Source organism: Castanea sativa, chromosome 12, assembly GCF_040712315.1.
Source record: "Castanea sativa cultivar Marrone di Chiusa Pesio chromosome 12, ASM4071231v1".
Lineage (NCBI taxonomy): Eukaryota > Viridiplantae > Streptophyta > Magnoliopsida > Fagales > Fagaceae > Castanea > Castanea sativa.
The window spans coordinates 33148936-33221024 of NC_134024.1; the positions used below are offsets into that span (position 1 = coordinate 33148936).

The 72089-nt window shown below is 35.3% G+C and overlaps 3 protein-coding genes across 7 annotated transcripts; 2 read left to right on the forward strand and 1 right to left on the reverse strand.

Annotated features, from left to right (window-relative positions):
• Positions 1-4965: 4965 nt before the first annotated feature.
• On the reverse strand, positions 4966-16034 carry LOC142621354 (histone-lysine N-methyltransferase ASHR1). Of its 2 annotated transcripts, none has more exons than XM_075794674.1 (14): positions 15733-16034; positions 15410-15555; positions 14659-14793; positions 13702-13756; positions 13480-13598; positions 13026-13114; positions 12866-12947; positions 10805-10909; positions 10597-10687; positions 10382-10501; positions 10108-10214; positions 8959-9028; positions 6946-7009; positions 4966-5383 (listed from the first exon to the last, which is right to left on the reverse strand). In XM_075794674.1, exons 1-14 carry the CDS (start codon positions 15830-15832, stop codon positions 5221-5223), a joined length of 1446 nt encoding a protein of 481 aa, XP_075650789.1. In that variant the 5' UTR covers positions 15833-16034; the 3' UTR covers positions 4966-5220. The 2 variants fall into 2 exon arrangements, with proteins under 2 accessions (XP_075650789.1, XP_075650790.1); XM_075794675.1 differs by having other exon boundaries at positions 10597-10681; positions 15733-15937.
• Positions 16035-17070: 1036 nt separating this feature from the next.
• On the forward strand, positions 17071-24736 carry LOC142621275 (protein AE7). Of its 4 annotated transcripts, XM_075794594.1 has the most exons (7): positions 17196-17334; positions 17672-17809; positions 19980-20110; positions 20735-20840; positions 20944-21043; positions 22410-22455; positions 24284-24736. In XM_075794594.1, exons 2-7 carry the CDS (start codon positions 17688-17690, stop codon positions 24382-24384), a joined length of 606 nt encoding a protein of 201 aa, XP_075650709.1. In that variant the 5' UTR covers positions 17196-17334; positions 17672-17687; the 3' UTR covers positions 24385-24736. The 4 variants fall into 4 exon arrangements, with proteins under 4 accessions (XP_075650708.1, XP_075650711.1, XP_075650709.1 ...); XM_075794593.1 differs by lacking the exon at positions 17672-17809 and having other exon boundaries at positions 17071-17334; XM_075794596.1 differs by lacking the exon at positions 17672-17809 and having other exon boundaries at positions 17193-17334; positions 19975-20110.
• A 2902-nt stretch (positions 24737-27638) lies between these two features.
• LOC142619953 (biotin--protein ligase 2-like) lies at positions 27639-48725 on the forward strand. The gene is made up of 10 exons (XM_075793359.1): positions 27639-27799; positions 27917-28184; positions 28366-28427; positions 29928-30076; positions 30759-30879; positions 31036-31191; positions 35454-35499; positions 44882-44948; positions 46202-46278; positions 48290-48725. The coding sequence occupies exons 1-10, from the start codon at positions 27685-27687 to the stop codon at positions 48330-48332; spliced, it is 1104 nt and encodes a 367-aa protein (XP_075649474.1). The 5' UTR covers positions 27639-27684; the 3' UTR covers positions 48333-48725.
• Positions 48726-72089: the final 23364 nt, after the last annotated feature.

Sequence of the window (72089 nt, forward strand, 5' to 3'; positions counted from 1 at the left end):
TCATCACAAAAGGTCAATACATTCTTGGTCTATCACTTGAGCCTCCAAAGAACATCCCAACAAGTTTACCACATTTCTATGGTGCACTTGGGAGAGAATAATCACTTCGTTAATAAATGGTTTGACTTGGCTCTGATTTAGTATTACGGACTTCTTAATGGCAACTATTCTATTATCAGGTAATATTCCTCTGTATGTACAGTTCCTTGGCCTCCATGGCCTAGAATTAAATTTTCATGATAATTGTTTGTTGCCTCTTTGAGTTCTTCTTCTGTAAATATCTTAATCGTTTCGATAGTTAAATTGTGCGTGGAAAGTTGTTGCTGTAGCAGAAGACCACCATTTCTTTGAAAAAAAATCTTTTTGAGCTTGATGAGGTTTATTTTCTTAAGTCCCCAGTATAGCCAATAAATCACCAAAATTAGCACTAAGAGGATAACAGTGACACCTGCACATTCAACAAATTGGAGTGTGACTATCAGTGAACTAAAGTTTTGACAACGTCATTTTAAAGAAGATGAGTCGAAAAAATAAAAAAAGATCAAGGAAGCCTTCAAAATTAGCATTTATTTGCAACTTAGATATCACTATTATCGTATAATAAATTAGTCAGTAGCTCATGCAATGCATGAGAAAGTATACAAAATGTGAATTTTGTTCCTTAAAAAAAATATATGAATTTCGCAAATATGATAATTATTAATAAGTATTTATTATGATTGTATTTGTAAATGAGACTATCTATTCTACCATTGGAAGAAAATAGGACATGAAAAGATTTTGATGGAGGGTTTAAAATATATAATAGAAAACATTTTTAAAAGATATATATTAGAACAATGACATGTAAAATTGTGAGGCCTTAAAATCTCAGGTAGAAATGTTATAAGATCAAACAAAAGTATATGCGTGTGTGTGTATTAGATTATAGATAAGGAAATTTTATGCAATGCTATTATTATACCCTTTATTTATGGATTAATTAAAAATCATATATAATTAAACTAAATAAAAAATTCCAATAATATAATTGAAATTAAAAAAAAAAAAGGTGACACATAATTTATATAGACTTAACAAATGCTACTATCTGATAACGTGCTTGACAAACAATTTATACTAATTGGGTTGACAGATACATGACTTATTTCAACTTGTTTAATAAAAAGTTGTATTGGGATGACCCAGACATAAACCATTTCATCTGGTTTGCAAAAACTAACTAAAAATTAACATATTTTTCTCTGTTTTTATAAGAACATAAATTATAATAATTAATTATAACAAATAAATTCTTTACAAATTAGACTTCATGGTAACATCAATTAAAGTACTAATAACATATAATCTACAGCTTCTTATTAAAAAAAAAAAATTCTAACCGAATTTAGTAATAAATGATCTAAGAATAATGAAATGAAAAGAGGTTTTTTTTTGTTAAAAGGGTTTAGAGACTTCAGATTTTCATAAAGAAATTTACCAATAAATCCATTGAAATTCTTTTAATTACTAAATTTTATATTAGTAGGTTCTAGTTAGCTTAACTGATAAAGTCTTTGATCGTTAAATAAGAAATTTAGGGTTTAATCCCTGCTTATACCAAATATTGAGTGTTATATTGGTTTAATGATAAAGAGCTATTATTAGGAATGGACATCATAGGTTAAAACCATCTCAAAAAAAAAAAATCTATATTAAAAATTCAAATTTATGTTGAATAAAAATGATATTTATTTTTATGGGTTAAATAGGTTCATATCAAAATAAGTCGACCCATCTTGAGTCTTGACATGAATAATAAACCAAATTATTTCGAATTGATTACGGGTTAAGCAGGTTAACACAAAGTTGACCGGTTTATTAATTGACTTGTTTTGACATGAATTCATTTATACTAAATACTAACCTTCAAAAAAAGTATCACGCTTATATCTTGTTCATGAGTTGTGTCAAATGTTGTCATTCTGCAACCCGTTCCATTGTATTTTCCATCACCTTCATATCCTGGCTCACAGGAACAATTATAAGTACCAGTAAAGTTGATACATTTTTGGACGCAAAGGGTGGAATTTTGGCATTCATCAATATCTAGGGGAAAAAAGTGACAAGTAGATTTAGAAGGAAAAAAAAAACCATCAAGAGCAAATAGCCTGTAATCCATCGTAAGTAAAATAAAATTCAGAAAACAATGACCAATAATATAATATATTTTATGTAAAAATGAATACGGTAACCTTGGCAGCCATTTTTATGGTAAGGGTTGCCTTCGAATCCGTTGGAACAACTGCACTGGTACCCCGGACCATTGTCAGAGCCATGACAATTGACAGACACTGTTATTCTTGCATGCATAACTTCCTCTATCTATCATAGCTTCACTGCAATTTTGATCCCCTATTTGCGTAATTTTTCTCTTTAGAACCCTGCATCATAGCGTATGTGTCACAACCAATGGCCATGAATTTGTTTCAGGTGTAAGACATGGGGAACTTTGCCAAATGGATTTCAGGTTCATAATAAGATATACTCCCACCACTTTGGCTGTAGCAATCTTTTGCAACTTGGGCATTGGCGCGCAATTCCCCTGAGAGCCATATGGTCTTGTCACATTTATATTGCCTGTAGGCAAAAAAGCCAAGGGAGGGTCGTAGGTGCGAATTGCGATTGCAGGTGATGAGGAAACCCCTATTCATGTAGCATCCTGCCCTTGTGCCGAATGGATATGGAATACTAAGGTTGCCAGTGTTCTTCACAACCTTCCAAGGCCTGCGCGTCAACAACCGCTACTTCTATTATTGCCCACAGCAATTGATCAATGATGACAAGAGTAGCTTATGACAGTAATTACGAATGGCAAGAGTCTTTTGTGCATGACACATTTTTGTACTGGATTAAGTAACTTTGTTTATAGGCCAATGCTCCTTTTTATAGGATATGCTCAGTCCCTGCTACTTTTAAAGGCATAGGGAAGAAAGACCCAAGTCAATGCCAGCTCTATATGCAAGCTTAGTTGCTTCGGACACACGCATAAAGACTTGTACGAGACTCATAAAAAAAAAATACTTGTACAAGTCTTTATGCGTGTGTATACAAGACTTTATGTACAAGACTTGTACAAGTCTTTAGGCTTGACAACCTATCCATCGAATTATAAAGTTCACTTTGTACTGTGCTTGGTTGCTGCTGAGAAAAGGTAAAGAAAAGAATAAGGAAAGTAAAGAAAGGATAAAGAAAGGGAAAAAAAAAAAAAATTCCCTTGCATATGTTTGGAAATAGGGAGTGAAAAAGAAGAAAAAAATGTGTAACTTGTTGGAAAAGCTGGCTTGGGCAATGTGCACAGCTGAAATTCCTAAGTAACCGCCAGACTATTTTTTTTCTCCAATTGCTGCATCAATAGCCATTAACCACAAAGTTTTTTTTTTTTTTTTGGTCTTAGACCCAGTGCATCCCAAAGCTTTCAACTTAGGAACTAATCACTGTCACGGCGAGTGGCCCGAGGTAAATCGCTGGCCCAAGGGGTTTTTCCAAAGTATTGAGGCTCGAACTCAGGCTCTTTCACCTCCACTCAAGATAGCCACTTTGGGACTGAGTACCCAACCACTCAGACAAACCTACTAGGTTTAGCCACTAAGATTTAATTGCTTAGATAAGGAGGTTATGTATCAATATAAATAGGGAGCTCTTTTACAAGTTGAATAGATGTATTCAGTATTGGACAGCTAATCTCTCCATTACATTGTTCTTGTCATTTCTATCCAAATTGGACGTATTAGAAAAGGTGGTCCAGATTAAACTTTTTTTCCTACTAACAAATATAAAATTTAGGACCATGACCTTTTGTGTCACAACTCTAATATGAGAAATTATGAATAATGAATAAAAATAATAAGTCCATATAAAAATAATATACAATCAATCATAATCTCTCACAAAAAATAGTTGTAGAAAAGGTAGTAAAGTTTGTGGAACTATAATAACTCACCAACCGAACAATGGAACTCCAACCTTCCTTTCATTTCTTTTACAGCCTTACCCTCTCTCCTCTGTCAACCATTCCAAACACAGGTAGATTTAGATACATGACAAATTTTATAATTTTTTTTCACAATTATTAGAGTGAGAAGCTGTAATTAGTGTATAATAAAATAATATCAATAACGTTTTTATATGAAAGTGATATTGAACTAATCACAACTATCACCTTAGAATTTGTGAATAAAATTATGAAATCTATGTGTATCTACTATTCAAAATTGTCATGGCTTTATACTTGCTGATTCTTGAATTTATAACTTCTTCTTTTTCTTTTCTTTTTTTAAATATTTTTTTATTCAATGACAAAAAAAAAAAAAAAAAAACTATACAAAGTAAGGATTACTAGCATTTTTCCTTAAGGTCCATTTGGATTGAGGAGGGAAGGAGAGAGAGTGGAGGAGAATAGAGTAAAATTGACTAAAAATAAACTAATTTTAGGTCAATTCTACTCTACTCCCCATTCCTCCCCCACAATCTAACCAGACCATATAGCATTTTAGTAACAAAACAAGGTGGGAAGCTACCCCCATCGGAATGAAATTAAGAAGACGTCAAGAATATTGAAAGAAAATAGTATTAGCGACATGGATACATTGTACCATCACTCTTCAAATATATCAATATAACAAAGATATCTAAAATGTTCTTACATACAAAGGCATAAGAAGAGAATAAACTAATTTCTAATTTTGTTGTTAAATATTTTAAATAATATTTCAAATCCATTTTGATTTTGTATCAAATGTTTTTCCACCCCTTTGTGGCGGGTTCAATTCTGTATTCCCCTAAAAGATTAGAAATTAGTCAAGGCATGTTTGGTTAACGGTCATAGACACTGTAATGTAATAGCTATTTCTATAGTTTAGCTATTACATTATATGTAGTTTAGTTATTTATTTATTACAAGAAATAGTCATTCCTTAAAAATAGTTGTTCTTTAAAATAAAAAATATTATTTATCTCAAAAAGAGTTATAATAGTTATTCCTTAGTAAGTGTAATAATTTTTCAATTCAATATATTTCCAACTATACAAATTTTTTTTATGCACATAAGAACAAGAATGGTTGCGATGACTAAATAGAGATGGTAACTGAATTAATCATTACTATAAGCTCATGTATTTCCTAGGAATGGCTCAACAGAGCAGAATCCACCATAGAAACACAGTTGGAGGTAGACTTCGTTACTCATCTTTACATGAGAGTTTGTGAGAAGCTTCAGCATGTGCTTCCTCCAACTTCATTAAGAGATCCCTCATGAAAGGTGTGTTTGTGCCATGAGTAATTCTCAGTATATCCATTGCCTTGGTCACTGATTTTATAGCATCCTCTGTATCTCCCAGAAACCTGTTACGTTAATGAAAAGTTCAACAAAAAAGAATTTTGAGTAACACGGTTTATAAGGCAAAATCCAATCGCGGTGGAAACTGCTGTGAAGATGTTTTTTCATAGCCAGAGGGGTGCAGATAAATCCCCTCCATAAGCATGTGGTCCAGACTAATTTAAAAGCAACTTCAACATATCCAAACTGGTTGCTTTAGTGTTACAATGCCTTGGTAGTCAAAATCTAAAAGGATCCTCAAAATTATTGTACCTCATAATCTGTAACAAATTGGGAAATTTCTGCTGCACACTACTTAGTGCACACATAGGACCCACACTCCTTAAAAACAAGGGAAATCTTGACTTCAAACTTTGAAATTGTGACTTAAAAGTCATGATTTCTCTTGTTTTTGGGGAGTGTGTACTGTGTGCAAGTGTGTGTGTGTCCTAGACACTTCCTGTAACAATTGTAGATGTATAGAAGGAAATGGGATGGGGAAAGAACATTAGAAGATAGGCAGATGAAATGTCCAAGATAAATTGCTTCATAACTCGAGGCAGAATTGCACCGTTAACTAATAAACTCACAAAGTGCCTAAAGTAACAATTGGTCCTATTTTAAGGGACCTACTTTTGTGCACATACGAATACCATACATGCATCACATCTGTAAAACCCTTATAAACCTCTACACTGAGTGAAACTCCTGACCTCATATGGTCACATCCAAGTTTCACAATATAACCTGCTTAAAATGCTAAGCTTTAACGACCAAAACTCTTTACCTTTAATACAAATCATTTATAGAACCACGATGGCAATCAAGAGTATTTATTACATCCCTCTCTCCTACAAAAATATACATTGTCATGAGAGCAAGGACAAAACCTGACATGATTAATCAATAGAAATCTCCAGTTCAAATTTTGGACAGATTATATAAAAGTCTGAAGTGTGTGAAAGACAATTTTTTTTTTTTTTTTTGGTAAGTGAAAAAACAAAATTTGTTAAACATATGGTTCCCATGTCAACTAAAAATTCATAAAAAGTGTTCAATTTATGGGAGACACGTGACTAACTGTACAATCATGGCACTGCAACACATTCACTCTGTAACCAAAATCAGAAAAGTAGTGAGGCAAGTGAAGACTAAACCAAATACTACTACGCCTCCTTTATAGGAAACAATGACTCCAACCAAATTCTATCATAGTTTCAAGAATATTCTTTGACTAGGGGTTTTCTATGGAGTCTACAAGTTCTAAAATGTAGCACCTCCGTCTGTAAACAGGCAAAATTATAAGTTTCCATAATATTAACTTAAAATCCCCCAGCAACAGCTACTAAATACCAGAGGTCATGAGGTTTTCTTATTCAGCCTTATTCTATACGGCAATAGTTTCCACCATTTTGAGTAATAAGTTTTAAATACCTAGGAACAAACTTCGAACAGAACACCACAACTTCTGTCTTTGTTATGAAACATTTGTTGTGAGGAATCAGTTAGAGCATTTTGAACAATAATCAATGAAAGAATCTGTTCAGAATGGAAGTAACAACTAACAAATCTAAGCAGAGATTCTAACCATTCAAGCTTTCCACAGGTATAATATTGTAGTCCAAGCAAGGGATGGAACCCTGGATATACTCCTGCAGTGAAACAGAGCCAAATATGGGATGTCAGCAGCAACAATAAGTGGAATTCATAACTTGTCCCCACCCAAATGAAAATGAAAAAAGAAAGGAAAAAGAAGAAAGAAGAATTATGTGGGCTTCATGAACATGAATTGCATAGTACAAGCGGGCATGAAGCAATTTATATTTTGATTTAAATAAAGATGCATACCAATTTGGAAATAATTTAATTAAGATGAATTTTGTGCCATTTCCTACTCTCTTTTTTTTTTTTTCTTTTTTTTTAAATAGAAGTTTTGAAATGCAGAAGCACTGTACTACAGTTGACAGAAAAGTTTTGAATTCCTTTCAAGATTGGTTTTTGGAATAGAATATTTCGATGTACTGTTTCGGGATTACCATTATATATATAAATTATATCCTAAGTTAGTACTTTATAATTAAGACCATCTTAATAACCAACATAAACTAATAAAAGATAAACATTAAAAAAATACAAGAGATCATAAAATATAATAGATAATTAAACAAACCAGAGGCTCATAAAAATCTATTAAATAATTAAATAAACTAAAATTATACAAAATCTCATATATATATATATATATATATATATGAAAAAACATCTCATACATAATTAAACTAACCAAAAAAATTCATAAAATCTCCTAAAAGTGGGCTTTCTTATTAAAAAATTATAAGAAAGCCACAACTAATTTTGATCCAGAATGCATGCTCCGACTGAAATTCCGGAATTTCAATGGAATGGCCAGTACAGACCAGTATAGGGTGAAATTTTGATAGAGATGGAATAGAGGGTTAGTGCACTGGTTTTCAGACTGAAATGGAATATTCAGGCCAAAATGGAACAAAATTTAAAACATCAGTTGACAGAATCTTATCAATAAGTAAAAAAGAAATTTAAAGAACTTCAAGGTTCTAGACTTCTATTATAGAATGTTACAAGACTTCATTATTGTAAAACTAATCATGTTTTCAAATATATAGTAGAATATCAAAACTTGGGTAGAAACTGTCATAGATGTGTAAGCTTGAATTCAGCAGGCCTATTACTCAGTAACAGATTAAAGCCATCAGGAAAGGTGATTAAACTCCAGGTTTTTGAAAAGTAAGTAGAAAGGTTTTATTGAAAAATATAATTACTTCATGTTCACAATGATGAACACAAAGTATCTAACCAAATTACAAAGATACAACAAAAAAGCTAAGAGAACTATGAAACTCAATTACAGAAGTACATTGTGTAAAGCCCCAAACCCAAGACCACTCAAACAAGGTACAAATCAATGAAGATTTCAAATGAAACCAATGAAAAAATATTAAGAAATCAGCCTTCATGAGAGCATATTCACTGTGGAATCCTTTATCATATTCATAGCATTATTCATGTTTTTGGAGATCCACTCAAATCATTTCAATCTTCAACCTTTATCCAAAATATATATTTATACGACCTTTGGGAGAATATGAGATCAGAGAAATTTTTTGTCTAGGTTTGTTGTTTGTTTGTGTTTTTTTCCCCTTCTTCTTTTGTATGTTTATTTAAAAAAATTTCATCAATGTCACCAAAGTTCTGGTGTGCATCATAGCCTTCTTTCTCATTCCACATTGCTATCTCATAATGTCAGTAGTTGAGCTGATTTCAATATACATAATTAAGCTTTGTGCTTCCTTCAACATCTAAAAATTTCTGTTTGCAAGTAATCCCAAACTTCTTTCTTTTAAAAAATTCAATGCCAGTTACAAAGCACTATTATCAGATGTCCATATATTGCGAAAATCAAACACATTCCTACTGTATTTTGAAAGAAAGAGAAATATATGACAGATATCATGCATAGTATTTCAGTTGAACCTGAAGCTCCAAAGTACTCTACAACAACTAGAATAGTGGAGGACTTAATATATCTCCTGCGGCAAATTCAAGTCAAAATATGACATACTTTGATATACTGGAATGGTCAATTTGCAATATGCGAGAGCTTCTCTCCAATTTTGCAGCTCCATCAAAATCTTGAAAAACAAATAAAAGAAAAAAGTAAGATTTTGTTTTACTATTGAGTTTGGTGTTCCCATGAGAATGGATTCAATTCATTTGGTTTGATAGGCATTTAGAGGCACAATCCATGCTTTAGAATTAGAGGTATTGCAGAGTAAAAAAGTGTTAGGAAAAATTTGGGAGTCATCATACAAAGTAAGAAGAAAATATTAGAAAAGACAACATTGCAAGCTTTAGTAACATATTACAAGGAATGGAGTCATGGGCTCATATCTGCTCCTCAAAAAATCAGTAAGGAATTACTTCCAATGCTATTTTAAGCGGAGTACTATACAGATCTACTCCAATAGGATGTAGAATGATCTCAAACCTTTAATCACACCCCCCCCCCCCCCAAAAAAAATTACAGGGCTGAGGCCTGCTAGTTCTAGTTTTAATTCCTCATTAATGCACTCTTCGTATAATTGCTAGTTTGCCCAAATCTAAAAGTAAGGTTTAGCAAGTAAAGAATTCATGTAGACCTAAAGGACCCAAACAAGATCCGGTTTTTCATCCAAAATTTAAAGAAAGCTCCAGCAGCATCTGACTAAGTAGAAGATATGTCAATAGGATTGAGCTCCATATAACTTAAAAACAAGAGAAGAATTTCAAAAAGAAAAAAATAAGGATAAAATGCACTAGCACCCCTAGTGATTTCTTGCAAAATTATTTACATCCCTGGGTTTCTAATTTTTCTAATTACACTGCTGTGGTATCCAATTATTCTAATCAATTACTGTCTCTCACTTCCTGTCAAAATCATTAACAAAAATTAGTCAAATGAGATGCATGTAACCTCACACACTCTCCTTAAAATCACACCCCCCATGGTACCCAATTATTCTCATGTGATTAATTTCTTCAATGATTTATAGCCACAAGGGCTGGAAGTACTAGATTAGAACAATTTGGTGCCACAAGAGTGATATAGCCTTATAGGAAAAAAGGAAATTAGTAAGTGTCAAAAAAACTATAATAAACCCATTGGGACATAGGTGTATTTCACCCTTAAAAATGAATCAAACATAAAAGAAAATAAAAGCTAATAATCTACCTTTAAAACCTTTTCTCGAGTTTGCATCAAACTTATTGAGAAAGGATGGCACAGTTTCCTTTGGAGCTTCTCAATTGTCTGATACGTGGAAACACCTTCCAGTTGATCTAAGCTCAGTCAAAGACAAGTTCTTGCTCAATAGGGTAACAAATTTATATAAGTTGAACTATTTAAATCGTGCCAGTGGAAAGGATGTTGTAGATCAATTAAACATAGAATCATGCTGTCAAATTGCCACTAATGAATTCTCAGCACAAACAATCTAGAAGGATACTGCCAGATAACAAAGACATAAGGGCCTTTTCTGACATTGATTTTACTTCACTTGCAATCTTTCTTATCTCTTCCTTGTCCCTAACACGTCCACATTGTTGGCATATAAACCCTTTGTCATCTGCATTCCAAATAGCAAAAGACAAAAATAATAACTTTGGCCTACTAACTGACCATTACTTTGTAATAAATGACTGATTACAGCTAATCACAAACCAGAGCTGCGGAGTAGAAAACCATTACATCCTTCATCCTTGCACCTATAACCTTCCAGAACTGCACTTTCTTGGATATCATCAGACTGACCCTTCAATGGAGAACTAGCTTAATTAACCAGCAGCATATCTAGGTTTCCAATATTATATAAAATGCTACTAGTTTAACAAGGAATAACAAATCCTAAAAAGCATAATGTAGCAAGTACCAGTTTTATGCAGCGGGGACATGTGCAAGTAAAAAGGTACTGTTCTTTGAGAGCCTTTTGCCGAGTCATAGTGCTCCCAGTAGTGTCGATGTAACTAATCAAGACCTTACAAAATACAACCATATAAACATAATTTACACTTGACTTGAAGAAAAAGGCTGTTAGAATTATGGTTAAGTGATTAAATTCATTGTTTCCTAATAGCTTAAACTTCTAGGACAATCGGTAATTTAACATGGTATTAGAGCAAGAGTTTGATCCTTGGCTTTACTCTACCTCCCATCTAAAATGTAAAAAATCTCATGTGTTGGGCCCCCACTTATTAAGGGAAAGTTTAGACCCACACATGAGGGGAAATGTTAGAATTATGGTTAAATAATTAAATTCATCATTTCTTAACATTTTAAGCTTTTGGGACAATCAATATTCAATAATTTAACAAAGGCTATGAGATAACTTCAAACCCTCTAAATCAATTTTAATTAACAGCAGAGTTTTAGACAGCATTCTAACGACTTATGAGATAGTAACTTACTTAGAAGAGATAAGTAGAAAAGACATAACAGTGGTGGGAGTGGTTTTTGCGAATGGAGAATTGAAAGAACCATTCTATCATCACTGGATTACACAACTGAGTTACTGTGGTAAAAAACATTCATTTTATTTGATAGGATGAATTGCTCAGGGACACTATCGCTCTCAAGGAAGCCCTATTGAGGGGGGACCTGTTCACCTTCCTCAATTACAAGCATGAAGTCTTTGATATGGTCAAGGCATATCAGAAAGGAAAATGAAGGTAGTCCAAGCTTCAGAGGCAATGTAAAACAAAGGGCAATCAAAAATAACAAACAATGATCTTATAAAGATTACCATGAAATTAAACTGTGTTTGAAACACTTTTCACAGGTGAAAACATGGGTGATATCCAGAAACCTTGGCCCTTCATTTAGGGAGTAAGAAGAAGCGCATAATTTGATGTAATAGGTTCAGCCTTAGAAAAATGATTTACCAGGTATGATCCAGATCACAGAGACAACTTTTATTCTTTGGCTGAGACAAGTTAATATTATGTTTGGGAGTTGAAAGGAGAGGGAATAGTTATCTCCTTTTCTATATGGATGTTTAACAAAAAATAGGTTGAGAGACAGAGTGAGGGAAGTAAGCATTCCTCTCTTTGGTTGTGGTGTAAAGGAGAGAAAGGATAAGGTATATGCAAACTGAGCGCGCAATAAATAAATGATAAGAGTTCAGTAATACATTGTAGATTTTTTAATAAATTGAGAAATATAGAAAATTCATAAAGTTTGTATCCATTCACGTTAAATTCTGTTGAAGGAACTGAAAAAAGGGGCTTGAAGGGCTACAGTAATCATCAATATCCATCAATTCCTCTCCCCCTCCCACAAAAAATACATCCAAACAGGGAGAAGAGCAACCCCTAACCCTTTTCCCTCCCCTTTCCTTCCCAATGCCTCCATCTAAGCACTTACATGTCCATAATTTCTTTGCATATGTAGAAAAAGTGGGAAGCCATGTACTACAACTGCTTCACAGTATTTTCCTAACATTAATCTTGAATCGAGAAGCAATTTCCAAGCCTTGAATGGATTCTTGAATCCTGAATTCTCACTACAGTGCCAAAACCACTTTGCCCCAGCAGTATCTCTTTTTGCCCTTTCACATTCATATTATAAGAGAAAAGAAATGGTCCTTTAAAAAATCAAAATACAAAAATACACACATACGTTAAGTACTGCAGATCGAAGTCAAAGGGCAGTCTAAATTCATTAGGGTGTAGATCCAATTAAGCAACGTATGTGTATAGAACAGACCAGGAACATAAAGGAAATGAAATTTGGAAAGAAAGCAAATTCTCAGCTCAAACTCTGGTCAATTATGAGTCCGTATTTTTAGAGATTAAGTTGTTACATGTAGGTCTGTATGACTCAGGTTTATTACCACTACAGTCTGCAATATATCTTAACATGTCAAATATTTAATACATTTTTTTAAAGCTAAAAGACATAAAATCCAACAATTTTTAAAAAGAACATATATTACCTCAGCTCCTTGGGGTATATGCTGCACAGCACGTATCACAGCCAACCTTCCCTCAAACACCAAAACAGAATTGGGCAAGCAGCTACAGTGCCAGAAGCATTTAGCAGAGTAACCTCAACATGATGAAATTCAGAAGAAATCAATTCACTAAAGTAGTTACCTGTGGTTAATAATGGAAATGACAGGGTACAGTCCAGTCCCCAGGGGAATTAGTTCACTATCGCAAATGGTATGTGCATTGCATGCAAACTGCATTGGATTGAAAGTATCATAACTAATCAGAAAATCAATCTTCCCTGTGGAGATGAATCTTATTCAGAAATCAGTGTGTTAAACAAAAATTTGGTCCCATGAAAAAGATTTTGAAATATCAATAGCTAATGCAATTTGCAGTTGAATATTGATATAAAAGGGGGAAAAAAAAACTGTGTATTTAATTAGAACATTCCCTGTTATTTAGCACAAATGGTTGTAGCACCCATCACGTCCACAGTATAATTTGAATAATGCCAAAGAAAAACTTAAGAGGAGCCTTAAAGGCCTCAAAGTAATTATTCTTAACTGCAAAAGAAAATTACTAAGATATTCAGTTTAAAACTATTTTTCTTGAAGACCTTGGAAAAGTTTTCTGCAATCTCTTTTATGTTGATGTCAGGCTGCTGAAGTATGAAGTTGACAAGGTTAGCCATCTGAGCATACAGTACCAGTTGCTTCTCATAAATGTCAGGCATGTCTTCATAGAAGGTTAAACAAAACAATTACCTGGAAAATATAACAATTGAAAGAAACTCTAAATGGAGCACATTGAAAGCAAAGAAATTATTGGGGTAGGATACGAGAAACCAGTGCCTCCACCAAGTTGTAGCTGTCTGTAGCAGTAGTAGGGATGACCTAGCATTAAAAAGAAATACAATTAATTCCATGAGTTATAAAAAAATTTATACAGCTTTTGAAAGAAAAACAACTTAACTATGGACTAATTTTATGTTGTACATCAATTCATAATATTTTGGGTGAATTACTCTAACCTTAACCTGTTTTCAATTTGGCCATTAAAGTTGCTCTTTTCACTTGTTTAACTTCCATTTGTTTCTAATTTATTCCTTCTATCCACCTCCGCCCAACCCACAACAGTAGTCCACCAAAAAGTTGTTTTGGAAAGTGAAACACTAAAAATAATTGCAAGATTTGACAGAACTAAACGGAAGAACTAAATTGAAAACATATTAAAGCTGAAGGATAGAAATGAAAAAATTTAAATAAATTGAAGGACTGAATTGAAAACAAGTCAAAGTTAGAGGGTGTAATTTGTAATTTAGCCTTTTTTTTTTTATAAGTAGATTTTTTAATTTAGCCTTATATTTTTCATCATTCTAATGTTTCTTCTCTCTTGATGTCTCACCTTTTATTTTCTGTTTTTGCATTTTCATACACTACCCTGTAAGTAGCTAAAACAATATTGTTGGCACTACACCAAGACCCACCAACACTGTGGGAGAAATGCTACCTATCCGACTACATAAAACATCGAGTTTAACTGTTTAAGACAGCCCTAACAGTCAGATAATACCAATCAGATAGGTTCTGCCAATGTGAGAGTAACCAATGGACAATGAGAGACAACCGTAGTCACGCTCAAAGATTAGCACTCTAGCTCCACATTGTGATGCATGTAATTTGACAAATACATTGAAAATAAAGTGAATGGGAAGCTAAAAGTAGTGTCCCAATTGGAGTACCCAAACTGAAGCATATAATTATAGATTGAGAACAACATTATAACTGATATATACCTTCTCACTTTGCAGTTTTCTTCGAAGGTAGAGTTTCACCATTAGACGAATGGAAGGTGTAACACATTTTCTTCTGTCTTTGTCAAGCCTTGACAGAGCTTCACATTCAAGACGATGCAACTTCCAGTCCAACTTCTGAAATTATAAAGCACAGAATCAATGAATGGAGGGGAAGTATACATAGTCCAATTGGCTATAAATACTGAATGAGGAATTATACAGTCCTTTCTGAGGAGTTCTAAGTCATCATAAGGGGACAAAGGGTTCCAATTTTTACCTAATTTGCCGTCATTTAAAATTTTATAAAAAAGTATTCTTGCTTCTAGCAAACACTACAAAGGAAAGGTGATCACAACACTTCATACCTTGGCTTGAAGGATCATCCCTTTTATGAAAAAAAAAAGATTATCCAAATATGTTTCCATATCAAGTCTAATATTTCTCCATAGGATATTTTCATGGGTTAAGTACTTTGTGCCAAAGGTTGATTATTTTTTTTGATAATTCAATAGTTACAACGAGGGAGGGGAGATTAGAACCTTGACCGTCTCTATTGGAAACACCAAGAAGTACATGTTGAGAGCTAAAAGGCTCTTGGCTGTGCCAAAGGTTGACTATGATCTTAAGTAATCTATAGTCGAAATTTTATATACTCAAGTCAAGCCCAACATTCCAAGTAGAAAGATGGAAAAGGCATGTGAATCACAAAACATTTTACTGGATAAGATTGTATCATATGTATCAAATTTACCTGGCAGGTGCTACCACAGTACCACACAACATGACAACCTGAACACTTCTTAAGGTTACTTGTTGTGAAGCACCCATCACATCTTGACTCAACTGGGGACTTGTTTGGTACACAGACATAAGGCTGTTGGCTTATAATTACTTCTCCTGAAAAATTATAGCTGCATTAAAATAAGTTTAAAAAAATTATCACTAATATTATTTGAATAACTTTGTATTCTTCAAATTTGAATTTAGCTTAGCTATATTTGATTTTTCAAAGGTTCTTAAAATGCATTAATTTTCAACAACTGGTAACTGGGAAAAATTGAGAGAGAGAGAGACCTGGATGGAAATCTCTGGTGGTTAAGAGGCACCTGCCTTTCTCTGGAAGATTAGAAAGAGTTAGACCATTTCCTTTCAGAGCACTCTGCAACTCCTCCATGGTTTTTCTTTCATATGCACACACCAGAGAGCTGTAGAAATAGAACTACAAAGGAGGAAAGAACGAAAGAAAGAAATTAAACCCTGAAGCTGAACCCGTGATTGTGATTGCGACTGTGATTGTGATTGTAATAAAAAGAAACGGCGCAAACGGGTTGACCCGACCCGTAAATTCAGGGTTCGGGTTCGACTGGACGGTAAAAATTAATTTTAATATTAAAAAAAAAAACCCTTTAATATTAGAGTAGAGTCACACGCGACACATGGAATTTTTTTTTCTAAATAATCAAATTCCTCAAACAAATTAGCAAAACAATTTCATTAGTTAGTAAGATTTCGAAATTATTTAATAATCTAACAACTATTTAGTAATCTAACAATCTCATTAGTTAGTAAAACAATTTCAGCAAAGTTTCAAAATTATTTAGCAATCTAACAATTTTGCTCATCGAGGGGTGTTTGGAAGAGTAGCTTGAGTTATGTTGTTTGGGTGTTTTTGATACATGTGTGGGTGAAAATGTGTGTAATTGATTCTATACTACTATTTAAAGGGCTGCCCTGTTTGGACAGGATTTTTTTTGTTCCAAAATACCCCTATACCCCTAGATTTAAGTAAAGACAAAACTAAATGATAGTTTGGTAAAAATACATGTTTAACTTGCACTAAAACATTGCCTACAAAATATGAACACTTTTCCACTAACCCACTTTTTCAAAATAACTATAAGTTCATTATTTTTTTTAAATAGAAAAATAAGTTAAACAACCCACATTTGTTGCTGGTTTTTTTCCTAAAAAAAAAAAAAGAACCCATGTTTATCCCAAAAAAAAGCAAAATATCAACAAAAAAAAAACAAAATATCAAAAAAAAAATTCGGTCCAAATAGGGCAGTCCTTTAAATAGTAGTATAAATATATAATTTTTTATTTATAAGTAGATACATTTTTAACTGCTACTAAAACATTGTCTATAAAATAAGATTACTCTCTTGATGGTTTTCAAATTACTCTTTTATTTTTTATTTTTGTTATAAAGTTAATAATTTGCATCAATTATAATTTAAAATTACTATATTTTTCAATCACAAAAATATTTAAAGGTGCAATAAATATTTTATATTTTAGATGAAATAATTTAATTATCACACCTTTAAATTTTTTTTGATTGAAAAACGTAATAATCTCCGATTATAATGAATTTAAATTATTAACTTTTACGCGCAAAAAAAGAAAAAAGAAAGAAAAAAAAAAGCCCTCCGAGCAAGCAGGCGCGCGTGCTTAGAAGGCGCGCATGCCTGCCTACCAGCCCCCGAGTCACTTGAACTCGATTTCTCAGCCATACTCTCTCGCTCCGTCTCTCACTCTCTCACGTCCGTTGGCAACATCAAGAGAGAAACATAAGAAGCAAGAAACGAGTTCTCTCAACCAAAGTCCCAGAGAGAATCAAGAACAAGAATCAAGGTTTCAATCGCCGCCGCCTCCTTCGCTGTCGCCGCCTCTCTGGTTTGTTTTTTTTCTGTCTTCGTGGTTTGGGTGTGTTCTTCGAGATTTCTGGGTTTGGGTTTTGTTCTTAGTGGTTTGGGTGTTCTTCGTTGTTTTTCTTGCAAGTTCGTTCTTTTTTTTCTTGCATCGCCGTTTTTGTTTTCCTGACCAACGAAGCTTTCTGGACGAAGTTTTATGGGTTTCTGTCTTAGGGTTTGTGTATGGAACTCGAGTGTATTAATCTCGAGTATGAATTTCCAAATGAAACTCCGCTTCTCTTGACTCGATTTGTTAGATTGCTAAATAGTTTTGAAATCTTGCTAACTAATGAAATTGTTTGGGGGATTTGGTTATTTAGAAAAAAATCCCAACGCATGCTTACAAAGTTAAAAGTTGAAAGAAACGGCACTCCCACTCCGAGACACGAGGAAGAACCACCGAACCTCAAACAAAGTTTGAAATCCTTACTGGGTTTTCTCGAAATTCTCTATTTCAGGTTATCAATTTTTCATTTTGGAATTACTTCTTTTTTTCTTCTTCTTTTTTGGGTTTTGATCATGAATAAGTTTCTAAAACTTGGGATAGGAAAGTTTGTACCTTGTGTTGTGTGGAAATTTTAAGAGATCCCAACTTTTTCATTTTAATAAGCCAAAAAGTCTCTTCCTTTTTGCGTTGGCATCGTATTATATTGAAAACACGAAATGGAAAATCACGCTTTACCCGCCTATTATTTGGCTTGAATACGAATTATCAATAACTGGTTTAAACGATTTCTCTTTCTACCTGAAATTTTAATTATATTTGCTTTTGATTCATGAATTTTAATGTATGCAGATAGTGATAAGGTTTGTGTTGTGTTTTTTGAGCTTTCTTTCTAAGCTACATGATTTATACTTGCCAGTTTTAAGGTAATATATAACTTTTTTCCTATTACATGTTGAAAAATATCAAAAGTGTGTAAAGGGGTTTTCCCTATCATGTTCTTAATCTACTACAATGCTTTTGATCGCTAATATAGTCATATCTACAGTGATCGGTAACTTTCAATTATTCTATCTCGGTGCCCAATCCCATATCATTGGGCTGATTAGCACTTTGATTCTTATTTGTGTCTGTAAAGAAATAACATTGTACTACATTAGTGAAGACTTAAGTTTCTATAATGTTCACCTTGATTTTAATGGCTTCTGTTGTTCTCCATGTCTGGCTGCCCCTTTACCCTTTATTTCAGGGGGGAAAATGGTGCTTAACTTGATTTTAATTGTTTCTATTTAGGAGTTTCATACCTATGACAAGAAAAAATATTTTGTTTCTTGTGTGTGTGGTGTGTGTGTTTATACTATCTTATTGTTGGTATGCCACTTTTTATTTTGTGTTTAGGTCTTAATGACAAAATGATTTACTCAATAATATTGTTCTATGGGTATATTGCTCTTATCTATGAGTAAAGGTTGTTGTTTACCTCTCTTTAATATTCTTAGAAGCTCAAATTTGGAAATTCAGATGCTAACCATTAACATTATTTTTAGAGGTTTGGAGGATAGACCTCTTTTGATTAGCCATATGCGGACCCTTGGCAAGAAAGGAATAGTTGACCTTCAATATAATGAGGTTGCTCTGGATATGTTGAAGTCTTTGCTGTTAAGTTAGTTGTATGATTGGATGATATCTTTTCTTCCTCCTTTCTATCAATACTTGTTCTTTTTGTTTTAATGTCATTGTGTCTGTGTACACAACTTGTGTACATGGTGTACTCTGAGTTTTTTTATTTTTTATTTTTTTTTTATCAATATTTATTACATATCAAAATAAAAATAGTTTGTTTGATTTATTACATATCAAAATAAAAATAGTTTGCTGATTTCTCTTTCTGCTGTGCTGTTTGTTTTATTTTTTCTTGTTGTTCATCATCATGAACAACTTGTACTTTTCCTTTTTTTTCCTCTTTAATAATAGTTTTCTGATTACCTATCCAAAAAAAAAAAGAATTAAATGTGTAGGTTGTTCTCTTTCCTAGAAAATTTGATCATTTTGTCTACTGAGCCCATCAGGAGAAAATGGCCCTTGATTACCTGCTAACTGATTTTAGCAGGTGGGGTCAGTTGCCCATAGGTTTTACTGGCTAGAGGCAAGTCCAAAGGGCTCTTTTTAGAAAGGTTCCCCACTTTATCAAAAACAAATGTTGTGCCTATTGTGTCGGTTTGAAGTAACATGAACCACTGTGATATCCACAGCTGGGTCAAATAAGATATAAAAAGTAAAAGATGATGAATTGAGGATTATACTGGAAGGGACACAGTGTTCTGTTTTAGAACTCTTGCTGAATTCATGAACATTTATGTTAGCAACTCAGTTACTTTCATGAATATTATGTATGCATGCATGTGATACTATTGGTATTTGTTTGGCGTGGTAAAAAGGTTTTTAATACATTATGTGATTGAGTGTGGCTACTAAAATTAATAAATTATATGTTTGGCTTGGTAAATTTACATTTTTCATGGCTCATTAGCTTACTCCTAGAATATGTAACTAAAAGGGAGTGTATTTAATCAAGTAAATTGTTGATAATATAATATTGAAATTGATTTCTGATCATGAATATATAGTTTACATTTTTTGTAATGCTCTGTAAGTTGATTAAAGATTATTGTTAATCAGAGTAGTGGGAAAATGGTTTCTGAATTAATAAATGCAAACCCAATTGTGTATGAGAAGAAAGAGCGTCGAGCACGAAGCGTGCCAACTGCTGTGGAAGAGTATGCTGTCGAACCCATTGACCAACAAGAAGTTTTTGATATCCTTTCTCTTCAATTATTTTGGTATGGTCTATGTACTTTAAAAAGTACTTATTCTAGAGGAATATCAAAAGTTGTGTTTAGGGAATTGCAATTGGATGGACACAATTTTTTTTTTTTTTTGAGTTGTTTTTAGCATACTTTTGGAATTAGTTCCTCTACTTTTGACATGGAAATGAAATGAAAGAAATAATACTTGGTTTTTTACTCTCTCACACACATGCACACCGACACTCATGCATGTTGGTGCAAACAAATGATACTTGATTTTAGTTCCATGTGTCTTTTTTTTTTTTTTTTTTTCATACAATCATCTCTAGGTTTACAGCCATATAGATGTACAAGTAAATAAAATATGGTTTCAACATCAGCTAAACATGTTATTATTGGATGCTTGACATCTTATGTTAAAATTTAAGTTCTGAATTAATAAATGCTGAACTTAAAAATAAATATGTTTATATTCCATTTTCTTTTGAACATCATAGTTCCTAAGATGCTTTCTGAAGTTGATCACTCATTTCTGGTTATGATATGGAAGAGAATGTACAAGTTCATTTTGCATCTAAATATGTGTGGGTAGTTATTCCTTCTTCCTCTTTTTTTCTCCTTAACATTCTTAAATCATGTAAGAGATATAAAAGACCCAGAGCATCCATACTCTTTGGAGGAGCTCAAAGTAATTACAGAAGATGCAATCGAAGTAGATGACCAGCAAAGTTATGTTAGGTGGTGACAATATTCGCTCTAACTTATTCTTGATTCTATAATGAACTTTTTGTTGATTGTGTTCATTTCTCCTCATTCTAATAAGAAGGGTGCTTCACTTCAGGATCACATTTACTCCCACAGTTGAACATTGTAGTATGGCAACAATTATTGGTCTTTGCTTGCGAGTAAAACTTTTGAGGAGCTTGCCCTCTCGTTACAAGGTATCAACCTTATTTCCTTATTGTGAACTTTGTTGACAAATTGTTCATTCATCACACAAGTGAATGTATTTTGGAATATTAGGACTTCATACCTGCATTTTCATTTTTAAAATTCCTTAAGTTATTTTGCATGAACATGTAGAACCAGCTCTCAGATTAACAAATCACAGACCAGTAATAGAGAACCAGTACATTAGAGATTTTATACTTGTACACTTCCTTTGGGCCAATTTTTTTTTTTTTTTTTGGTGTGGGGAAGGGGGGGGGGGGGGGTAAGAGTTTGACAGGTTTGTACACTGCTCTAAATAAGCTGATTAATGCATAAGATTGATAGACTTTGCCTATGTTTGGATCAAAGGTTGTGTTTAATGTTGTGCATTTGGAGGGAACGCAATAACACATGTTTGAAGATGTGGAGAGTGGCAAATCAGCTTCTTGCCTCTTTTGCTGGCTCTTTATTTGACTAGTCTTGGGCTTGGGGACTCGCAACTAGTGATTCCCTCCCGATGTTTATAGACTCCCTTCTTTCTTATACATAGTTTTGTTATTTTCCTTTTTTCTTTCTTTTTGTACTCTTTGGCTGCTTTGTTTTTTTCTGCATGAAGTAGTCTTTTTTCAATAAACTTTTCTTACCTATCAAAATTTTTTGTTTTGTTTTGTTGGTCTTTTATCTTTGATGAATGGGTTGGTGGCTCTTTCTAAGTAGAAATATATTGATAACAAATGCATGCATAGAGTGTAACAATCACTTTAGAAACAGTGTATGTGAAGCAGTGTTAGCTTTAAACAATGAACAGTCTGCAAGATTGTTAGCTTTGCACATTTAACTGCAAAATGCCTGATATTTTTCCAATAAGCTCTTGCTCAAATGGCACTTATTTCTCCCATAAAAATGGCTGGAGAGTTAAGTCATGGGATCACAGCCACAAGTGTGTGTAACTGAGATTTTGTTTTACTATTTTTGGATACATGTATGTAATTAATGATAGGTGTTATAGATTTAAATGATAGGAGGACCAATGTCTTAAAATTTACATGGAGTGAGATAAGTTCAAGGACTTTGATGTGTAACACGAGGCGATATCTCATGAGCCCACTCCACTCATAGACTGTGGGTCCTACAGGTGTTGTTTTTTGACTTGTATACCCTCAGGTGAGCATTTACCCACAATTATTATTTAGTGATACACTGATGCCACTTAATGGTTTATATTGGAATTTGGAACATAATTTATGTAAACCGTGTCTTTGTTACTTTTTTTTATTTTATTTTTTTATATATATATGAAATTTGAACTGGGCTTGGAATCTCCTGTGCTACATATAAGATTTACCTCATTACAACTCTTTCTTAATTTTTGTTTAGGTTGATATTAGGGTAGCCCCTGGATCTCATGCATCCGAGTCTGCAGGTAATCTCTCTCTCTCTCTCTCGCTAGCATGTGCATGATTATCTACATGTGGTTCTTAGATTATGGATCTATTACTTATCAAGTTAATGCATGGTATGTAGAGCCACGTTTGCCAAGCTAACATGCTATTCAGCTTATCGAAATCCCAGTCATGTCTACTCTCTTGAAGTGCTTTTTTAAATCCTTATCTATAAAGAAATACTAGCCTATTGCACGGGCACTTAATGTCAATATCATATAATTCAAAGACGCAATATACCAATATTGCTATTGAAGTTCACTTGTATGCCTGCTCATTATATAGCATTTCATAGACTTGGAAACAAGGACTTACTCAATGGTTAAGAGATTTCAGGCCGATCATCTTCATTCTATTATGTTTTAGATATGCTTTTCTGATAAGCGTTTTAGATATGCTTATTTCTGAGTCTTAGAATGCTTTTGTGGGTGGTAGACAGATTCTGGATTCGGTTCTCATCGCTAATGACTGTGTAGACAGCCGTGTGTGTGTGAGGAGCAAAATCCCAGGAGTGATGTGCAAATTTGTCATTGAAAAAGCTATGACCATATAAATTGGGAGGCTCTTTATAACTTTTAGGGAGGATGGGTTTGTCAATAATATATGCTCCCCGCTCTATGGTAACAAAACATTTTTGTATTACTACTCTTCTGGAAAAAACAATGGTATCATCAATTGACCATGAATAACTTTTGGAAAAAAAAAGGTTTAAAAAATTAAACAATTTTTTAGAAGTGCCTTATCTGTATACTTGTACACTTAAATGCAAAATCTCTTGAAATTCTAACTCATACACAAATGAAATTAAATATAAACTACAAAACAACCAAAAACTTATTGTTTGCTGAGATGGACTTATATCTTGCTTGCAAAGTTGGTTACCTCATATTTGCAGGATCAATTACATCTTTCTATTTTATTAGCTCTTTAAAGAGCAATTCTTGTTAAGTTAAAACTATACTCTATAGTCAAATTGTCCAATATTTTAAGTCATGTTAACGGGTGCCTTTAGGGCAATTTTTAACAAACCATTTTAAGAAAGTTTTGACATCACTTTTATTGGAAATAAAGAAAGCTATCAAGACATTAATTGTTTTTTTTTTTCTTTTCCCATAAAAACATTCCTAAAATGGTTCACTAACAAATACCCTTAGGGCAGTCGTTAACATTTCCTTATTTTAAAAGGTCTACACTGTGTAGACTCTCATTTGTGACAGAAAGGCTGGACTGGTTAAATCATCACTGTTGGATAGTCAAGAACCATCATAGAATGAAGATGATCATTTCATATAAGCAACAAATAGATACATTTATATTCCACAGGGAAAACTATCTTTTGATGAAAACTAAATCCACCGTATTAAAACACACATGATAATTAATACTTTAAACACTTATTGAGCATAATTGGACTGACTATAAAGACAATTATCTCTATAACCACCAAGGGCTGACCCACGTTAGGGCCAAGGGGGTCCATACAATATAGATATGTTTGAACCTTTAGTGATCCAAAGTTCCATGGTCCTTGGAAGACTTTCTCTGCTAATTTGTAGATTTGTTATGAAGAAGAGGAGTTTGAGAGCAGGGTTATAAATCGTGATGTTTTAAAATGCTTAAACCTGAAAATTTTGTGGGAAAATCAAGGCAAAAAAAATAAACACCGTAAGAATAGAATCTAGGACTATTGTTATTGATGTTGCTAAAATGTGTTAGCATTTTCTTGTATGCTCACTCAATATGTCGTATAAATTATGACACTACGAAATGACATTCATGTTGGGTTTTTTTCCCTCTTGGTATATGCAGTTAACAAACAACTAAATGATAAAGAACGGGTGGCAGCAGCACTTGAAAATCCAAATCTCGTGGATATGGTTGATGAATGCCTGGCTCCATCCTACAATTAAACTGTTGTACATCCATGCAATGTACTAGAGTAATAGTCTGTCTAAGCCTTTGGTCCATGGCTGCTATAAGATTTTCTTACTTATCAAAAAAAAAGATTTTATTTTCCTGTCTCATTCATGCAGTTTTGTCATTTCAGCTTTGTAATCTGAATTAGATGCAATTTGGATGTCTTGTATTTTTTTTTTTTTTTTGTTTAGTCTGTTAGTGTAGGTGATTATGTTAAAAGAATTTTTTTCTTACCAAGTAATCATAGATTATTCTGGTCTCTTAGATGCAAATGTGAAAACATTGTATATTTATAGTTTCTCTTATTAACACAGGAGATGATTTTACAGGTGTGCCACATTATTAGTGAAATTCTATCAATTTAAAGTCTTGTTTTGTTGGTAAATACTGACATTATCTGTAGTTCTCAAATCATAAGTTGCATGATGAGGTTTTAGCTTACAGCAAATTGAGGCTTATGGTGCCTAATTTTATGTTCGGATTACATGCCACTGTCCTTGATTGTGGCAGTGAGGTTGGTGTAGGTTTTATGATCAAATCTTAGAAAGAATTAGAGCTTTTTATTTTATATATATATATATATATATATATATATATATATATATACAGAGTCCTCAAGGATTCAACGGTTTGCTAAACTCATAGTTGAGTTTTTACATCACACTGGGTGGGTTCCTTTTTCTATTGGACATGATCCTAATTCTTAGTACGAGGGTGACTACACTATCCCAACTCCCTTTTCAGTCAATTCCCAAATATATAATTTGTGAATCACTCTCTTTCTCTCTCATAGAGAACGCACAAAAGAAATATTTTAGCATGAAAATCAAATTACTCACGAATTTTTTTTGATTATGCCCTCCAGTAGGATAGTGAGAGGGAACAATGGCTTGGATTTTGTTGAACTTGAATTCAATTGCATTTCGGTTCACATGGATCCCAAGGTTTAATGAGAGTCCTCAACATTTGTTGGGTTCTCGATCAACTCCTACAATTAGTCAAACTACAGCTACATCATTTCATTTTTATTTTATTTTTTCCTATCTTTACACTATCAATTTTAATGTTTCAGATTTCTATTTTTACATGTAGGAATTTTAGGTTCCTACAACCTATTTTTGAAAATCATCACTTACTAATGGTTCTGTTGGTCCCAATGTATAGATTGTAGTAGGGTTAGAGGGGAAATTTTGAGGTTCAGATTCCAAATTTTGCTTTAGACTAAATAAGCATGTGCTATTTGAAGTTCACCATTCAAGGAAACCAATGCCGAAGGATCAGTCTTATACATCATCATGTGGAGGGTCACCGTAAATTTCATCTCAAGGTTCTAGTGCTACTAGAACGGCAGTCACAACGAAAAGGACCACCGTAGCAACATATTGGTTGCCATAGTTTGCTTCCTCTAAAAGCTACAAATCCACTTTTCAAAAAAAAAAAAAAGCTACAAATCCCATAAGAAGAAGAATCATCAAAAGCTTCACCACAAATTGATTGAACCCTCCATTGACAATTAACACTCAAACTTCTTCACCATAAATTATTATTTTGGACCCTAATACTTGTCCTATATTTCAAAATGATTTCTAGTATTTTAAACGTGTCAATTTAGTTATTATTATATTGAGTTAAAATAGTCGGTATATGAAAAATATAGATATAGCCACATTAAAAAAGTGTCTTTTTTTTTTTTTTTTTTTTGATGGAATCTCTTTTTCTTGTTATTTATATTAGAAAGAAACACTCGGTTTTGTTAGTATTGAGAGTGAGACTAGCCTTCTTCTTTTTTTTTTTTTTTTAAACAGCTTGGTTGCTGATCTGATTCCAACAACTTCTAATAATCACCAAATTTCTTCTTCAAATTATTAATTTGCCCATTCCAAACAATCGGGTAGGCGTGGCCGCGTGGTAGCTAACCTAACCAAATTACCAAACACTCTAATAAACTTCAATGTAAACTTTGCCTAAACATCATCACATTCACATTCACATTCAAATTCACAGGCACCTGTGCCCTTGATCACCATTGATTCAAGCAATATAGCAGGGTCTCACTCATCATCGTAACATGTCATTTCAACTTTGAAAACGTGGGACACCCCATTTCACAAGAAGTGCAATTATCGTTTTACTAAAACTAAACTAAAAACACCACCGCACGCACACCGTTGATGCGATGGTCACTCTACAAGTATAAGTGTTTATGGGGTGTAGGGAACTTGATTTCAAGTATTTAGGAGAGAGCTTTACACATATATATACACTTAGATTAGGTTATAGGATCAATTTGAATTTTTTTACCAATTAACCTTAAATATCAAAGAATTTCGTTAGTTGTCACGTTTTAAAACTATCTGGAAAACTAGCATTTCGAGTGCTTAAAACTTGAGATCAATGCAAAACTCGAGCTTTTAATTCTTGAGTTTGGGATTTTTTTCATACACTTACGTGGACAATTTTCCACATGAAACCACGTAGAACTCGAGTTTTAGACACTCAATTTTCCTTTCTTCATTTTCTCCCATGTTCTTTCTTTTCTCCTTATATCTCACCCACAAATTCATCAAATCTGGGCACCAGAGCAACAAACCAAACCCACAGATTCATAATGTCTTGGCATCGGAGCAAAAATCCAAATCCAAAAATCATGATCTTGGCACTAGAGTAGCTCCCTAAGCTTGGGTTTGTTGATCTCGGCATCGGAGCGGCTTGAGTTTGTTGATCTTAGCACTGGAGCGCGCTTGGGTTTAACGTTCTTGTTTGGTATTGTTGCTTGTTTTTTTTTTTTTTTTTTTGGGTTTGTTGTCTTTGGAAGTGGGTTTGGGGTTTTGAAGGTTAGAGAAATCGTTGGGGAACAAGGCGAAGGGAAAATAGAGAAGGAAAAAAACAAAAGTGTCTAAAACTCAAGTTCCACGTGAATTTCAAACTACACCTCGGCTGTGTCAGCACATGAAAATCGAGGGGTGTTTGGCACAATAGTTTTAATATGTTTCTACACATTTTAAACATTACACACATTTTTACACACATTTTCACCCACACGTATATTAAAAACACTTAAACAACTCTCCAAACACCCCGAGTCTTTTAAACTCGAGTTCTACAATAAACTCGAGTCTCTTGTACTCGAGATGCTATTTTACTGTATTGTTCATAATGCATATTAACTAACAATATTCTCCCCCAAATGCATGCTATTTGGAAAATTAGCTTGTAAATAAAAAAAAAATCTTTTCGCGAAACATACGGTACGACTGCGAGGTTCAGTTTGTTTCGTTTTTTTTTTTACTTACATGTCCTTAAAGGACTCATTGCGATTTCTCACTCTACGAAACTCCATCCACTCTCTGATTCTCTCTCCACGCAAGTTCACTTTCCCATACAAACTCTCTTTCTCTCCTCTTTCAGGTTTCAATGATTTATCAAAACTCCCTGTGCTGTTTGGTCACTGAGAAAAAAACCGTACTACTTTTACTTAGAATTGTTTGTTTTTCTTTTTCTTTGGTTGTTGTTGTTGATGTGCAGCTATGGATTCCAATTCATCTTCTACCCTGGTTTTATGTGGAAAATCGACGGCTGAGAATGAAATTGCACTCTCTCTAAAGAGCAATAAGACTCTGAAGCTCCCAGGTGATAGCGAAGTTTCTGTTCTTTTGAAATCGGAGCTGGAAAAGCCACCCGAAGAAAACTCTTTTCGCATCGATTCCTACATGGGTTCCCTTTCAACCAGTCAGTTTGGTAGGTTTCTCATTTGGTCTCCGAGGTTGCCTTCCACGCACGACGTCGTTTCTCAGTAAGTTTCTTGAAACTTTTCGAATAAACTATCTTTTTTTCGTATATAAATTTTAGTTTAGGGACGAAAATATTTTCGCTAAACTTTTATTTTCCTCTATGTTGGAAATTTATTTTGATATATAATTTTGGGTTAGTAATTGTGTGTGTGTGTGTGTGTTTTTTTTTTTTGGTTTCATCAGCAATTTTGGTGAGCTTCCATTTGGTACGGTTTGTGTTGCCGATGTTCAGTTTAAAGGACGAGGTGTGAAACACTACTTGATTAACTTTTTGTGCTTGTTGCTTGCTTGCAATTTGGAAATTATTATTATTGAGCAAACACCACATTTATTTCTTAAAGTTCGCCCAATATAATAATTTCACTCCTGAAATTTGAAAAATGGTGATTTGGTCATTAAAGAATGTAAGATAATCCCAATTGCTCTGTATGCTGACATGAATCATAAGGTGTGATCTGATCAGCTAATTTATAACAAAACAATAATAATAATAATAATAATAATAATGTAAAATACAAAAACTACCTCTAAGACTTGGGCTAATGTTTGATACTACCAAAACTTTTCAAAATTAACCAATTTACTCCCTAATCACAAACGTCACTTAACACTGCTTGAAAATTTCCTTTCTCCTCCTGCTTCCTTTTCCATCCTTGGTTGCTGTTTATCTGCCATGGGCTATACAGACCTCCCTTACACATTAATTGCCATAATGCAGTCACTCCGAGACCTGTGCAATCAAGACAAGTTGTTGGAAGGAAGTAGAGGACTTATAGAGGAGCAGGAACTTTCAAAATGGTGTTAAGTGTTGTTTGTGCTTAGGGTGAAAATTGGATATTTTTGAAAAATCTTTGTTATATCTTTTATCAGCCCAAACCTCAAGGGTGGTATTTTGTATCTTACCCTAATAATTATCTAGGTAGCTTATGCCTGATTCCTTACAATTTACATGGTGTTTAAAAAAAACTAGCGGAGAGAAAAGAAAGAAAAGGGGAGGGGGAAGAGGGAAGAGAAAAGGGTAGCTCAAATTGGTTACCTTAAATAATGCTCATGAAAATTAGTTTAGGGGTAAAAGAGAAAAAGAGTGGTTGTCAAAAGATGCTTCCAGAGAGAGAGAGAGCGAGGAAGAAAAAAAAAAGGCTTTCATTTTTAGTTAGACATTGACCACTTTTCCAAACAAAAAAAGTCAATGCATATCATATACATTCTACTTTAAGTATGGTATTATATTATAGGACCAAATGTTTTTTGATAGATCTATTATAGGACCAAAATTATGGTGTCTCCTTACACTTGGGGGCCTTAGGCAATTGGGTAAATAGCATAATGGTAGAGCTGGCCTCAAGGTGGCTTAAAAAGTATATGCGAGCAGTCCAAGTGTCCAAGTGGAATAAAACTGCCACATGGATTGCATCAATTTTTGCCAACATTAATGTGGTGTGGCAATAGTGAGCCTTCATGGTAGCTACAAGCCACTTTTAATCCATTGGACTCTTGCATGTAATTTTTAAGCCACCTATACTTTTTTTTTTTTTTCTTCTTTATTTTTTGTAAATGTGCCCAATCAAATGATACACACCATTCCAATTAGCATACAAACCCAATTGGATCATTTTAAATCATTTAAGGATCAAACTGCAACCTTTGAAACTCTAGGGACAATTCTGGAAAATTGTGGAAACTTAAGGACTAAATGTAATATTGCCGTTATGTTTTATAATTACTTATGATAAGGAATTTTGTAGGTCGTTCAAAGAATGTGTGGGAATCTCCAAGGGGTTGCCTTATGTTTTCTTTTACAATGCAAATGGAGGATGGGCGAGTCGTGCCTCTGGTGCAATACGTCGTGTCTCTTGCTATTACTGAGGCAATAAAGGATGTTTGTGACAAAAATGTGAGTTTCTGGTTTGTGTATATTGTGTTGTTACCTTTGAAAGGTAACATTGACCAATTTTTCCAATTGAGTTTGTTTTTGGATAGCTTATTTTTTGTCAGCTTATCTTATTATTTAGCTTATTTTTGGTACTATTCATAGTCCCCATTGCACTTTTTGGTACTATTCATGGGCCTACTATACTATTTCAGCTAACTTTTATCTTTATATACAATACTTTCAGCAAAAAGTTTTCAGTTTCAACAAAATAAGCGGATCCTAAATGGACCCTGAATTAAGCTGACATTTCTTCTTTTGATTATTGTCACCTCTAGTATGGAACTGGTAAATATTATGAATTAAAAAAAAAATAGCATTGGAGAAAAATTAATAAAATTGGAATCCTTGAATTTAAGGACTTTTAGATTGACTTGATTTGGAGTTTGAAGTGTCGCAGAGTTAAAGATTAATTTCACTCTTACTTTCTTACATGATATACAGATTGTAGTATACATAAGAGTGGTCATTGATGTTGTCAACTTGTTGGCGTGTGTAATAGTTCAGACCGTCTATATTTTTTTTTCATCTTTGGCTCGGTTGGACTATGCACAGCAGCCATGATTGCAATCTAGCAAACTGAGCAATGAGTGACGTGGAAGGGTACATAGGGTATGCTAATTTTTGGTTGCATTGTTCTATTCAGGGCTTACCATGTATTGATGTTAAGATAAAGTGGCCAAATGATCTTTACTTAAATGGCCTTAAAGTTGGAGGCATTTTGTGCACCTCAACATATAGATCGAAGAAGTTCAAAGTCAGTGCTGGTAATGGAATTTTCCTTGGGCTAAATATGAATGTATTGCAGCCAACCATGCTTCTGTATATGTAACTGAATGAGCTGTTTTCCTTCAAAGCTAAATTAATGGCATATAAAATGTTTGTGCATGATCTATATATTAAATCATTCCATGTTCTTGCAGGTATAGGTTTGAATGTTGATAATGAGAAACCAACAACATGCTTGAATGCAGTTCTCAAAGAACTTTCTGTTGTGGCTTTCCAATTAAGTAGAGAAGAAATACTTGCAGCCTTCTTTGAAAAATTTGAGAAATTTAATGATCTTTTCGTAAATCAAGGTAAATCTATGTTTACATTTTTATACCATTTCACTTTAAATAGTATGACCTTGCAATGATCAATTTGACGTTTCCTTTGTCATGTTGAATTTAATTTTTTCTGTTAAATGTCAGCTTAACTTTGCACTTTGCTGCTTTCTTTGACTTTCATATCTATCAGGCTATAAGAATTCCCATGTACTTGTAGCAAGTCAAATTAATTTATAGAGAAAGGATAAAACGTGAATTATAGGTATGGATCATCAACCAGTTAAATGAAAAGGGGAGTTTGGAATGCACTTTTTTGCCTCAATATCTACTGAGACCTATAAAAACACATCAAATCCATTACATGAATATTTTAGAAATAGAGAACACTGGACTAAAAATACTGTTTCCGAACAAGTCTTTTATATTGGTGAATATACATTGCTGTCACCCACTTTTCATATATGATCAGTTGGATTTAGCTTCAGTAGGCTACTGGTATGTCACTGCGCAGAAGCCTAATATGTTTTTCATGTGATTTTGAAACCTTTTTCATGATTTGTTGATGATGACACCAATCTACCAATTTTTGGGCAGGTAATTGTTGTGCATCAGGGTTTTGTTAGTTTGACAATAAGAAAAGATTTTGTTATGCTTTTAGCAGTGCTTAATAAGCTAGCCTTTAATACTATCCTAATAGAGAGGGTTGAAAGTGAGGTAATTGTTCAATCCTGCATGGGTATGTGAGTTATATGTGAAGCACAGACACGCCATAATGGACACTGTGTCAGTGTTGGCATGGGAAAGTCACCGACAAGGCTGCCTGCATGTCCCATCCATGTCAGTGAAGAAATAAAAAAAATTATGTGGCTCAGATAGGACATTGCCCAGACACAATTGCGACACGGGTGTGCAAAAAATAAAAAATAAAAATAAAAAGATAGATCTGCTTACACGTGGCACAATCTCCATTGCTGATCCCTTCTACTCTTCAGTCTTCAAGCCCTAGAGTTGAGTTCTCTTTCTCTTTCTCTCTATATCTCCCTTTCTCTCTGTCATGACTCACAGCCGCCAGGAAGTGCCAGATCAGTGGCTGGCAATGCTAGTTCGTCCATTGCCACCCATTGATATTGTAGATCTCACCACCCACTGTGATTTTTTATTACTCTCTCTCTCTCTCTAAAAAAATGATGGCTCCCAGGTGGTAGTGGAACTATTTGAGTTGTTTGGTTTGGTTTGGTTAAGTGTTATTTTTATTATTATTATTATTATTATTTTGATAACGACTAGTTATCTTTACTTATCAAAAAAAAAAAAAAATTATTAGGCTAATTACACTTTACCCCCTATGATTTGGGTCACTTTAACATTGCATACTTGTGTTTTGAAAAGTGTCACTTTACCCACCCAAAGTTGCCTCCGTTAACCTTCGTTACTGATCACCATTAAAAAGGGGGGTAAATATGTCTTTTCGATCCTCTTTTATGCCTCTCTCCTCAACCCAGGCCAAAAGACCCCTAATCCCCAATCTCCACTGCCAACCTTCATCCACACTGCCAACCAAATCAACCACCAAGATGCTTAGCTGCCTCCACAAAACTGACTATTACAGAGAGGCCAACCCAGCACAAACCGTGTCTAGCCAATCCCCTAGAGCACACAGCAGTGGGGGGAAAAGGCCTCTAGATATTGAAGGGAGATCACTCCTTATAAACACATCTCCATGTGCTTCCCTAGGCGATGTGGGACTCCAAGATTGCTTCTCCCTTTGGTCCTTCACACTTTGCATCTATGCTATTCCATCATCTCTCTCTTTAGCTCTTTTGAAAATATATGAATCTTCATTCCGGATCCTAGCAATCGGATCGGATCGGATCGGATCTTTGGAGGAACACTTAGAAGAAACAAATCTGCAAAGAGGTTAAACAATCAGATCAAATCTCTCTGTCCACTGCATTCTTCTCCACCATGTGTTTTGCTCTAAGAGGTTCGCATTGATGGCCGCTCCAAGAGGTTAAACAAACTTGCTCTGCACAAGTTCTGGTTTGACCGGCCTTAGCACAAGCTTCTAATTTGAGAATGCTAATTCAAGGTTTGGATACAAATCCACCACCATCTGATGTTGATAATTAGTTGTGTCTTTGGATAGGTAATCCTTTAACTAGTTTATGATTTCTCATCAGCTCTATTATTTTTTTCCCATATCTCTTGGAGTTTTGCTTAACTTTTAATGGATTTGCTACGATTTCGAGTTTAAGGTTTGTTGCTCAGCTTATGACTAGTGGTATCACTTCATAAAAAAATCAAGATCTAAAAGTAATATATGTTTTTTTTAGTGTTCTTAGCCAAAGTATAAAAACTTCCACAATTTTAATAAAACGCTTACTTTTATATCTTGATTTCTATGTTTGTTTTTTGTTTTTTTGTTTTTGTTTTTGTTTTTGACGGTGAAATTGATGAGGTGGGTAATGGCTGCATAATGGAGGCAGCCTCGGGTGGGTAAAATGACTTTTTTCAAAACACAGGTAGGCAACATTAAAATGGCACAAACCATAGGTGGGTGTTTGCTCACTCCCAAGTGCAAGAGATCGTAGCAATATAATTCTCGGAGTACCGAGGTCGAACCACAAGGAGCAGGGTAAATTCAAAGACAATATAATTAAATAACAATTTGGGTGAAGAAGAAAAATACTTTTGCTTGGTGATTGTTAACAAGAATAATAATAATAATAGCCAATTAAAATCAATAATGTAAATACCAGGGCATCAGGGTGTTTCCTTATATCGATATGAAATTCTTTGTGATCTAAGAAAATATATATTTCATAATTGATTGTTCTTATACAATTAAAAACTTATGATTCGGTTGAACTGAGACAATTCAAGAACGCATCATAACCTCGATTAATAATGCAGTTAGAAAAATTTTCAGAAAAACCCATTCACTTTAGAACCTGATTTCTATTTGAAACTATTAGAAATTCATCTAAACAATAAGAAAAACATGATTGAACTTATTGAAAGCATGGAAGAACTAAAACATCAAAAGAAATCTAATTGAACAATCAAATATGTCGTTGATAAAATCCTAGAAAGAATCACATTGAATATTCATACCATATAGAAGAAACATAACCCTAGCCCTAGCAAAGAGTTTAGGTTGCCATTAGAGAAAGGAAAATACAAGGTTTTCTCTGCCCAAAATTCGTTCTACACAGCCTTGCTTTAAAAACCCTAATATAAAAGTGTCCAAAGAAAATAAACTTTTACTATTTTTAATTTCCGTCTAGGTTTACAACAGTCACTTGTGAGTTAATTTCGGCCTTCAAAACTTGAGAATTTCGAAAAACTCAAAACTGAAAAGTTGTAGATATTTAAGTCACGGTTCCAACCCATCTGGCCTTGTGTCAATTGGATTTTTGAGGAGAGAGATACGCCTAAAATATTGATTGGTGCTCAGATCAAATTTTTCCTTTTCAGATTCTGCTTCTTTGATTTCTTTCCTTATTTGAAGCTTCCAATTATGGTAGATGATCCAAGCACTTCAGCTGCACCTTCTTAGACATTTAAGCATGGTCCTTTAGCTCCACTTTAATTCTAGTTTGGCCTCCATTCTCTCACAAATTCTTGTAAACTCATCTTTCTTACATGATTTCCTGAAAATAAAAAATTACACACAATGAATGGCATCTTATTCAAGAAATTATGTAAAGATAAATAATAAGGACTAATGCAAATCATGACTTAATTATACAAATTAAGCATAGTAATAAAGAGATAATGCCCACAAAAATATATAACAAGTATATATTTTAAGGCGTTATCAGTGGTAAAGTGTAATTATCCCTTATTACTAAATTTGGGGGGCATGACCAGGGTTAGTATTTGTATGAAAGGCTCATTTGGTTCGTATGTTTATTATTTTTATCCATGATTGCTTTTTTTTTTTTTTTTTAATTTGATTTTAGATATATTTTCAAAAATTTTTATATGTGTTACATATTTTTAAAACCTAAAATAAGCATAAATTATGCCAAAAATATATAAAATATACCTAAAAATTATTTTTAATTAAATTATTAATTGCCATATCACCTACATGTTGTGTCCTAGTTTTCAAAAAATGATAGTGTCCCATGTAGTGCCGTGTCCCGTGTTGTGTTTGTATCATCGCTTCCTAAAAAAAGGGTATGTTTGATGAAATGCTGTGTCATTCAGTGACTGCTATAGTTTATGTAATAAACTAGATATAATATGTAGAATCATGCCAAATTATTCTTCTATGCATTTTGCAGGATTTCAGACTCTTGAGGAGCTATATTATAAGACATGGCTGCACAGGTGACGTGTCAATCTTAATTCTGTCTTTCAGTGGTTGACAATGGAAGCCTTTTTTGTAGAAGTTTTCAGTTATATTCTTGCAAATAATGCATATTCTTCTGCTTGTATGCATTAGTGGCTATTCGTGAAAGAATTAAGGTTCAGCATTATGGATTGTGTGACCATGCATCTGTAAGGCAGAGAAAATGTCTACTTCCATGTCCAAATTATTCCATTCTCCTCACTTTATTCTTGTAATAAAAAACCATAGAAGTCAATTTTATTTTTTTTAATTAGTCCAAAAAAAAAAATTGTACTTACTCTCAATTCAGAGGTTAAATAAAAGAATAGTAATTACATCAGCTGTCCAACTTGACTCAGTACTAACCCTCCTCCTGGCGTTTGTTGTTGTGTCTTCCTGCGAAACTAAAGTCAAAGAGATCAAGGGCTAATAGAGACAGTCTACTTGACTCAAGTTAAAATCCCTTTACCAACTATTGGGATGGCAAAATGAATCTCATTTACAAATTTTACATCCTATGATGTCTTATTAATTGTTGAAATCATAGGCAATCAATATTTTCCCACAGCCAAAATCCCCTCCCCTCCATTTTTTCTTCTTCTTGGAATTGGCCTCACTATTGCTTCAATGTAAACCTTGCTACTCATTAACTAATCCTTATGAATGCAACAATTGGTCTTGAATGCACATGATTGAAGCATTTTGGCTTTCTCTCTCATCATACCCTCTATTGGTGCTACCTCCATCTTCTTACGTGTGTCACGATTTCTTTTCCTTTATTTTTGTGTGTTTATAATTATCACTATTCATCCATCTGAACTTCATTACTTCCTCATTCCATCACTTTAAAATATCAGGCTTGTTGAAGGACTATAAATAACATATATTATTTATATAGATACAATATTATTTCAAACCTATGGTGTTCACTCCATAATGATTGCTCTTATTATTAGGCCAAGATACCAATTGGTTTTTGGTGTAGACGAGGATTAAATTACAAATGTCTTATTTGACTATAAATAACATGTTATCTCAAAATTCTTTTGTTGGAGGGAGGCAAATTCTTGATTCCATTCACATTGCTAATGAATGCTTGGATAGTAGAATGAAGAGTGGAATTCCAGGTGTGATTGTCAAATTGGATATTGAGAAGGCTTATGATTATGTGACTTGGGATGCCTTGTTTTATCTCATGGAGAGGATGGGTTTTGGAGAGAAGTGGAGGAGGTGGATGAAGTTATGTGTTTTTACTGTCCGTTTTTCAGTTCTTGTCAATGGCTCTCCAGTGGGATTTTTTGGTAGTACTTGGGGCCTTTGCCAAGGGGACTCCTTGTCTCCTCTTCTTTTCCTATTGGTGATGGAAGTTTTGAGTAGGTTGTTGAACAAAGAACAGAAGAGGGAGGCTTTCTTAGGGGTTTCCAAGCAAATTCCCATTCTCAAGGAGGTTCGTGCATTTCTCATCTTCTTTTTGCTGATGACACTATCATTTTTTGTGATGCAACCAAGGAACAACTCTTATATATTCGGATGGTGATGATTTTCTTTAAGGCTATCACAAGCTTGAAAGTTGATATTGGTAAGAGTGAGATTGTTCCAATGGGGGTGATAGGGAGTTTGAATTCTCTATCTAGTGTCTTAAGGTGCAATGTTGGTAAGCTACCCATGACGTACTTGGATATGCCTCTTGGAGCTCATTTTAAGGATCCATCAATTTGGAATCCTATTATAGAAAAAATGGAGAAGAAGCTTTTTGGTTGGAAATGTTTATATTTGTCAAAAGGGAGAAGATTAACTTTACTGAAAAGTACCCTTTCAAGCCTTCCCACCTATTTCTTATCCTTGTTTTCTATCCCTCAAGTTGTGGCGGATAGATTAGGAAGGATCTAGAGAAATTTCCTATGGGGGAGTTCTGAGGAAGCTTTTAAATATCCACTTGTTGCTTTGAATAAGGTGTGTTATCCACTTGTTGCTTGAAATAAGGTGTGTTGGCTAGTGGAGAATGAAGGTTTGGGGATTCAGAGGATTGGTTTGTTTAATCAAGCCTTGCTTGGAAAATAGTTATGGTGGTTGGAAAGTGAAACCAATCATTTATGGCATCAGGTAATAGCTACCAAGTATGGAATGCCTAGTGGAGGTTGGTGCACTAGAGTTAGTAGAGGTGCTTAGGGATGTGGAATGTGGAAGAATATTAGGAAAGGTGTTGAGAGTTTCTTTGGTCATGTGTTACAATGTGGTGGGAGAGGGTTTTTGTATTCGATTCTGGTATGTTCTTTGGTGTAGGTAGATTCCCTTAAAGGATCTTTACCCTGATCTTTTCTCTCGTGCTGTGGGAAAAGAAGTTTTGATTTTTGAGTTGATTACTATTTCATCAAATGGTGATAGTAGGAGTTGGAATATTCAATTCCAAAGGGTTCCTGATGATTGGGAGGAGGAGAGAGTGTTTTCTTTTTATGAGCATGTTTATTCCAAAATTTTTTTTTTTAAGCAACGTAAGAATATTATTAATAAAAAAAGAGTGCCAAACCGAGTACATTGGGATGTACTATGAGGGCACAAATCAGGAAACAAAAGTACAACGGTCAAGAAAAATAGGAAAGGAAGAACAAGAAAAATGAGAAAAGACCACACTCCATTCAAAGAGAGTGTGCAAGAAAAAAGACTTAATCTCTACCAAATAACGTTTACAACCCTCAAAGCTTCTAGCATTCCTTTCACACCAAATGCACCAAATCAAACAATGAGGCACTAATTTCCATCCATCATTGTGACGATGTCGCGCAAACTTTCCTTGCCAAGCCTCAAACAACTCAAGAACAGTATGAGGCATAACCCATTGAATACCAAACAAGCAAAAAACCAAAGACCACAACTCCCAAGCTATGGAGCAATGAAGTAAAAAATGATCCACCGACTCCCCACAACTTATACACATATAGCACCAGTCAAGCATTATCACACGTCTTTTACGAATGTTGTCTTGTTAAGATCTTACCTGAGGAAGCAGACCAAGAAAAGAAAGCCACCCTTGGAGGAACCTTTGAGTGCCATATCATTCTCCATGGGAAGGAAATAAGGTTAGGAGGATAGGAGCTATAATATCCTCTAACCTCAAAGCCTCTATTCCTTGTAGGCTTCCAACACACCTTATCTGGGCCAAACCCCCACACTTTCGAATAATAGACCAACCCCATAAACCGATCAAAGGCTTCTTCTTCCCAATCTTGTGGTAGACGATGAACTTGCACATTTCAGTGAACCCTTCCAGTAGACCAACCCATAACTTCAACCACCGAGGAATCCTTTGACCTACTAAGACAATAAAGCTCCGAAAATGCCTCTTGGAAAGTACAATCCCCGCACCACACATGCTTCCAAAATTTCACTCTAGTACCATCCCCCACATCATATACAAGGAGTTTAGAGAAGTTCAACCAGACACTTCTAATGTATCTCCATAGGCTGACCCCATACGGACTTGTCACCTTCTTCGTACATCAACCACCCTAAATATTCCCATATTTTGCCTCTATAACCCTCCTCCATAAAGCATCAGTCTCCACGCCATACCTCCTCAACCGTTTTCCTAGCAAGGCAGAATTAAAGCTTCCCAACTGTTTTATACCCAACCCCCTAACTTGCAAAGGCTTACAAACCTTGGCCCAATTAACTAAATGTATTTTAGGTTCACCACCAATCCCATTTCACGGAAACTCTCTCTGTAATTTCTCCATACACTTAGCCACCTTACCCGGTAAAGGAAGAAGGGAAAGGAAATATGTAGGTAAAGATGAGAGTGAGCTTTTAATGAATGTCACCTTACCCCCTTTAGATAAATACATTCTCTTCTAACCTGCTAATCTCCTCTCCATTCTCTCTAGGATAGGATTCCAAACAGATAAGTCTTTAAACCTTGCACCTAATGGAAGACCGAAATATTTCAAGGGCAGAGAAGAATACCCACACCCCAACAGACCAACCAAAGCCTCCAAATTGTGCACCCCACCAACTGATACCAACTCAGATTTTCCCAAATTAATGCGAAGCCCTGATACCTCCTCAAATCTGGTAAGAATCGCCCTTAAATTAGCAATCTGAGAAGGATCAACATCACAAAAAATCAGCATGTCATCTGCAAATAAAAGGTGAGACACCATCACTAATGGACTAGCCGTGTTACCCACCGAAAAGCCTGAGAATTGCCCAGCGGAGGCAGCCACATCCAACATACGACTTAATGCCTCCATCACAATATCAAACAACAATGGAGATAATGGATTCCCTTGCCGAAGCCCCCTAGAACTTCCAAAGAAATCAGATGGGCAACCATTAATCAGAATGAAAAACTTTATAGTTGAAATGCAATACCTTATCCATTTTCTCCATTTCTCTGAGAAACCACAACGCTGAAGCATATAATTAAAAAATCCCAACTCACATGATCACACACCTTCTCCACATCCAATTTACACAGCACACCCAGAACTCCTGACTTCAATCTACTATCAATACATTTAGAAGCAATCAAAACGAAATCCAAAATTTATCTACCCTTCACAAAAGCATTTTGTGAATCCGAAATAAGCCAATGCACCACCCTACGAAGCCGATTAGCCAACACCTTAGAAATAATCTTATAAATCCCATTAACTAAGCTAATAGGCCAAAAGTCCTTGACCTCCATAGCATCCACTTTCTTGGGAATAAGGGCAAGGAACGAAGCATTAAGACTCTTCCCAAACACGAAAATTGTGGAATACAACCATAATCTCTGTTTTCGAAACACACCAGAAAGACTGGAAGAATGTCATGGAAAAGCCATCCGGGCCAGGAGCCTTATCACCATTAAAATCATTGATCACCCCAAACACCTCTTCCTCCTCAAAAGGCCTTTCTAACCAACTTGCATCTTCCACCGAGATACTAGAAAAGTCCACATCATCTAAGACCGGTCTATGAGCCACATCCTCAAAATAAAGCTACCTATAGAACCAAGAGATACAGTCTGCTATAGTTGTCGGATCCGAAGATAATTCCCCATCCACCATAAGTCAATCAATAGAATTAACCCTCCTATGAGAGTTGGCTATACGCTAGAAAAATTTAGTATTCCTGTCTCCTTCCCTAACACAGAGAACTCTAGATTTCTGCCTCCAACATATTTCCTCCAATAGAGTAGCTTTTTCTAACTCATCTCGAATTCTTCCCACTTCTACTATTTCCTCCTCTGATAATCCCCTACTCACCTCCATATTCTCTAGAACATTCAGGTCCTTTCACAATTTTTTAATCCGATCCTCAACATGACCAAACACCTCCACCTTCCATCTTTTCAAATCATTTTTTAGGAGCTTTAATTTATCGGCTAGAATAAAACTCGGTGCACCATGAATCTGATAGGAATCCCACCAAGACCGAACCCTATCCACAAAACCCTCATCCTTAAGCCACATATTCTCGAATCTAAACGGCATACTTCCTCTCTGAAAAGATCTACTTTCAAGGACAATTGGAAAATGATCTGAGCACAATCTAGACATCCGTCTTTGAGAAACTGTTGGAAACTTATCCTCCCAATCTGCAGAAAACAAGAATTTGTCTAGCCTAGCCTTTGAAGCAACTTCTCTAGAATTTGACCAAGTAAAGGTACCCCCTTGTAATGGCAGATCAATGAGACCTTGTTTCAAAATAAAATTGGAAAACTCCCGCATAGCAGCAGTGAAAGAATTAGACCCCAATCGTTCGGAAGGGAACCTAACCACATTAAAGTAACCACCCACACACCATGGGACACTCCACCAGCTATTCAAGCCACAAAGTTCCTCCCATAAAAACCTCCTATCTCGGGGTAAATTAGGACCATAAACACCAGTGAATGCCCAAACAAACTGATTTGACACACTTGTAAACTTACAAGAAACTGAAAATCTCCCTACCGCTTCCTCCAATTTATTCACTACTCGAGTGTCCCACATCACTAACACTCCTCCAGAAGCTCCACAAGAACCTAAGTAAGACCAATCAACATGTTGGCCACCCCACAAGCTATGAATTGCTGCTCTATTAATCAGCCCCATTTTGCTTTTTTGAAGACAAACCACATCTGACCCCCATTTCCTAATCAAATTTCTAACCCTGAGCCTTTTATCCTGCTCATTCAACTCTCTAACGTTCCAAGAAATAATCTTCACACTCATTGATAAGGCACAATAGCCCGCTCAGTACTTGCACTCCTTGCTTTATTTGAATCATACTCAACATTCAAGGATGACAACAAATTCTTCAACTCCTGTTGACCTTTCTGGCCTGACTTGACCAACTTCGTTTGATCACCCACCACAAGTTTCTGTTTATATTTCTTTCTGGCCTCTATAGCTAATAACAATCTTGTAAACTGCTCCTCAAAACCTTCCAACGAAGCGCCCACAGATTTCTTAAAAGCTTTTATTCTATTGATTACCCATTGTGATAGTTAACAATTATCCACACTCTCCTTACACCCAATCTCCTTCACATGATTAGGCACCAACTCCAGAGGACCTGCAGTGGCCAAAGGTCCTTCCCACATCTCATTCTTTGACCCAAGAACCACAGCCAAAGACTCTATTAGCCCCTCACCCTCATTTGCCCAACTAACCCTCTACCCTTCATTAGTGATATAAGCATTACCTGGTACACACTCTCCCTCCAAGCTTAAGCAGACTGACATACAATCCGGAGATCGATATAGTGACAGTGAGAGCACTAATTGCCTTCTATCACGCAATTGTAGTATCCAGTCTTTAGAATTACCCCAAGACTTATCCAAATCTCCGACCAAATCCCTAATAGTTGGGCCATGTAGATGAGCTCCCTCAAAATCAAACTCGTTATTTGTAGTAACCGATCCTTCCAAACCCGGAAAATCCTCATCCCCAACATTCGAAGCCACTGGAGAAGACAGACACCAGCGCCGACACTATCGGGTCAGTTGAGGTCATTACTGGTTTCGATATAGTGGCCGAGGACACCACCAACACCAACCTCGACCCACTTGGAGCACTGATCGCCGATATCGGTTCGTGGGATGCTTGGGCCACCACCGTTGGTCCTGTCGGCGCAGTGGGTGGCTGAGCGAGTCGAGTCGAGCTATGCTGACCACCCTCACCTGCCACGTCCGTCGCTGCTAAGGAAGAGATCGTGTCCAAAGTTGCCTTCGGCGACATCACAAGCTGCTCCAATGTGGTGGGTGAAACCATTGAGCTCTCAATATCCTTCGTGGCAGCGAGTTCACTTCTACCTGAACTTGGAACATTCTGGTAAGAAGGCTTCAGTGTATTTAGTCCACTAAAGGAACTCTCGCCAGCCTCAAAATAAATTGGGCTTGATAGACCCAGGCCCAAAATGGGTTTTTTATTTCCCATCAAAGTTTGGGCTTTCTGCTTGGATTGGCCCAGTCCCACTAATTTATTCTAGGCATTATTACTTGCTGCCCATTTGTCAGCTTGCTTATCACCCTTAACACCATCCCAAGATACCTGCCTCTTTCCAAATTCATTCACATTCACAATCAGCCCTCTCCCTAGCCAACGTGCCTTCCTACTATCACGCAGCTTTCCAAACTCAACAATTTTTGAATTCAAATTGTACTTCAAACGAATATTGAGATTTTCCTTCCAGGATTTTCTCCTCAATTTTATTCTTACCATTAATACCACCTTCTTCATCCTCACCACCACCCACGGCTGTCTGGGGAAAACTTCCGGCCTGAGTTTCAGAAACTACTCCCTGTGTGCCAAAAATTTTCACTCGGAAGCTCCACAATATTCTTCACAATACCATCCTTAACCTTTTCTTTGGTGAAGGGCTGCTGAATATGCTTCAACCTTGCCTGCACTAGTGCTTTGGCAGCTTCCACAAAAGCTTCCACATAGGACATGGCAGGACGATATTTTGGGATTTGCTTAGACCTGTACGGTACAAACTTCAATCCTCCCAACGCATATTGAGTTAGACCCCCATTGCAAAGTGTAAGCCGTATCACATTTCCTGAACGTGAAAAATTGCTTAGGATTAACCCCAATCATGGTGTGTTCCAGGTTCCGCATTATCCAAAGCGTTGCACTCTCGCCCATAAACACCGATTGCATGTAGTATTTTCTTTGTTCAAAAATCTTAAGGGAGAAAAAATTCCCTCCTTCCTCAACCACCAACTGAAACAATTTAGATTCAATAAAGAAACTTCGAAATCCCCCCATACTGATCCTTGGAAATGTAATCTAAAACAGGATTTCTAGCTAATTCGAGGTAGCCGGGCCTCCTAAGCCATTCCTTGACTAGAAATCTCTTGGTTTCAAAATCAGATGGTGGGTTTACTGATCATAAGCAAGGAATTAGCAACAGACTATCGACATGTCTACATGATATATCACATGCAACAAATGCTTCACTTCACAGAAAGGGAAAATGAAAGTGTAAAACCATAAGCACCTAATAAAAGACAAAAAAAATGCTTGACCGTCCATTCAATATTTTCCATTAATCAGTTTGACAATTTTTATTAACGTGGCTTTGAAGAAGGATTCTTTTGATAGACAACACAGACATTCCAAAATTCCTAGGGGTGAGGGAATTGATAGTTTGTTTTGGACGTTAACCCTGAATGGTGTTCTTGATGTGCGCTCTTTCTATAATTCCTTATCTACTCCTCCTACCTTTCCTTTCCCTTGGAAGTGTATTTGGAGTATTAAGGTACCTAGAAGAGTCTCTTTCTTTTTATGGACCGTAACTCGGGATAGTATTCTTACTATTGACAACCTTGTAAAAAGGAACCTGTCTTTGGTTAATTGGTGTTTCTTGTGCCGTTGCAATGAAGAAAGAGTGGATCATCTTTTAATTCATTATAAGTTCGCACACGCCTTTTGGAGTGAAGTGTTTTTGATGTTTGGTTTGCAGTGGGTGATGTGATGCCAAGGACGTTTATTTCTCTTCTTTTTGCATGGGGAGAATTTTCTGGGTTTACACTATTCTTCGATCTGGAATATGGTGCAGCCTGTTTGTTGTGGTTGATTTGGAAGGAACGTAATACCCGCATTTTTGAGGATGTTGAGAAATCTACTGATTTTTTTTAAGTGTTTGCTAGTTGAGACTTTTTTTGGGTGGTCAAGTATTTGGGGTTTTACACAATGTATTTCCCTTTTTGATTTCGTGCAATCTATTTGTGTTTCTATTTGATTTATTTGTATTTGTTCCTAATGCTTTGTTCATCATCATGAGCATGTTGTACTTATTTTAATGAAAATATCTATTACCTATCAAAAATAATAAATCTTGTGCATGTATATTTGCCTTAATGATTCAGTTACAGACGCATGATTTTTCTCTTTTGTTATGTGCATGCAGTGGGCAAAGAGTAATTGTACAGGAAAAGAACGAGGACCAAATGGTTGAAAATGTAGTAACTATTCAGGTAGGATGAAATTTAAAGGCTTCCTACTTGCTAGATAAGGTGCCGAATGAATGTATATTATTTCTTTAAAATAAAAATAAAAATTATTTAAAAAAAAAAAACATATATTCACTTGCTTATTTTGTAAAGCTAGGGGAACATCTTCATACTTGGGACTTCATGGTTAAGATTCTGATTTAAGCGAAAAACTTATCCAATTCATTGCAATTTACTAGTAGTGATCAGAATCTTTAGCACGGTTGTTAAGATCTAGATTTAAATCATAAATTATACAATTTCACAATTTCAACTCTATCAAACAATCCAGATTGCTTTAAAAATTGTGAAGTTGCGATCATAATTGGATCTAATGTAAAATCAGTAAAACCTAGATTTTTAATTAAGGTCTTACTGATTCTACAACTTTGTGGAAATTGGGATGTTTAATAAAATTGGAATTCTAGATTTTATTGATTCTACAATCTGTTGTAAATTGGGATATTTTATACAATCAGCCAATCAAATTGCATACAGGCACCACGCCAAAAATAGACAAAATATAAAAGAATGACTGACCACAACATACAGCAAAATACTTTTTAACAAAAACATTTAATTACATATAAAATTTGTGTGACTTGCAATATTGTCTGTAAGTTTTGATGTACGTGCTTATGGAAAATATAGATATTTTTATTAAGATGTTTCTTTTTCCATAATACTTTAGCTTGGATTTTTACAAATTTAAAATGCTACTTACACTTTAAACAGAATGCAAGGATTTAAATCTTGATCTTTTCATTTACTGTAAATGCAAACTCTACTTTTTGAGCTACATTGCAAACTTGTAGAATTTCGTAATGTATGCCTGTACTTTTTATAGTTATTTTTCATTTTGTTAAATCACACTATTTTTTTATCCAATCTTGGACACCCTTCTATAATTCTATATAGGATCTTGACTTTAACAACCTTGATCTTCAGCTATATCCTATTAAAGAACACATGGAGATGTAAATGAGGGTGCCAATGATCTGGCTAAAAATTAGATAGCAGTATCAAATTTTTTTTTTTTAATAATTCAATAGTGACTGTTGGGGAGGGGGGATTCAAACTGTAGGCATCTCCATAGGAAACACTAATTTTCAAGTATAATCAATGCCATACTTTGTGCGATTTCATTTCAATGGGAATTGTTCAATTGTTCAGAGTATGACATATGAGTTGCTGATCCTAGAAAATTGTGTTTTTTATATTTAATTCTATCTTTGTAGGGTTTGACATCCTCAGGATATTTGTTAGCTATTGGTGATGACAATCAAATGTATGAGCTTCATCCTGATGGCAATAGGTAAATCATTTAGATGGTATTTTCATGTTGGATAAAATAATATTGCCAAAAGTTGTCGAGATTTTTCATAATTATGGAAATATGCTACAAAGTATATGTAGGTCGGTACGGTATATTATCTTATATGGTTATTTGCAAATTACACTAAGAAAACCATTAACTCTATAAAAGAATGTGATAATCAAACATGCCTGAGGTCTATTACGGTTTGACAATGTGGACTCCTCTAAGTTGGGTAGACAGAAACACCACGAAGAACTACGAAGACACCAGGTTAGTGTCCCAGTAAAAGAGACCAAATGCATAAAGGTTTCCTTTTCAATTAAAACCAATGCCCTGTCAAAATTATCATAAACGGTTTCTTCCTTTTTCTTTTTCTTTTTTTTGATAGAATAAACCGTTTCGTCCTTAAAGCAACCATTCCTTTTGAATCCCGTTTTAAGCATGAAAAGGCTTAAACGTGTTTGCTCATCACAGTTCCTTTCATGTCACAATGCATAAAGTTTGTCCTCATAATACTCTCATAGAGCCTAACCTAACTAACGTACTACAGATGTTTTGGGGATTTTAATTCTTAAATTTTGCTCCGACTTTTTCTGGTCTTTCTCTTTTGGTTTTGCTAGATCATTGTAATTTGGTCTCTTGTTGATGATGCCCTTCTAGTACATTTCTTGTGTACTTGTGCTGTTTTATTTTCTTAATAAAATTTTTTATATTACTTATCAGAAAAAAAAAAACTTAAATTTTGCTATTGGCCTCTCATAGCCTTCCATTGTTGTATAACTTTATATATATATATATATATATATATATATATATATATATATATAGGTAATAATAATTTTACTGAAATGAGACTACTTCGTGTAAAAAGACACAAAGTAGCTAAAGAATTACAATTGAAAAAATATTTACAAATATTAGGTCCCCTACACTGCCACCCACATAATAAATCAAGAACCTTCTCCGATAATACCCACTAAATCCCAAACATCCTGAATCTAAAACTCCACAGCTCAAATGCTGCACTACAATGGATCAAAAGGAGGTCCATAGATGTAGGCATCCGTGTCCAAACAGTCAAAACATCATACCTTTCTTCTTCTGAAAGGTGCTGCAGGAGCAAAATATAGGTCCCCAATTACACAGACCTATGGATGTAGATGCAAGAAGATAGCACAACCACTGACCTTGTGAATGGAGCCTGCTATCGGTTGGGTCTAAGGCATATTCAATTAATGTCTAGGATTTTTTTTATTTACATTATGTAATTGGTTAAACCTTTTGTTTTTTCCTGCTTGGTTTAGGATTTTATTCCTTTTCCTATGTTAGTAGAATTACTTTCATTGGTTAGAATCATTTCCCAACCTTACCAGGATAATTAGTTTGGAACTCTATATTAAAGAACTTAGAGTTCACCATTATAGAATAGTTTGAAATTTTACCTTCAATAGTTTGGTGTTGATTCCAGATGACCTTAGGTGCTGATTCCAATCAAGAGTAAGTACTAATTTCTATGTTTATTATTAATTTTTCTGCTCTTGTTGATTTTTAATCCCTTTGAGAATTTAAGCTGCATCAAAAAGCCCTCTGAGCGTGGTGTTGAGTAAGTCCTTTAACAACTTGTTAATACGCTCTTTGCTACTTTTCGAATAAGTTTACGACTGTTGAAAAAATTGTGCTTCTATACCCTCTAATATCATGTTTAAAATATAAACATTACTGGAATTCCCTGTGACTGTTTTTTTTTTTGGGGGGGGGGGGGTTGGGGGGGATAAGTAATAAAAGATATATTAAATAAGAGGGGAAAAAAAACAGTCACCTAAGTATACAGGAAGTATACATCAGGGACAGAGACAATTAAGCGCTAAAATTACTGTAGTCCATTATAACATGAACTGAAAAGAAAAAAAGTATGTTAAAGATGTTATTGTTCTAGAAGTACGTTACATAAAAATCTAATTATGATAGAAATATAAGTAATCATGATTTTCTTACATTGTGGCTGCAGTTTGGACTTCTTCAAAGGGCTGATTAGAAGAAAACTTGACTGAAGATTCCTATGCACCTTTAACCAGCGGCAACTATCACATTGCATCATGTGCATACCGATGATGATCATTGTCCTTACTTTTCTTTATGTCCACTCACTTGTTCAATTCATTTATTACTATGGTACTGGCTTCTTTTCTTTTTTATGAGACCTCGTCCAACTTAGTTTTTATTATAATTTTGGTAAGTTACACATGTACCGGCTGGTTCTTGAATCCACAACCTCACATCTATCGTACTCTTATGAAGAGAGGAGGTGCCATAGCTCAATGGGTAGGACAAATTTCATAAATTACAACCATTTTACAATGTTTCATACGGTTTTGATGTCATATGATAAGAGGTTGGGTCATGGTTATTTCAGATGATCATTCATTTGTAGGAATTTTTGTCTCTGTTGCCAGCTATGAAAGAAATTCTTTGAATAAATTGTCCAATGATTGGTTAGGTGCTATAGCAATTAGGTTATACTTATATTTCAAGAGGTACTCAAATAGATGCCTAATTTTGTTGTGCTGACAATGATTGAGATTTATGACCTAGGCGTCATAATAATTTGTTTCTAGGGTTTTGTCATTATGTTGCAAACAGAAGTTGTATTATTTTTGTCACTGTTGAATGATTAAAACATGCAAATATAAAGATTCCTTTTCTGATGAGCTGACGATCATTTGGTGTCTTGGCACTAGTGATGTCCCAACATACAAACCCCTATATGCCCTATGGATGTGGGGTACTTCTTGTGTGTGTGTCTGTGAGATTGTGTAATCTGTTGGGAGAGAGAGTGACTCCCCCCACCTCTCCACATGCACATCCTTCTATTGTTGTAGGTAGACAATATAGGGGTCCATGTCTCGAACATTGTCTCTATCGTAATGTGGAATCATATTGAGGTTGATGTCATTCTCAAAAGGCTGCAAAAGGGTAAGCGAGTGGAAGTTTGTAAGTTCTCTCTCTGCCATTGATGAAATCTTGTAGTTTTCAATTTCTATGTTCTGGGAATTCACCAAACACATCAAGTTCCAGTATTCAACACGTCTTGCACCTTTTCTTTTTGATAGTTTGTTAGCTAGGGGAGGAAGGGAGGATTTGAACACTAGACGTTTTTATTGAAAATGCTTTCGGCACACATCTTGCACTTGATTGTACAACGGTAGCTCATAGATACGACTCTTTTATTGATCAAACGTGGAGTAAAAATATAATTTCGATGTTATGTTCAAAGCTTGTGGGGATAGAATCAAATATGTTTTGTGCTGGTGGCAGTGGTTGATGCTACTATGATGGTGAAACAATTTAGTTACAGACAACCTTCTGAAATACTCAAAAAGGGTCCTTTTTAAAATGTGCAGATCACACAATTTCATTATGAGTAGAATGATGGGAAGAAATGAAGATTAATCAGAGATTGATTTGGAGGATCACTTGCAAGCAAGAATGGACCAAGTTGGTAACTGGGGCCTGGAGAAAGGTGATGAAAAGAGATGCTTCAAGTTGAGGACAATTGAAATCTAGCAAATTCCTAACACATTCGCAAGGTCCTAGAAAAATCTAGCTAGTGTTTGTGTACTAGAAAAATTGCAATTACGTGGCCCAGAAGCTTCCATTTTTTTTCTCCTTTCTATCAATAACCCAAAAAATAGATAAAATAACAGCCACCCATTCCTATTCTCATGCTAGGAACTCTATTTTTTTAACAATTGCAGAGTTGAAGTGTAAATTTTTGGCACTGCTTCTTCTCAAAACATAAATAAATAAATTTGGTATCACTCTATTAGATATTGGTTGGTAAAGTCTTTAAAGGTATTGTTGAATAGATATATACTTTACTAGAGGTCATATAGACATATCTTTGGTGGAACGATTACCAAATTGTTGGATCTTGTTCTTTGCTTGCTTTATGAAGGAGAGGCTACTAGAGTCTCTCCTAATTTCCACACTCCAAATTCTAGGGAATAGTAGAGATGGTGTCTCAGAAAGATGGCTTATTTTAAGAGAGTAGTAAAAAACTATACGTATGTTCACTCACTGTATCTCTTATTAATCTGACTGATGTAGGAGTATTTTAAATACTAATAGAGATTCACTTACTATCAGATATAGGTGATCCCTAAAAGATCTTATCTGTTAAGTTTAAATTACTCCACTACTGATATTGATAACTCATATCAATATCTGTTAAGTTTCAACTACTTCACTACTGATATTGATAACTCATACCAATATCAGTTAGTTTAAATTTAAACTTACTTATCAGATAACCCATGTAGATGATCCATGGGCCATGGTTTATGGGTTGTGTCAAAACCAGTCCAATTTCTAACATCTCCCACTTGTCCACACTAGGTACTACGGTAAGAACTGGCTCCTCTCAATCTCTTGTCCAATCCTCTCTTTATACAAAAAAATGGAGTGTGCAACCTGATGAGAAGGTTTAGGGTAGGAGTACTATATTAAGTCACCATCTAAACTAACATGGTACATCACTCATAATATCTCGTCTATTCCCTAGATTATTTGATCACACCCGATCAAGTTATTTTAATCTCTCATGAATTCAAAACTTAAAGCAACACTTAATCCTATACCATATAATATGCTCATGATTATGTTGAAAAACAAATTCCTCATAATCACCCAGGCTATGGGCCATAAAATAAATGGTGTGTTCTAAATAATCCTCCCCAGACACTCATGTCAACTCATTCACACTTAACTGCTTTCCTAGACATTGCTCCACGAGACTGTATATATCATGGCCCTGAGATGACATGCTAAAGTAGCGACATCAAACATTCACATCATGACATAGTTCTAGGTAAAAAAAAAAAAGGGCACATAGTGGACCATATAATGGTCGACTAGGGCTCACATAGTGATGGAGTAGGGATCTATCCAATCACTCCCTTAATTGGTCAGTTATAGCACATACAGTATAATTTGTATGCTATGGTGGAGCTTCCACTCAACTGGGCTTGTCACACTCAAACACCATACAACTCTTAGTCCAATTGCCACAAAGGCAACCAACTTGAGTTTCTCAGCACAGTTACACATCAAGTTCCTGTCCAAGATCTCACATTTGGCTTTATTTAGGCTTCATGAAGTTGTGGACACACTTCAAGTACAACTCCCATAAGTCTCATCTTAGCCTAGCTAAGGTGACATTCATTAAATTATCTTGCACGCCTCCCCAAGCATCAAGATGATCACTTACTTGATTTACAGAAAAAACAAATTGATCACTATGTCTCATCCTGCTCACTGCTCAAGCGCTAGGGTGATCGTCTATGTGAATAGACTAATCTAAGCCTGGTGACATATTCTCAAATAATGTGTGTTCAGTATGCAATATCAATCACATCACAAGATAAATCAAAATGAATAACATCATTATTGCATAAAGTATGAATAAACATATATGTCCATAAGGTATCCAAAAACATATCAAACCCTACAAAGTCTCAAAATCCTAACATGAGCCTGAAAGGCATCTCTAGCAATGGCTTTAGTAAGTGGATCAGCCACCATCTTGCTAGTGGAGATATGTTGGAGGATGACCTCTCCTTGTGTAATAGTAAGAAAAATGTAGTTATAATGAGTTTGTATGTTTTTGCTTTTGCTATGATACTTAGGATCTTTAGCATGAGCCAAGGCTACCATACTATCACAATACATCTTTACAGCTTCATTTGCAAGAGATGTCACCCCTAGGCTTTGGAAAAATCTCTTTAATCAAACAGTTTCTTGTGCTGGTGTTGAACAAGCATCATACTCAGACTCTATTATGGATAAAGCAATGCAATACTGTTTCTTACTACACCAAGAGATAGCTACAACACTAAGTTGAAATGCATAACCTGTAGTGGACTTGCGCTCATCTCTATCACTGGCCTAGTCAGCATTAGAATAACCTCTCAATCTCAAATCTCCACCCTGATAGCAAAGATTGAGATCCGATGTCCCACAAAGGTATCGAAAAATCCTCTTAACTGCTTGCCAATGAACAGGCCTAGATTACTTTGATAACGACTAACCATACCAACTACAAAACAGATGTTTGGTCAAGTACACAACATAGAATACATCAGACTTCCAACTGCACTTGCATAGGGAACTCTTGCCATTTCTTTCTTTTCCTTTTCTGATTTAGGGCAATCTTCAAGGCTTAATGTATGTCCCTTCTCAATTGGAGTGTCTAGGGGTTTGGAATTATGCATACAGAATCGCTCTAAGATCATCTTTATGTAAGTTTCTTGAGACAAACCAATAAGCTTCTTTGAGCAATCCCTGAAAATCTTAACTCCAAGCACATAATTTGCCTCTCCCATGTCCTTCATTTCAAAAATAAAGGACAACCACCTTTTGGTGGTGACAATCATCTCCATATCATTTTCAGCCAACAAAATGTCGTCCACATACAAAGATAGGATAAGTAAACTCTTTCCTGATCGTTTGACAAACACACAATGGTCTTCTTCCATCATTTTGAAACCAGTCGAAATAATAGCCTTATGAAATTTGAAATACCATTGTCTAGACGCTTGCTTTAGGCCATAAATGGAACACTTAAGGCGGCACACTTTACGCCCTTGTTCCTTAACCTTAAAGCCAATAGGTTGATCCATATAAATCTCCTCATCTAGTTCTCCATTGAGAAATGCAGTCTTTGCAACCATTTGGAAGAGTTCCAAATTCAAATGTGCAACAATAGCTAGAATAAGGCAAATAGAGACAAATCTCACTACTGGGAAGAAAATCTCTTCATAGTCTATCCCTTCTCTTTGGGTATAGCCTTTCGCTACGAGACGAGCCTTATATTTGTCAATTGATCCATTTGCCTTCACTTTATTTTTAAAACCCAGTTGTTTCCAATGGTCTTGTGCCTAGGCGGAAGGTCAACCAACTCCCAAACTTGATTCTTTGCCATAGAATCCATCCCATCCCTCATAGCAACTATCCATTCATGTGAAGTAGGTGAAGGTAATGCTTCCTCATAGGAAGCAGGCTCATCAAGGTCTAGTGAATCACATATAAAAGATTCCCCCTCAATCTTAAAATGACGATGGGGAATAGTTCCACGTTCACATCTACGTACCTTGGATCCTTGTGTGTCATTATCTAGCTGTTTGCTCCCACTAGGAGCCAAATCACTCCCACTATCTTTGGCAATTTAAGGATGAAGCTGTGATTCTCCACCCTCGCCCAAAGATGGTATGACACCTTCAAGTTCTTGCAGCTTATTAAGCTAAAGATCTTGTTTTGCTTCACTGATGCTTGGAAAATCATCTTCAATGAAGTTGACATCATGAGACTCTATCTCAATAATTCCACCATCAGAATGTTCACCATAAATTACATACCACTTTGAGCTTTCTGAATATCTTATAAAGATTTTCTTACTTGCTCTAGGGCCCAATTTCCCATACTTATGGGAAGTACTATGAACAAAACCTGCACAACCCCAAGGTCGCAAGTTCTCCAAATTGGGTTTTGCACCAGTTCATAACTCATATGGTGTTGTGGGAACTGACTTAGAAGGCACACAGTTAAGGATGTAGGCAGCAATCAACAATGCATCCCCCCAAAACAAAATTGGAAGGTTAGCTTATGCCATCATCGATCTAACCATCTCTAATAAAGTACGATTCCTTCTCTCTGCAACACCATTTTGTTGTGGAGTACCAAGAATCGTCAATTGCCTGTGTATCCCTTTTTCCTCACATAGTTCCAAAAACTGTTTAGACAAATATTCGCGACCCCTATCAATTCGAAAAACCTTTAGGTTCATTTCTTTATGATTCTCAACCTTTTCCATAAGACGCTTAAAACAATCTAATGCTTCAAAGTGATGGGAGATCAGATAGACATAACTGAAACATGAATAGTCATCTATATAAGTATGAGAAAATAAGAGGTGACATGGAGTGCCTTAACATTCATAGGTCCACATATGTCCAAATGGACTAATTCCAAAGGATGAGTTGCTCTTGGAGCCTTACCAAAAGGCTTCCTACAGGCCTTTCCAACTAGACAAGGTTCACACATAGGTAGGCTTACATTAGTGATAGACCCCAATAGGCCTTCTTTAGCCAATCTATCTTTTCCTATATGTCCAAGTCTAGCATGCCACATTACAGAATCAAAAACATCATCATTATGAGCAGTAAAAGAAAAATAGGAATGATCTAAATCCAACATAAAGAAATCATTAGATAAATAACCATGTCCATACAAGGTTTTATTTAAATAAAAATCCAACTGAGGACATCGAAACGGAAACTAAATCCAAGTCTAGGCATAGTAAGTACTGAAAATATATTACATTGGACACCAGGTGCATGAAGCACATCATGAAGAAGTAACGTATGTCCCAGACGCAATTTGAGCTGGTAGGTTCCAACTCCTAAGATTTCTTCTTGAGCTTTGTTACCCAAAAAAAATGTACTATGTGCCTGTTGGTATCTTTTTGTAATCCACACATCCAACTCTATCTCTGGCTATATGTTTGGTTGCTCTTGAATCTCCAATCCACCCAGGAATAGTATGAGCAACAAAAACATGTGTACAAACATAAGTAATAGTAAAGTTGTTAAGAATGGATACCTTCTTCGGCTCAGTGCACTCACGAGCGAAATGACCCTTCTTACCATAGTTGTAGCACTTGATCTTTGCCTTGTTCTTCTTAGCACGCTTGCCCTTCTGGTGCTTTGCTATCTTACCTTCTTTAGGCCCAAGGTTACCAGCTCCTTTGGCATTCCTCCCTTGTCCTTTGCGTTTAGGCCTGAATGCCTCCCGCTGCCTAGATTGGGTGACAAGGAGGGTGTTTTGGTGCACCCCCATGCGCTTTGCCTCAAGCTCGAGATGATGAGAAATATCAGCAAAAGTCTTGATATTCTCACTATGTGTCAAAACAAGCTTCATTTGCCCCCAAGTAGGTTCAGGCAGTGAATGTATTACCGCTGTAACCTATTGTTCACCAAAGAGATTATTGTCAGCAGCCTTTAGGTCACAGATCAATGCAGACATTTTCCTTAGATGGTCAGTCATTTTATGCTTTGAATCCATAACATATTGCTCAAACTTCAAAGTAAAAGCTCACAACCTAGTTGCTGAAGTCCCTCCATAGGCAATCTTAAGCTGGGTCCACATCTCTTGGGCATTTGGGTAGTCCTCAAACTCCCTAATAAGATCATTGTGCATGCTACTCAGCATAGTGAAGCGTGCACAACTATCTTTCTTAACCCAAGACTCAAAGGCCTCTAAGTCACGGCGGTGTTGGGCAGTATTCCTATTTTCAGGTCGCATCATCACATTGGTTAAGGTTTCAAGGACCTCTTATTCATTAAGCAGATATTGAATTTTTCTATGCCACATATCATAGTTGGTTCCATCTAGTTTCTCTCTTTTAGTTAGATCAGCAACTACATTCTTAGCGGCCATGTTCACTACATTTATTACACAAGTTGACATTAGTGCATACATTTTTAAATTTTATTTCCAAAAATTCAACTAGACCATGATATTCCTTTCTACATAATGAGATCGAAAATTTTTCTTAGCTCATAATCATCTCTCACTATGTAAATTGGAATAACACATCTAATTGATTTTAAATAAAATTTTGTGAAGAATAAAACATCACACTATCCACATATTAAATCATACATATAACATGTGTCCATACATCTTTGTGCACAACACATTGTGCATGGGCTCCACTATAAGCCCTATTGTTAATTTCATACAACATGCTAAGACAAAATTTGAAAATTATAAGTAACCGTGAAACACATCCTCTTACATGGCTTCCAAAATTAAATTACATAGCCTTAAATTACATTTCCAAAAACAATGGCCCAAAAAAAAAAATTCCAAAAACATTGGCCTAAAAAATTACATATTCAAGTACCCTACTACAAAAATAATATTTGTAATTAAAAAATTTGGGAATGCCATGTTACCAAATAATTTCAAAAATTGTCTTATCCGTCCATAATAACAATAAATAAAAAATATACATGTTGCATAAATTACCAATACAATCTCTAACTATAGAGATGAGCCAAAGAGTCTCATAAACCCTTTAGACACATATTCATCAATGCATTCATATAATATCAATTCAATCATTTCATAATATGTTAAAAAAACATCATAAATTAATTCAAAAATTAAATAAATTCCATGCATAATTATACAGAAAATTAGAAAACTAATTTCACCATTTTCTCATATTTTCACAATTTTATTTTAACATCATAGTTAAAAAAAAAAAAAATTGCCATCACAATTACATGTATTAAATATATGTCATACTAGAAAAAGAGGTCTAACAAACAAGAATGTTTATAATATAATAAGAAAACCTATTGTGCATATTATAACATTTGATTTTCATATAATTTTCTGTATTGTTATAACTTATAAGTTATTGCTACGTAAGCAATAACTACAAAATCCATATCTTAAAAAGTTGTCCTTTGTAAACTACTGTAAACAAATCCACATAGCATTTGTAAACAATAGTGTCAGACCCACATAGCCACTCAATGTGTGGCTTATTTCATTGCACAGTTTCCTTGTTGCATGAAACAACAAGTATAAGAATTTGTGTGTAACTAATGCACCAAGTCACCAACGTGGGGCTCATCGCTTTAATTTATGGATAACCAGTCAAGCACTAAGCAGAGTGGTACACGCATGGTAAACTACTACAAGACAATTTTAAATGAGTGAAAAAAGTATTTTCTTTTACTATTCATCACAATAGTTTTTCGGATTACATGTAAACATTAAAAAAATTACAGCTTTTTATTTCTCTCTCTACATGCCATAACATGCTTCTAAAAATTACAAATCTGAAAATTAAAAATTACTTAAACTTTTAATTTTAGCATGCATATAGGATTACACATATCAGAGATCATGGCATCATTCAAGAGTGAAAACAAGCATAAAATGGCTTTGATACTAATGTTGAATAGTTATATACTTTACTAGAGGTCATATAGATACATACCATTAGTGGAACTGTAGATACTCGATTTTGCACCCATGATTTAATCAAGGAAGATGACTAGAGTGACCATCCATGTATCAAAAAAAAAAATCATTCTTGCATTACATGCATCATTTGTCTTTGCATCACATGCATCAATTTGTTCTTGCATTGCATGCATCAATTCATTCATTGCATATCATAAAATGATCTTGAGATTCTAACAGTCGCAACGGTGTGTCCGGTTTCTAAATCGAACCATCGTATTGAAAGATATCGCACGATCAAGTTTGCACAGTCCATATGCATTGTGTCTAGGAAGAGTCGACCATACACGATTAATTTAAATTAATTCTAATTGGTCAAATAATTAAAATTAATTAAATAATTTTGTGATTGGTTGATAATTAGTGTCTAAAATAGGGATGCATGCATAGGAATAAAGGGATGATTGGATAACAATAAAGTTGTGGATAATCTGAACTTTATCAAGATTTATTTTAAGGGATTTATCTACAAGATAATTGTTCTTAAAAAGCCTGAATTATCTAGAAAAGAGATAAAAAAAATCATGGACAGAGGATGAAAAAACATCTAGATACAAGGACCAGTCAAAAAACCCTAGAAGGAGAGTTCAAATGGCACTCGAACACGGAAGTACGTTCGACATCCAAGAGCCAATTTGGCACTTTTGGAGTGCCGAGCGACACTTTGAAAGTGTCGAATTGCACCTTGTTGGGCTTTGGCCCAACGGCCTTCGGGTGACGATAAGGCACACCCTTTTCGACCTTTTCGCAAAAGGATGAGTTTGAATTCACATTCTAATCGTTTGTGCCTATTTTTTAGAGACTTTTGGCCTCTATAAATAGAGTCTGGGTCTCATAATTCATCACCTTTTTTTTTTTTACGCTCTGAGAGGCATACATTTTGGGACTTACAAATTGCTGATATTAGTTTATCCTTTTTGAGATTTGCTACAAGAATTAGAGTTTTTAGGTTTCAAAGAGAACTGAATAAGTTTTTTTGAACCCTAAAACATCCTCTCAAGTAAAAGGGTACTCATGCAAGAGGTTGCTTTCTAACCCTTTTGTTTTTATGTTTCTCTGAACATGATGGTGCAGGCTTTCTTGTTTTAAATATTCATATTTTAATTTGTTAATTTAGATTATCAAAATATGTTCTTGATTCTGCATGTACTAAACTCATTTTTCTCCAAAATAAAACGGATCTACATCTTCTTAGATGTAGATCTGAATTTTTCTTCAAAATAAAACGGATCTACATCTTCCTGAGATGTAGATTTGAATTTTGCTTAAGATAAAAACAGATTTTATATCTTTTTATATACAGATCTAATTTTTTAAGGCATGCAGATTTTTGAAATAAAGAAAGAGATCATGAATTGTTGTTTTGTTATTTGTTTTGTTTTAGTCATGTAGCAAGAAATTATTTTGTGAATAAGATCCTCTACATAAAAAAAAACATATCTTTTTCAAATATAAAAACAGATCTAATCTTTTACAAAACTCAAAACCATTTTTTTTTATCTCTAAAAAAAACATATCTGAATTTTTCATCTCCAAAAACCTTTTTTTTTTACGCATACAAAACAGAACTGATTTTTTATAAATCAAAATCAGTTTTTTTTTTAAATCATTAAAACAGATCTGAATTTTTTAAACAAAAGAGGATACATTCATAAATGGTTTTGTGTTGTTTAGTTTATTTCACATGTTCAACATATCATGCATGACATGCATAAAATGGTACATTGGTCACAAGAGTCTAGAAGACCGGTATTGTTGTTTTGTTATTTGTTTTGTTTGAGTCATGTAGCATGAAATTATTTTGTGAATAAGATCCTCTACATTAAAAAAAAAAACAACATATCTTTTTCAAATATAAAAACAACTAAAAACTATTTTTTTTATCTCTAAAAAAAACAGATCTGAATTTTTTATCTCCAAAAACCATTTTTTTTACACATAGAAAACATATCTGATTTTTTATAAATCAAAATAAGTTTTTTTAATTATTAAAACATATCTGAATTTTTTAAACAAAAGATGATACATTCATAGATTTTTTTGTGTTGTTTAGTTTATTTCACATGTTCAACATATCATTCATGACATACATAAAATGGTACATTGGTTACAAGAGTCTAGAAGACCAGAATTGTTGTTTTGTTATTTTTTTTGTTTGAGTCATGTAGCATGAAATTATTTTGTGAATAAGATCCTCTACATAAAATTAAAAAAAAAACATATCTTTTTCAAATATAAAAACAAATCTAATCTTTTATAAAACTCAAAACCATTTTTTTTATCTCTAAAAAAAACAGATCTGAATATTTTATCTCCAAAAACCATTTTTTTTACACATAGAAAACATATCTGATTTTTTATAAATCAAAATAAGTTTTGTTTTAATCATTAGAACAGATCTGAATTTTTTAAACAAAAGATGATACATTCATAGATGTTTTTGTGTTGTTTAGTTTATTTCACATGTTCAACATATCATTCATGATATGCATAAAATGGTACATTGATCACAAGAGTCTAGAAGACCAGACTCTGTCTGGGCAGAATGGGTACCTAACACCTTCCCATTTCGTAACTTAGCATTCAGATTTAGATTTTTTGGTTAAACAGATCTAGCTTTATCTTTATTTTTATTTTGGGTAGATTGTAACTAGGACAAAAGGCCATGTATTTTTGGTAGATTGTAACTAAGACCCAAAGCCATGAAAGTTCAAATTTTCAAATTTGTATATTTTCTATTCAATCAATGAAACGAAACAATTCAGTCATGTATTTTTATTTAGTTTTTTCTTATTTTTTGTACATAAAAAATAAGTGGCGACTCCACACCATATACCCAAAAAAAGAGGTGCTATAAAAAGCACACCAAAAAATCTCTCCCTTTTTTTTTAGGGGCACTCTCAGGCGAGGTCTCTCACAAGAACAAATCACCAAATTGCTGGATCTTGCTCTTTGCTTGCTTTAGGAACTCCTCATGATCTCCTTTGTGGAACACCTCCAAGTCGCAGGAGAGGCTACTAGAGTCTCTCCTTATTTCCATGCTCCAAATTCTAAGGAACAGTAGATGGTGTCCCAGAAAGATGGCTTATTTTGAGAGAGTACTCAAAAACTATACGTATGTTCACTCACTGTATCTCTTATTAATCTGACTGATGTAGGAGTATTTTAAATACTAGTAGAGATTCACTTACTATCAGATATATGTGATCCCTAAAAGATCTCATCTGTTAAGTTTAAATTGTTCCACTATTGATATTGATAACTCATATCAATATCTGTTAAGTTTAAATTACTCCACTACTGATATTGATAACTCATACCAATATCGGTTAGTTTAAATTTAAACTTACTTATCAGATAACCCATGTGGACGATCCATGGGCTATGGTTTATTGGTTGGGTCAAAACTAGCCCAATTTCTAACATGTATGATGTATATTTTTCACTTCTATAATATTTGACCAATTACCAATAAAGTAGAGTAGAAATTAATTAAAACAATCTCTCTCAAAAAAAAATAAATTAAAACAATCAAAATATAATAAAAATCTTTACACAAGCATATTGCATGCCATGCTTCCTAGAACAATGTACTTGAAACAATTGCAATTATGTGGCCTAGGAGCTTCCTTTTTCTTGTGTCTTACTATCAATCATCCAAATATAAATAAAATAATGAGAGAGACTTGGGTTGAATTTGTCTTGTGCACTGAACCCAATAGAATGTTGACATGTGTTAATTTTGAACACATGGTAGCATCCTATTAGGTCTAGGAAAAGGGAATGGCCCTCAAAAATAATAATATATAGCCATAGTTGTGATTCCAAAATAATAATAATAATAATAATAAATCACTCAATCTCGCACGTCATCACAAAAACTTAACTCATCTAAAACTAAAAATGTAGAGATAGAGATCTAATTCTAAGAAATTTATATTAAACCAAAAATGGCGCGAGAAACATACAAGCAAATGAATCCAATCTTTAAAATGTTGGGGGGGGGGGGAAGAAAAAAATCACTCAATCTTGCACATCATCACAAAAACTTAACTCATCTAAAACTGAAAATGTAGAGATAGAGATCTAATTCTAAGAAATTCATATTAAACCAAAAATGGAGCGAGAAACATACAAGCAAATGAATCCAATCTTTAAAATGTTGGGGGGGAGGGGGGTAAAAAAAAATATGTGTGCTTTGACTTTGGTGGAATTCCATCGAAATTTTTCTACTAACAACATCTATTTTTCTAAAGTTTCAATCATCAAAAACCAAATCATAACCACCAAATTTGTATAAAAATGACATTTAAATAAAAGAAACAAAAAATTTAGAGTTTGAAAAAAATGTTATGTCTTCCTTGTTTCATTGTTATCATTATCTTTTTATTCCTTCAAATTGAATTAACTCATTCTTTTTCATAGGTGTTTTAATAGCTTTCCTATCACTTGACCAAACAATCTCAAAAAGCGTAAAAAATGTCTTTATGTTGTTAGAACATTAACAGCTTCATCAATCCCAAGATTTAGAATGATCATGAATTTCATATGTACATAAAACATAATTAAATAACTATAAAACTTACTTGGACCCATTATAGCAATTTTCTTAAGATCTGATGGGAAAATTAGATCCCGGTTGATAGAATTAACAAGTTTTTAAACCCAAGTTGTTAATTAGATTTATTATGAATAAACCTTGTTAAAACAAACAAACATCAAAATCATATGCAACAGAAAAGTAAATAAGACAAGATACAATGACCTAGGAAAACCAATGAAACAAACTAGTTTCACAGTAAAAAACCTAGGGGGAAACCTTCCCGAAAAGTGATTCACTATAGTAAAGAAAAATTTCAGATCTAGTACAAAACCTTTGTCCCTAGACTCTACAATCCCCGTAGATGAACTCACAGCAGAAACCTTCTACCGCTTCAAAACCTATGAACTCTTCAATATATGAACGCTACCCTTTGATGCACGGATCCCAGTTCGTGACTAACTCTTTTGCACGAATCCCAATACGTGACTCACTCACCAACTTGAGGAAGAATAATGTTGGCTGCAAAATTCTTCACTTCGTCAACAACGAAGATCAAGAAGCACTTGGTTACAAAACCCTAAGGCGTAAAGACACTGTAGCTTCTTTAAAAAAGAATAAGACATCAGTCACCTTTTGTATTTGTTCTCCTTGTATTCTCTTATGTGACGGCCTTTAAAATAAACCTTATATATGTCTAAGGTTGTGAGAAAAGAAACCCTACACAAATACAAAAGTATGGGTCGAAAATCAGATTTGAAAAACTGATTTTCGTAATTCTCGATAGATAGAATCTGTCGAGAGCTGTTGAGACTCATTAAATCTCAATAGATAGCTATTTGTCGAAAGCTATCGGGAATCTGTCCAGCTTTAATGAAATCTTCACTTGTTTCTTGGTCCAATCTTCATGGCCTTAAGACTTGGCTTGAACAACATGTTTCTTGAAGTATTAAACACATCCTAGATTTACTCAATTCAAGTAAAGTGCGTTTTGTCAAAGGATTAGTCAATTACATAAAATATGTCCTTAACAAGATCAAATCTTAGATTAAAAGACACTTAATTCTCTATAAGATAGCTTTCTTTTTTTGACCATCTTTGCTCATAACAGTTGTAGGTACTCAAAAAGTTACGGCCTAAACCCACTAAGAACAGTGGTACATTGTTCTTCAAATCAAGCACAAACAATAGAATTTCTTTAGAGAGTGAGAAAAAAACTCCAAGTGCAATTCTAAACTAAGTTTAATTCTATGGCCGAATAGCACCAAATAATAGGTAAGTGTAACTCGAGTAATGATTGAGAATAATGTTCTCCTCAGGCTGGTCCGAGGTTAGTTTCTTATATATGATTAGTACAAACGTTTTACCAAATGATACACTGTTCACTTTCTCATTTTTCTATATCACAAAGAAAGTGTCCCCCCTTCCTCTTCTGGGAGGTTCCCATCCTTTTATATCCTCTCTCTTTGCATCATAACCCTCCATATATACGGCTCAATGCATTTTTCAAGATACTTGTTTCATTAAAACTTTGCTGAAGGTGGTAGAAATGGCTGATAGCTATGAAGTTATTGTTCATGTGTTATTTTCACATTAATGCAGCTAATATGGTTGGTGTAGGGCATTCAATACCCTGTTTCTGTTTCCATCCTCAGGCCAGTGGAATCCTTGGAGCTTACTTATCCCCTCGGGCTAGCTTATGCAAGTCTCTCCATGGTCTAATCCTCTTCGCTCCTTGGACCCCCACACCAATAAATTCCATCAATTAGATGGAAAAAGCTAAATGTATTTTTATGGGTATAGAGAGAATTGCTTTCCTTGTTGAATTAACTTTCACTTGCCTATCAAAGTTAGAGTTACTTTTATTTTTAGAGAGTTTCAACTTATGGCGTCCACTTCTAATGATAGTTCCTTATTATCAGACCAAGACACCAATCAGTTTTGGGTATAGGTGGGGGTTGAACCTCAGATCTCTTATTCAACTATCAGAGACTTTACTAATTGAGCTAATTGGAACCCACAAAGTTAGAGTTACTTAGAAAATTACTTCTCTAGTAACCAACACTTAGAGATATATAATTAATCAAAATTAAACCTCTAACTTATCACATGTATGTATCATATGGGACATAACTTTTTTTTTTATAGCAAAACGTAAGCGATATATTATTAAAAAATTAAGGTAAATTCGATTAGAATACAACATTCAAATCATTAGGTTAATCCTCTACCCAAACATCAGTATCTGCAACTAAAGCCGCTTGTCTAGCAAGGCCATGAGCCAATCTATTTCCATCCTGTCTAACATGCTGAAATTGACAAAGCCGCAACAGACTTCCCAACTGTTTTGTCTCATCTATAATGTGGCCATAGAGAGTATAGCACTGATCTGAAGCTTGCAAAGCCTGTATAACACGAAGACAGTCTCCCTCAATTTGCACATCCAAAAAGCTAAGTTCCCTTGCAAACACAACTGCCCGTCTTGCAGCCAACGCCTCTGCCATCTCCACCGACTGGACCAGCTCCACTTTCTGACTCAAGGCAGCTAGCACGTTAACCTCAGAGTCCCTGCACACCACACCTATCCCCACTTGGTTCGTACCGTCTAGAATTGCAACATCAAAATTTACTTAATAGCACACAGCTGACAAAGGTGTCCATCAAACAAGAGGTGGACGAACACGGATCGGCTTCTCCTTACCGTGGACATCCCAAAACTCCTGAACTAATTTAACTTAAATTAATTTAATATTACATTTTTTTTCATTTTGCTTGTATGATAACTTAAGTAAATATTTAATAAAGTTAACATTAGGCATAAATTAATATAGTCTAGTCATATATTAAAATTTCACAATTATTCATTTAATTTTATTTCCAACGCAAGTTTCTCCTACGAAATGATATGTTTAAGTTTTGTTAAAATGTAAAACAAGCTCAAATTTGTCTAAAACTGTTCATCATAAAATAGTATTTGATTTTTTATCCTGGTAGAAAAGGTCCTTCTGGGTTGAGCAGTCAAAAAGACAGTGTGTGTTCCGACAAAACGTTGGCATAGGTAGAAGCAATAATTGGGTTCACCAACAGGTCACGACTCACGAGGACGGTTCCAAAATACGATGATGAAAAAGAGTAGCAGTAAAGCTCAGCTCAGCTCAGCTTCTGCACACTTTGACTCAGTTTTTTTTGGTCAAAGTGTTTCCACCGGCAAAAGTAAAATAAAAATAAACGGTATCTCCGTGATCCTCTGCATTGTGGTACACTTTAACATGCAGTGCTGTCCTCACTTTCACACGGCTCTTTTTATCTCTTTATTGTCTGTGACCCACCCGAAAATGACCTCTCAACAGGCCTTCGAAAAACTTTAGTGTGTTTTTAAAACCATGAACTAATATTTGAAAACATGATTTTTTGCCTTATTAGGAGTCTGTTTAGTAATATTATTCTAGTAACATTATTTATATTTTTTAAAAATATGTATGAAAAAAAATATATAAAAATATGTATAATATTGTTTAAAAATTAAAAATTGTTATTTAAAATATCATACCAAATGACCCCTTTGTCATTTAAAGTTGTCATTTTCCCACAAAATCACAGGACCAAATGAGATCTTATTTAATTTTGGAGCTACGGAACAAAAGAAAAGGATGTATGTTTAAGTAATTTTTTGAAAGCGTAAGCAAAAAGATAATGTTTTTTTTTGTTTTTTTTTATATAATCTAAAAAATGGTCATTTGTAGACATAAATAATAAATTGATTCAACATCAAGAAATATAATTTTTACTATCTAAATTCTAAAGCCCCACAGGATTTCTTAATTTTTCCAAGCCATTATATATTTTTACCTTTTGTTAACCATAAATAAAAGGTTTGAACTTTAATTTACATATTGTATAATATCAAAGAATATGAACAATTTTTTGATTTTGTGTGTATCAGTTATTATCACCCATATATTGGATGATGGCATGACGCTGATCTATTATATAATACTTCAATCTGTAATCGATTCCTAAAGCACTCGAATTATTTATAATAAATTATATTATATTGGACCTAGTGTCGATTATCCTCTGAAAATTTATTTATTTATTTATTTATTTTTTTTGTGTTATCAAATATGCCTTATTTTACATAAAAATTCTCTATTTTTACCAAAATAAAAGAGGGGACAAAAAAATATATCTAAATTTTTTCGAGTTTTTGAAATTTAAACTTTTGAAATAAGTAATAAATTTTCATATTATCAAAATAAATTATTTGAGTTACGTCTTATCTCCATAATAAAAAAAATAAAAAAACCACAAATAATAATTATCAAAATCTTCAAACTTCAATGTTCAAAATTCAAAATTTCAAATAAACATGGACAACAGTAACATTATAAACGGTTGCTGAAGTTTTGTTTTCCATTTTTTTTTAATTATTATTTTTTTTTAATAGGAGGTTGCTGAAGTTGAAATATCAAATATGTGCGGATCTTGTGTAATGAAGATTCCAAATTCTCTTTTGCCATTCCTTTCTTATGTATGTGACATTCCCTTCCCCCCCCCCCCCCCCCCACACACATATATATAATTTAATAAATAAATGCACGTGTGGTAGACATGACTGGCCCTGATTTGAGCACCCCTGCCCAAATGGATACAAAGAAAATAAAAAGAAAAGATTGAATATTAAAATAATCTCATACTCTAGCTAAGCTGGCACATCTCTGGGAAAGAGTTAATAATAAGGAATAAGTATAACTAAAAATGAGTGCGTGCCAAATTAGTTCCAATGTAGCAGTGTTCGGATATCCAGGAGAGATTCCAAATTCCTTCTCGTCGTTTAACCAACTACTCTTTTAAAGTCTTTTTTGTTTTGTTTTGTTTTTTTGTTTTTTTTTTGGTATACATGTTTTATTGGTCATATTAATAGATACATTTATGTAGTATTTGGTACGGGGTAATATTTTGAGGTTTTCAAGAACATTTAAAAATTCTCATATTTGGTTACAAATCACTCTAAGAAATTAGATGCTAGCAGAATCTAGATTCCCCTTTAAACCTCTCTATTAGAAATATGGATTCTCTTTAAAAGATGTGAATATTCAGATTCTCAAACTTAAAGAAAATTATATTTTTTATAAATTGACAATTTTAACATATTTTCCTTATCATTTAAGCAATTAAAATAAAATAAAAAACAAATCATCAATATCTTTTCTCTTATCTTTATCTTTTCCTGCCAAAATAACATAAACATGGTAGACAACTTTATTGATATATTCTTTAAGAAAGTTTTATTTAGGTTTCACGTGTGGAAATAAAAATTTTTGAAGGGGACGCTCCATTATTGTCAGGTATTCACTTTTGCTGTTGTGTGTGTATTGCTTAACAAATTATTAATATTTAATATTTCGGTTTTCATTATTTATATAGAGGAAAATTTTTCTTTAAAGAACTTGGTAGTTCACATTCAAATCTAAGGATAGAATGAGAAAAATAAATAATTCATTTAAGATTCCTGGGAATAAACCAAATATTATCATCTCACATTTCTAGGAATCTTAAGAGAATTTCAATTAAACCAAGTATAGGAATAGCTACTGTGGGGAGTAAAAGGACCCAAATGGGCATATGGGCCTTTGGACTGTAGCATGAAGGGCCGACCTGCTTTAGAATTGAACTCTATGAATTGGCCCATACGCCGAGGGTCCGAGGGTTCAGCCGAGACGAGCTTCTCCTCGGACAAGCCCAAGAGAATTCAAAGCTTCATTATGAAGGTCAAAGCTCAACTCTAGAAAGACTAATGGTTAAAGGGGGAAACCCTGAACCTTCTCGATACACTAGTGTTAAGGAAAATATCTAGAGCAAAGGCTGCCACCTCCGCATTAAAGACTCTGCACCTACCTCCCTGGCCGCATTAATGGGGAAGTGACCCCTGAACAGTAGGGCAGAAACTTCTAGTCAGGGTCCCAAAGGGCATCTAAAAAAGGGGTATTTAAGGGGGAGGAATGCAAAAGGAGTGGGGGCTTGATCTTTCTCTCTCTCGCTTACTCTTTCTCTCTAAAGAAAAAGAAAAGAAATTAAGGATTGTAACCTGTAAGAAAGAAAGAAAAATAATAAAGAAGTAGTCCTCGGCTCAAGTCCAAGGAGATCCATTTGCAATTATCGTTCGTTATTTACTTGTATTCGTTTATAAAAGCCTGTTATCAAGCTCCCAGCACTTCTAACCTAGGTTTCAAGCCCACACTCTACAAATTTTATTGTTTAAGGCTCATTGGGCCTGAGCCCATAATCTTCTTTGGGTCCAGGTGCAATTGTGCACTTACAATTGGCGCCGTCTGTGGGAAATCTAGTTTAGAAAAGGTTGGGATACCATGGCAGGCTTAGGTTCTCACCATGCAGAGTCACAGGGATCACAACCAGAGGATCGTTTTAAGCGCCTTGAGCGTCAAAGGGATCGTGAGGGAAGTGTCCATACAGAATACCCCGGGGCTAGCCATACTCAGGGTGGGGGTAGCACCACCCACGAGGATGGTGCTAGGGACATGCAGAAGGAGATTAATCGTTTGAAGAGAAAGTTACGCCGCGCCAGACGTAGGTCTTCACCATCCTCATCTAATCCTTCCTCAGAGGAGGAACGGGGAGGTAGCTGCATCTCAAGATCATGCTCACCCCCCAGTGCAATGTCCTCTGGTGAGGAGGATGACCAGCTAGCTCGCAGACGTAAGAAGGCTTCTTCCAGGGGCCTAGGGAACGATGCTATGAGTCGGGCACTGCACCAACTCTCCAAATCTCCGTTTTCACGGAGGATTGAGAAGGGGAGGCTTCCCAGGAGGTTTACTCAACCCACCTTTACCATCTACAATGGCCGGACTGATCCGGTGGAGCATGTGAGTCATTTTAACCAGAGGATGGCGGTGCACTCTCACAACGAGACCCTGATGTGTAAAGTTTTCCCCTCTAGCTTGGGACCCATTGCTATGAGGTGGTTCAACGGCCTTAAATCGGGGTCTATAGGTTCATTTGGGGAGCTTACTAGAGCATTCGCTTCGCGGTTCATTACGTGTAGCAGAGTACCTTGGCCATTGGACTCGCTGTTATCCATGACCATGAGGGAAGGGGAGACGCTGAAAGCATACTCCGACCGTTACTGGGAGATGTTTAATGAAATAGATGGCGACTTTGATGAGGTGGCGCTTAATACCTTTAAGGTAGGCCTTCCTACTGATCACGACCTGAGAAAGTCTTTGACTAAAAAGCCCGTCCGCAGCGTACGTCGCCTCATGGACCGTATTGACGAGTACAAGAGAGTAGAGAAAGACCAACAACAAGGAAAGGGCAAGGAGAAGGTTATCCCGCAAGAGCGAAGGGATTTCAGGTCGGACAGGTACCACAATAACAAGCCGAGGAGAGATTACGTTGGGCAGTCTGGCTCGGCAGCACCTCAGGCCGTGAACACTGTGTTCCGAGAACCAGTACATCAGTTGCTGAAAAAAGTGCGTAAGGAGCCCTTCTTTAGATGGCCTGATAAGATGGCAGGAGACTCTGCGAAGAGGAATCAGAACCTCTTTTGCCAGTACCACCAGGATGTGGGCCACACTACCGAGAACTGTCGGACCCTTTGGAACCACTTGGAGCAGCTTGTCAGTGAAGGAAAACTGAAGCAGCACTTATGACAACCTAGCGGGCAGGGCAGTCAATCTGGCTCAAACAATTAGAGGAATAATTCATCCCGGCCGGCGTTAGGAACAGTTAATGTTATTTTTGCTACACCTGGCAGGACCGGCTCGGCTCCCACCAGGGTGATGACAGTTTCACATCCTCAGGCCGAGGAGTCGGGCTGTAGGCCGAAGAGGTTGAAGCTCAATTTGCCCGTCTTGGGATTTTTCGAGGAGGATAAAGTAGTGACTATCCAACCCCATGACGATGCTCTTGTAGTTACGCTTAGGATAGGGAACTATGATGTGAGGAGGGTGTTGATAGATCAGGGCAGCGGTGCAGATATCATGTACCCTGATCTATTTAAGGGGTTAAGATTGAAGCTGGAAGATCTTACTCCTTATGACTCGCCACTTATAAGCTTCGAAGGAAGGGCCGTTGTGCCGAAGGGACAGATTCGTTTGCCCGTTCAATCCGGTTCAGAAACGGTTGAAGTGGATTTCATTGTGGTTGACGCATACTCTCCATACACAGCCATCCTCGCCAGGCCTTGGCTGCATGCTCTGGGAGCTGTCTCCTCTACTTTGCATGTTAAAGTTAAATTCCCCTCGGGGGAATATGTTGAGGAAGTTCTCGGCAGCCAATCGGTGGCCAGGCAATGCATATCGGCTGTAGTGCTGCACCAGACAGAAGCCGAGTCTTCGACTTTGATCACCAAGGACTTATAGCAGTTAACGGCTCCTGATGCATCTGGAATGATGACAGGAGAGGAGGCTCAGTGTGAGGAGTTAGAGAAGTTTTTGGTAGCTGATGATCCAGAGAGGTTCTTCCAAGTCGGCATACGTTTGCCATACCAGGAGAAAGTGGAGTTGTTAAAATTTCTGAAGGACAATATTGATGTTTTTGCGTGGGACCCGTATGAGGCTCCAGGTGTAGATCCGAGCTTCGTTTGCCATCGTTTGAATGTCAACCCTACCATTGTTCCGAGAAGGCAGCCACCTCGGCGTTCTTCCAAAGAACATTCCGAGGCTGTAAAGGAAGAGGTGCTCAAACTCAAGAGGGCTGGGGCTATTAAAGAGGTTTTCTACCCCGAATGGTTGGCACATATGGTTGTGGTTAAGAAGAAGAATGGAACGTGGAGAGTATGTGTGGACTACACAGATTTGAACAAAGCCTGCCCCAAGGACTCGTTCCCAATGCCGCGTATTGATCAACTGGTGGATGCCACTGTCGGACATCCTCGAATGAGTTTTTTGGATGCTTTCCAGGGTTACCATTAGATTCCATTAGCATTGGAGGATCAAGAGAAGACTGCTTTCATTACTCCAACGGGGAACTACAACTATAAGGTCATGCCATTTGGGTTGAAAAATGCTGGGGCTACTTATCAAAGAATGATGACCAGGATGTTCGAACAGCAACTGGGGAAGACTATTGAGGTGTATGTAGATGATATGGTGGTAAAGAGCAAAACGATACCTTCACACGTCAAGGATCTAGCCGACACCTTCCAGGTGCTAAGAAAGTACAAGCTGCGCCTTAACGCCTCAAAGTGCTCTTTTGGCGTGGGGTCCGGAAAGTTTTTGGGATACATGATTACTCACAGAGGCATAGAGGTGAACCTAGCACAGGTCAAGGCTATTCAGGATTTGCGGCCGCCTCGGAACCCAAAAGAGATCCAGAAATTGACCGAAATGATTGCTGCATTGAATAGGTTTATCTCTCAGTCAGCTGACCGATGCTGTCCTTTCTTCCAATTGCTGAATAAGTGGAAAGGGTTTCAATGGACCGAGGACTGTGTATTAGCTTTCCAGCAGCTTAAGCAATATCTTTCTCGGCCACCCATCTTGTCTCGTCCCGAGGCGGACGAGGTCTTATTTGCTTATCTGGCAGTAGCCGTTCACGTGGTCAGCCTAGTCCTTATAAGGAATGACAGTGGGGTGCAAAGACCGGTTTACTATGTTAGTAAGTCTTTGAATGAGGCCGACGTGCGCTATCTGCTGTTGGAGAAAGTGCTTCTGGCCATAGTTCACGCCACGCGCAAGCTTCCTCATTATTTCCAGTCTCACACTGTAGTGGTTCTGACCCAATTGCCTCTCAAGGCAGTATTACGCAGCGCCGACTACTCCGGTATGGTGGCAAAGTGGGGAACCATTTTAGGAGCTTTTGACGTTAAATACAAGCCTTGCACCTCGGTGAAGGGCCAGGTCCTCGCTGACTTGGTGGCATAGTTTACTGAACCATTGCTAGAAGAGACTCTAAAGGAAGCACACATGGATGAAAAATCAGTTGGTGTGATCACAGCCGCAGTGCCTTCGACTTGGAAGCTGTATGTGGATGGGGCAGCTAATTAGAGAGGGTCTGGTGTCAGACTTGTTCTGATATCCCCTGAGGGAATTATCTTCGAAAAATCTCTAAGGCTGTCATTCTCGGCTACTAATAATGAAGCCGAGTACGAAGCCGTTCTGGTAGGCATGAACATGTTACATAAGATGGGTGGAAAGGAAGTTCATGCATT

Coding starts and splice junctions, on each gene's coding strand:
- LOC142621354 (XM_075794674.1), bottom strand. CDS start 15,832: ATGGAGGAGTTGCAGAGTGCTCTGAAAGGAAATGGTCTAACTCTTTCT. Junction 14,794..15,409: donor ACTGTGGTAGCACCTGCCAG/GTAAATTTGATA, acceptor TTATAATTTCAG/AAGTTGGACTGGAAGTTGCA. Junction 13,115..13,479: donor TTGCAGAAAACTTTTCCAAG/GTCTTCAAGAAA, acceptor AATCCAATGCAG/TTTGCATGCAATGCACATAC.
- LOC142621275 (XM_075794593.1), top strand. CDS start 17,123: ATGCCTGCCTACCAGCCCCCGAGTCACTTGAACTCGATTTCTCAGCCA. Junction 20,841..20,943: donor GACCAGCAAAGTTATGTTAG/GTGGTGACAATA, acceptor GCTTCACTTCAG/GATCACATTTACTCCCACAG. Junction 21,044..22,409: donor GCTTGCCCTCTCGTTACAAG/GTATCAACCTTA, acceptor ATTTTTGTTTAG/GTTGATATTAGGGTAGCCCC.
- LOC142619953 (XM_075793359.1), top strand. CDS start 27,685: ATGTCCTTAAAGGACTCATTGCGATTTCTCACTCTACGAAACTCCATC. Junction 28,185..28,365: donor ACGCACGACGTCGTTTCTCA/GTAAGTTTCTTG, acceptor TGGTTTCATCAG/CAATTTTGGTGAGCTTCCAT. Junction 44,949..46,201: donor AAAATGTAGTAACTATTCAG/GTAGGATGAAAT, acceptor CTATCTTTGTAG/GGTTTGACATCCTCAGGATA.